We start from the raw sequence: 72,089 nt of genomic DNA, 5'->3' as shown, positions 1-72,089 counted from the left end.
TAGAACTTTATGTAAGTGGAATTACATACTATGTATTTTTTTGAGTCTGGCTTCTTTAATTTAACATAATGTTTTTGAGATTCATCCATGTAGTTGCCTGCATCATGAGTTCTTTCTTTATATTGCTGAGTAGTATTTCATTGTATGGATATACCGCATTCTGCTTATCCATTCATTTGTTGATGAATAAGTGCTTCCAATTTTTGGATGTTATGAATAAAGTTACTATGAACATTCATGTAGAAGTCCTAGTGTATACATATGTTTTCATTTTTCTGGGGCATGAACTTCATAAAAAACTGCAAAGTGTTTTCAAAAGTCGTTATACCATTTTACATTCCTACCAGCAGTATGGTAGAGTTCCAGCTACCTATATTTTTGCCAATACTTTCTAATTTTAGCCATTCTACTGGAGGTGTAACAGTATAACATTGTGGCCTTGATTTGCATTTCCCTGGTGACTAATGGTGTTGAGTGTCTTTTCATGGGCTTTTAGTCATTTGTAGATCTTATTTTATGATGCAACTTTTGAAATATGTTGCCCATTTAAAATAATTAGGTTGTGTTCTTACTATTGCATTGTAAGAGTTATTTATATATTCTAGGTACAAGTCCTCTGTCAGATGTGTGCTTTGCAAATGTTTTCTCCCAGTCTGTGGTTTGCCTTTTTATTTTCTTAATGGTGTTTCCCAAAGAGCAAAAGTTTTTAACTATAAATAAAGTTCATGAATTATTTTTTTTTAAACATCTAAAGAGAGAGAAAGAAAGAGAGAGAGAAATTAAATGGTGGTTAGTGTAGGTTTTGTATTGAGTGCATACAATATTTCAATTCCTTGGAAATTGTTAACTCTGTGTTGATTAGAGTATTGTATTAATCGAAACGCCCCATTTTCTTATTGCCTTGGGTAACAGAATTTGCTATATTTATGTGCCCTCATGCAGTGACTCTGAAATTTAAATGCCATCTTAAACTCTTTTTTTTTAAAATGTGACTTGGGAAATGCAGGGGAAAAGGAATACATCAGATCTCTGATGAACATTTATATCAGAATGATTTTTTTCCCTAAATGAGTAATCTACAAAAGTCTGTCAAGAGTAATAATAAAAACATCTATTGAGCGCTTACTATGTCAGGCACTGTGCTAAATGGCTTATTTCATTTAATCCTCACAACCATTACCCTGTGAATTGGTCACCATTGTTATCCCCACTTTATACATAAAGAAACGGTACAAGTTCATTCAACTTACTGCAGAGCGCAGATCCAAACCCCAGATGATATTGCCTGTATGCTTTGACTACCACCCACACTTCACTCATTCTGTGAGTTTCCTTTGGCGCATTAAAAGAGATGTATTGTATGTCATCAATAACATTAACTTAACAATGCATCTAAATTGTTGCACCCTAAGATTATTTACTGCACAATCTATGTTCTGATTTCCCAACGTGTCCCCCAATACTTTTAACACCAATATTTAACACATGGAACATTAATGTTCCATGCTATTAATAGGTCTATAATAACCAGCTATTGCATCTCAACCATACAGTCTTTATTTTTAAATAGCTTTTATAAAACTGTCTCACCATCCTTATTTAGGTATTCATTGGTTTTGAGGGTAAACTGCTTTGAGATTTTCAAATATTTCATTTCAGCCTCTAAAATATTTTTTTCAATGTAGAAACGTAATTTTTGAACTCACATTTGCCAATATTCTTAAGTAAAAAATTAGAAGATTCTAGTATTGAACCTTCTATCTCTCTGTCAAGGTAGAGCTCAAAAGACAAGAATCTGGAAGGAAAGAGAGAAGTTGACATGGGAGAGGAGGGCTGTCCCTCATAAATAAGAAATTTTGCTGAGTCACAGCTGTCCTTCATTTTCAGATAAATTAATGAGAATCAATGGAGGCATGCAGAGTGAGGTCTCAGTGCATCACAGAGCTGGCTCCTACTGAGGGGCGGCTCATTCTCAATGAGGGATTCAGAGGGATAGTGATAGCATATTAGTGCCAAGTTTGTTTGTTTTTTTCTGTAACTCCCTCAAATAGTGAATGATCTCTGTGGCATGCTTAGAACAGGGCCTGGCACTAAGTGCTGCTCATTGTTACTGTCTGTGTTGTTATTATTGTCACTAAAGCTGACATAGTACCACTAGACCAAGAACTGCAAACTCAAATACCTACAGGGGCGAGGTGGATCACACAGCTGAAACACTCAAATGCGGCAGTAAACTGGAGTCATTTAAAGGCAGCAACAGGTGCCCAGCTCCACCCGAGTGTGCCTGTTGGCTGAGGTTGACAAATCTGCCTGATTTGCAAGAGGATTAAAGAATAAGAATTTGGGCTTCCCTGGTGGCGCAGTGGTTGAGATTCCGCCTGCCAATGCAGGGGACACGGGTTCGAGCCCTGGTATGGGAAGATGCCACATGCCGCGGAGCAACTGGGCCCATGAGCCACAACTACTGAGCCTGCGCGTCTGGAGCCTGTGCTCCGCAACAAGAGAGGCGGCGACAGTGAGAGGCCCGCGCATCGTGATGAAGAGTGGCCCCCGCTCGCCGCAACAAGAGAAAGCCCTCGCACAGAAACGAAGACCCAACGCAGCCATAAATAAATAAATTTATTAAAAAAAAAAAAAAAAAGAATAAGAATTTGTATGTAGATTCGGATTGTTTAAGGTTGACAATGACTTTGAGTAAGTTTAAAACAGCCCAAAGTTTATTGAAGGTCCAAAGAAACCAATCTCTACAAGTAAATTAGCTTCTGAGTAGCTTGTTTGTGATTCCACTCTAGACCCTCAAACACGATCTGTCACTTAATTTTGAAATGACACTTTTATTATACAAAGAAGATCTTAGTTTTAGTTTCTGCTCTCAATAACAGTGGGAGAATAGGCCCTTCATCTCTCTTGAGAAACCTCATTTGCTTTGCTAATCTCAGCAATCCCCTCTAGCTAAATTACTCTAAAACTTTTGTCAAGTTTCAGTTCTGCATTTAACTGGCCTATTCCCCATAATGTCATGGATCCAAAATAAAATTCATTTTTCCTCAGATCTGCATCTTTTTTAAAAATTTAATTTATTTTTAATACATGAGGTTCTTATTAGTTATCTATTTTATACATATTAGTGTATACATGTCAATCCCAATCTCCCAATTCATCACACCACCACCCCCACCCTGCTTTCCCCCCTTGGTGTCCATACGTTTGTTCTCTACATCTGTGTCTCAATTTCTGTCCTGCAAACAGGTTCATCTGTACCATTTTTCTAGGTTCCACATATATGCGTTAATATACGATATTTGTTTTTCTCTTTCTGACTTACTTCACTCTGTATGACAGTCTCTAGGTCCATCCACGTCTCTACAAATGACCCAATTTCATTCCTTTTTATGGCTGAGTAATATTCCATGGTATATATGTACCACATCTTCTTTATCCATTCATCTGTCGATGGGCATGTAGGTTGCTTCCATGACCTGGCTACTGTAAATAGTGCTGTAATGAACATTGGGGTGCATGTGTCTTTTTGAATTATGATTTTCTCTGGGTATATGCCCAGTAGTGAGATTGCTGGGTCATATGGTAATTCTATTTTCAGTTTTTTAAGGACCCTCCATACTGTTCTCCATAGTGGCTGTATCAATTCACATTCCCACCAACAGTGCAAGAGGGTTCCCTTTCCTCCACACCCTCTCCAGCATTTGTTGTTTGTAGATTTTCTGATGATGACCATTCTAACTGGTGTGAGGTGATACCTCATTTTAGTTTTGATTTGCATTTCTCTAATAATTAGTGATGTTGAGCAGCTTTTCATGTGCCTCTTGGCCATCTGTATGTCTCCTTTGGAGAAATGTCTATTTAGGTCTTCTGCCCATTTTTGGATTGGGTTGTTTGTTTTTTTAATATTGAGCTGCATGAGCTGTTTATATATTTGGGAGATTAATCCTTTGTCCATTGATTCGTTTGCAAATATTTTCTCCCATCCTGAGAGAAATGGGAGAAAGTCTTTTCGTCTTGTTTATAGTTTCCTTTGCTGTGCAAAAGCTTTTACGTTTCATTAGGTCCCATTTGTTTATTTTTGTTTTTATTTCCATTACTCTAGGAGGTGAGTCATAAAAGATCTTGGTGTGATTTATGTCAAAGAGTGTTCTTCCTGTGTTTTCCTCTAAGAGTTTTATAGTGTCTGGTCTTACATTTAGGTCTTTAATCCATTTTGAGTTTATTTTTGTGTATGGTGTTAGGGAGTGTTCTAATTTCATTCTTTTACATGTAGCTGTCCAGTTTTCCCAGCACCACTTATTGAAGAGGCTGTCTTTGCTTCATTGTATATTCTGGCCTCCTTTGTCATAGATTAGTTGACCATAGGTGCGTGGGTTTATCTCTGGGCTTTCTATCCTGTTCCATTTATCTATATTTCTGTTTTTGTGCCAGTACCATATTGTCTTGATTACTGTAGCTATGTAGTATAGTCTGAAGTCAGGGAGTCTGATTCTTCCAACTCTGTTTTTTTCCCTCAAGATGGCTTTGGCTATTTGGGGTCTTTTGTGTCTCCATACAAAACTGGAGATTTTTTGTTCTTGTTCTGTAAAAAATGCCATTGGTAATTTGATAGGGATTACATTGAATCTGTAGATTGCTTTGGGTAGTATAGTCATTTTCACAATATTGATTCTTCCAATCCAAGTACATGGTATATCTCTCCATCTGTTTGTGTCATCTTTGATTTCTTTCATCAGTGTCTTATAGTTTTCTGAGTACAGGTCTTTTACCGCCTTAGGTAGGTTTATTCCTAGGTATTTTATTCTTTTTGTTGCAGTGGTGAATGGGAGTGTTTCCTTAATTTCTCTTTCAGATTTTTCGTTGTTAGTGTATTGGAATGCAAGAGATTTCTGTGCATTAATTTTGTATCCTGCAACTTTACCAAATTCATTGATTAGCTCTAGTAGTTTTCTGGTGGCATATTTAGGATTCTCTATGTATAGTATCATGTCATCTGCAAACAGTGACAGTTTTACTTCTTCTTTTCCAGCTTGTATTCCTTTTATTTCTTTTTCTACTCTGATTGCCATGGCTAGGACTTCCAAAACTATGTTGGTGAGAGTGGACATCCTTGTCTTGTTCCTGATCTTACAGGAAATGCTTTCAGTTTTTCACCATTGAGAATGATGTTTGCTGTGGGTTTGTTGTATATGACCTTTATTATGTTGAGGTAGGTTCCCTCTATGCCCACTTTCTGGAGAGTTTTTATCATAAATGGGTGTTGAATTTTGTCAAAAGCTTTTTCTGCATCTATTGAGATGATCATATGGTTTTTATTCTTCAATTTGTTAATATGGTGTATCACATTGATTGATTTGCGTATATTGAAGAATCCTTGCATCCCTGGGATAAATCCCACTTGATCATGGTGTGTTGTTGGATTCTGTTGGCTAGTATTTTGTTGAGGATTTTTGCATCTGTATTCATCAGTGATATTGGTCTGTAATTTTCTTTTTTTGTGACATCTTTGTTTGGTTTTGCTATCAGGGTGATGGTGGCTTTGTAGAATGAGTTTGGGAGTGTTCCTTCCTCTGCAATTTCTTGGAAGAGTTTGAGAAGGATAGGTGTTAGCTCTTTTTTAAATGTTTGATAGAATTCACCTATGAAGCCATCTGGTCCTGGACTTTTGTTTGTTGGAAGATTTTTAATCACAGTTTCAATTTCATTACTTGTGTTTGGTCTGTTCATATTTTCTGTTTTTTCCTGGTTCAGTCTTGAAGGTTATACCATTCCAAGAATTTGTTCATTTCTTGCAGGTTATCCATTTTATTGGCATAGAGTTGCTTGTAGTTGTCTCTTATAATGCTTTGTATTTCTGTGGTGTCCTGTTGTAACTTCTCCTTTTTCATTTCTAATTTTATTGATTCGAGTCCTCTCCCTGTTTTTCTTGATGAGTCTGGCTAATGGTTCATCAATTTTGTTTATCTTCTCAAAGAACCATCTTTTAGTTTTATTGATCTTTGCTATTGCTTTCTTTGTTTCTATTTCATTTATTTCTGCTCTGATCTTTATGATTTCTTTCCTCTGCTAACTTTGGGTTTTGTTTGTTTTTCTTTTTCTAGTTCCTTTAGGTGTAAGGTTAGATTATTTATTTGAGATTTTTCTTGTTTCTTGAGGTAGGATTGTATTGTTATAAACTTCCCTCTTAGAACTGCTTTTGCTGCATGCCATATGTTTTGGATCTTCGTGTTTTCATTGTCATTTGTTTCTAGGTATTTTTTGATTTCCTCTTTGATTTCTTTAGTGATCTCTTGGTTATTGAGTAATGTATTGTTTAGCCTCCATGTGTTTGTGATTTTTACATTTTTCCCCCCTGTAATTTATTTCTAATCTCATAGCATTGTGGTCAGAAAAGATGCTTGATATAATTTCAATTTTCTTAAATTTACCGAGGCTTGATTTGTGACCCAAGATGTGATCTATCCTGGAGAATGTTCCGTGTGCACTTGAGAAGAACGTGTAATCTGCTGTTTTTGGATGGAATGTCCTATAAATATCAATTAAATATATCTGGTCTATTGTGTCATTTAAAGCTTGTGTTTCCTTATTAATTTTCTGTCTGGATGATCTGTCCATTGGTGTAAGTGAGGTGTTAAAGTCCCCCACAATTACTGTGTTACTGTCGATTTCTTCTTTTATAGCTGTTAGCATTTGCCTTATGTATTGAGATGCTCCTATGTTGGGCACATATATATTTATAATTGTTATTATCTTCTTCTTGGATTGATCCCTTAATCATTATGTAGTGTCCTTCTCTTAATCATTATGTAAGAATTGATCCCTTAATCCTTATGCAGTGTCCTTGTAACATTTTTTATTTTAAAGTCTATTTTATCTGATATGAGTATTGCTACTCCAACTTTCTTTTGATTTCCATTTGCATGGTATATCTTTTTCCATCCCCTCACTTTTGGTCTATATGTGTCCCTAGGTCTGAAGTGAATCTCTTGTAGACAGCATATATATGGGTCTTGTTTTTATATCCATTCAGCAAGCCTGTGTCTTTTGGTTGGAGCATTTAATCCATTTACACGCAAGGTGATTATCTTATTACTATTTTTTAAATTGTTTTGGGTTTGTTTTTGTAGGTCCTTTTCTTCTCTTGTATTTCCCACTTAGAGAAGTTCCTTTAGCATTTGTTGTAGAGCTGGTTTGGTGGTGCTGAATTCTCTTAGCTTTTGCTTGTCTGTAAAGCTTTTGATTTCTCCTTCGAATCTGAATGAGATCCTTGCCGGGTAGAGTAATCTTGGTTGTAGGTTCTTCCCTTTCATCACTTTAAGTATATCATGCCACTCCCTTCTGGCTTGTAGAGTTTCTGCTGAGAAATCAGCTGTTAACCTTATGGGAGTTCCCTTGTATGTTATTTGTCGTTTTTCCCTTGTTGCTTTTAATTATTTTTCTTTGTCTTTAATTTTTGCCGGTTTGATTACTGTGTGTCTTGGCGTTTTTCTCCTTGGGTTTACCCTGCTTGGGACTCTCTGTGCTTCCTGGACTTGGGTGGCTATTTCCTTTCCCATGTTAGGGAAGTTTTCGACTATAATCTCTTCAAATGTTTTCCTGGGTCCTTTCTCTCTCTCTTCTCCTTCTGGGACCCCTATAATGTGAATGTTGGTGCATTTAATATTGTCCCAGAGTTCTCTTAGGCTGTCTTTATTTCTTTTCATTCTTTTTTCTCTATTCTGTTCCACAGCAATGAATTCCACCATTCTGTCTTCCAGGTCACTTATCCATTCTTCTACCTCAGTTATTCTGCTATTGATTCCTTCTAGTGTATTTTTCATTTCAGTTACTGTATTGTTCATCTCTGTTTGTTCTTTAATTCTTCTAGGTCTTTGTTAAACATTTCTTGCATCTTCTCGATATTTGCCTCCATTCTTTTTCCAAGGTCCTGGATCATCTTCACTATCATTATTCTGAATTCTTTTTCTGGAAGGTTGCCTCTCTCCACTTCATTTAGTTGTTTTTCTGGGGTTTTATGTTGTTCCTTCATCTGGTACATAGTCCTCTCCTTTTCATTTTGTCTATCTTTCTGTGAATGCAGTTTTCATTCCACATACTGCAGGATTATAGTTCTTCTTGCTTCTGCTGTCTGCCCTCTGGTGGATGAGGCTATCTAAGAAGCTTGTGCAAGCTTCCTGATGAGAGGGACTGGTCAGTGCCATGGTTTTTGATGGTCAAATATGGCTTTGTTAATAGGTGCTCCAGTTCCATCCTCCAGAGGTTCTCTAACAGTTGCCCTGAGGGAAAATGTCTGAGTAGAGTTATAGAAGACAATCGTAGGACATGGAGTAAGACCTCTTTCTCATCACTTTGTGCTTTAAAAATTAAATAAACAGTCAAATGCACTATGAATATTTTTTTTCTCCTCGTCAATTTCCTGAATCAAAAAACAACAAAGACATTAAAGGGTGAGAAAAAAATTCCTTTTGCCTCATATTAATTACCAAACTAAATGTCATAAAATTATGACCTTTCTTCCCTTAGTAATTCATATTGGCAGGAACATAGATGAAAAGAAAACTTTGGGGAGATTGGTGTACTATGTAAATAGGAACATCCACTACCTCTTGTGAAAGTGATCATTAATTCCTAGGGCTAGGCACACGTTTTGTTAAAACAACTAGGGCCAGATCGTGCCATCTGTATTCTCCTTCTCCCAGGCAGTTTTGGGGTAAGAAAGGGAGTAGAGGGGGAAGGATATATCTCCAGAGTTAGTAAGTTTTGTTCACTGATCCCAGCCAGGGCAGGTAGATTTCTGGAAAAAAAGCAGGGACAGACCCCTTCCCAGCTGCAATCCTCTTCTCCTCCCACTACATCCTGCCCTCCTCTCTGTACCTCTGTTTAGATTTCCGAAAAAGATGTGGTTGGAGGGGAGAGGATTGTAGAGAAGCACTTGGAAAACAACTATTCAAGACTCAGGGGGAGGGGTGTGTCAGAAAGCTCCTTGGATTAGGCTTACTCATTTTTTAGTCTTATTGCTTCTATGTATTAGCTGAGTGACCTTAGATAAGTACCTAAACTTCATTAGGCCTTCTTTTCCTCATCTGAAAAGTCAGGGGGTTGGGTTAGAGCTAGATGATCTCCAATGCCTTTCAAGACTTGACAACTATGAGTCTCTTCTGTAATTCTTTGCCTCATCTAAGACAATGCATGGCAGCATGTGCTTTTTGTAGGGGTCTGCTAAAAAAGATCCAGGCACCTTTCTTTTAAAATAACTCATTTTCCTACAATCATGTGTTTCTTTAAAAACAAATACAAGAGGATTGGATTGATCATAGTAACGTGCTTCTAGAAATATCTTGTGGCAGGAAGACTACTTATTTCTCCTTAAGGACAGCATATTGGCCAGACTCCACATGCTTTTCGTTTCTTTGAGCCAGAAGTCAGCTAGTATGCTCTCAGTAAGGACTGATGAAACTGTATGAAAGGTAAAGTTAAGTTTCTCTTTTAAGACAGGAGAGTAAGCCTATACGAACCTACTTCCCCCCATGACTCCATTGAAATAAAAGTAAACAAGTATCCCCCAAACATATGTGATTGGAATGGGTAGAAGCCCATGGACTGGAGATTTCAACTAATTTCTGAAAGATAAAAAGTGAAAGGGGAGGATTAATGGTTGAATTGGCAGAAAATGCCACAGGCTAGAATACACAAGATAAAGTGACAATTAGAATCTTGAGAAAAAACATATTCAGAATAACAAATTCACAGACCACATATGAAGTAAACTACAACTAGGCATGAATATAAGCAGTTAATAGACTGTAAGAAAAAGTGATCCATTTGCCCTTGATGCTAGCAATAGCCGCATTTGAGAGACCCGGGGGATATAACATTGGGTGCATGGAAAATGTCATCCTAGCATATAACACTGAACAATGCTTATATTGATCATAATAAAATACATGCAGTATATTGGCTTGCTTCCATTGTTTATTATGTTTTAATAAACTTTATTTTTTAGAACAGTTTTAGATTTATAGAAAAATTATAAAGACACTACAGAGTTCCCCTATTATTAACATCTTATATAAGTATCATCCATTTGTTATGATTAATGAACGAGTACTGATCCATTATCATTAACTAAAATCCATACTTTATGCAGATTTCTTTAGTTTTTATCTAATGTCTTCTTCTGTTCCAAGATCCCAGCCAGGATACCACATTACATTTAGTCATCATGTCTCCTTAGGCTCCTCTTGGCTGTAATAGTTTGTCAGACTTTCCTTATTCTTGATGACCTTAATGAGTTGGAGGAGTACTGGTCAGGTATTTTGTACAATGTCCCTTATTTGGGATTTGTGTGGTGTTTTTCTTATGATTAGACTGGTGTTACGGGTTTTGTAGAGAAGACCACAAAGGTCAAGTGCTGTTTTTGTCACATCAAATCAAGGCTACATACTATCAACATGACTTATCACTCTTTCTGACCTTGATAACCTGGTTGAGGTAATGTTTGCCAGGTTTCTCCAATGTAAAGTTTCCCCTTGCTCCCATCTTTTCATACTGTCCCCTTGGGAAGGAAGTATATAGGTTATTAACTTCTAAAGTCAACCTATAGATAAAGTAGGAAAGACTTTTTCGTGATTGCAGTACTGAATGTAAATATTAACAATTTTGTTAGTGGTTAAATGTTGCTGACAAAAAAAAAAAGGGAAAGGAAAAGTGGAGGAACGGGAAGGGGGATCAATACCTTCATTTTATAGAGGAAATCCATAGATACACTATTAAAAAATAGAAATTTGAGTCCTTGTTTAAAAATGTAAACGTTTAGGACTTCCCTGGTGGCGCAGTGGTTAAGAATCCACCTGCCAATGCAGGGGACACGGGTTTGATCCCTGGTCCAGGAAGATCCCACATGCTGCAGAGCAACTAAGCCCATGTGCCACAACTACTGAGCCTGTGCTCTAGAGCCTGCAAGCCACAACTACTTAGCCCACGTGCCACAACTACTGAAGCCCACGCGCCTAGAGCCCATGCTCCACAACAAGAGAAGCCACTGCAATGAGAAGCCCGCATGCTGCAATGAAGAGTAGCCCCTGCTCGCCGCAACTAGAGAAAGCCCATATGCACCAATGAAGACCCAACGCAGCCTAAAATAAATAAATTTATTTTAAAAAAATGTAAATGTTTAGTTCCAATAGAGGAAATAAAACACTATTACTGCTGTTAAACATTGGGAAGGGTAGTACGAGATACATTCTGATTTTCATACTGTGAAATTGACTGACATTGACTAAAGTTGGTAATCCAAGAAGAGAGATATAGAATGCACTGGAAGTGAAGACTGAATGATCTCACTCCAGATAAAACCAGTTTTCCTCTGTAGAGGGGATTGGAGCTAACTAAGCAAGGAAAAGAGGAAAGGCTATAGCTTTTCCCGGGAAGTTCTTTTATACTACTTGATTTATTACCATGTGCACAAATCATTTGCTTTAAAGCCAAAGATGATGTGTAGGGTGGTGTCAGGACTAATACTGGACCACCCAGTATGACCCCTTTTGCCTTTACTGATCCAAGCAAACCCATCAACTGCCTAAACATCATTCACACCAAACCATACTACTATGTGGTGTTTTGTTGAGGCAGGAACCTTACTTCTGAGAGAATAAAGGGGTAATCTTCTTAGGTCTTTGATTTGTAGGAAAGGCATTTAAAAAAGAGAACTCTGTAGAAATAAAGATTAGGAAGATTTCAGTTGCAAAAGGAAACCTGGCTGAAAGATGCATCAACTGTCTCTGGTTGAGAAGTATTGGCAGTCAGTGAAATCCTTTGTGTGTTTCCTGTGTTTAGCATTATACATGTTTCAGTTTAAAAGCCTTTACTGTCATTAGCTAATTACCTCCCAAGGGCTGCAGGGTAGTTAGAGGGAATATTGGAACCAAGCCAGATTTTAGAGCTGAAAGATGTATATGTGTCTGTACCAACCCTGATTCAGGGTATAGTTGTTATACCATTTCACACACAGGGATCGATCCGCTAATGTGTGGTTACTCAATCTATAAAGTTTCTTTTCTAAATTCAACATCTCCTTGAGAAATACAAGTTACTGAAACAGAAGGGAACTTATTCCAATAGCATCTCTTACGAGTGTCTTGAAAATCAACATTGGTGACAGTTTTAGATTCATCATTAAATCAGAATCTCCAAAGTGAGGCCTGGATACTGGAACTTATTAAAAGTGCCCAGATGATTCTAGAGTAGAGACAGGCTTGAGGACCACTTACTTAAGTGGTAAATAGCTGCTCCTTTCCCTACCCCTAACAGTAACTATATCTACTATGGAAATGAAATACAACATTTGGCTAAGGAGAAATTTTTATAAACACTAATTATTAATAAATATTACAAATTGTTTTGTATAAACTATATACTTTACATTATAGAAGTGCTCAAGATATTTGGAGAATATAGGAGAACAAATAGGTATGTCTCTGTGCATATAAAAAGTAATCACACAAAGAATCACTGTTCATGTTTTGGGATTTTTCTTTCCAGTTTATTTTCATACTTTGTCTTTTAAAAAAATTATTGACATTGCTCTTGTCAGATTCCATACACAATTTCATATCCTGCTTTTCAAATATACCATTATAATAAGCTTTTTCATCCTTTGATTCATCCTTTAGAAGTCATCTCTAAAAATGAAACCTAGTGAAATGAGGCAAACAGGGAAATTTATATCCACAATTAAACCAGAATAGAAATTCAGGTACCTGTAGAGCACCAGCCCACAGGAATATTCTCTACCCTGTTTCTATTTGGAACACTCAGACCAGCAGTATCTAGAACATGTGCTCAATTTCTGCAGCCGAATTTTGACTATATTTGGTGTGTGGTGCCCTCTACTGGCTCTCCCAGGATTGTGCCTTTTTTCTGTTTGTAAACTATGTGTTTGGGTAAGGACTCTAAAGAAGGGAGTTAAATTGTATGTGTGCAAGTTTGAATTTTGCATGTCTGTATTTTTATTAATATGTGTCGCCTTAATGTAGAATTGAATCTATCTTAATACTGGATCTGACTGTGGGTCTGTTTGCTTTTTATTTATTCCACAAACATTTTAGAGTCTACCATGTGCCAGGGGTATTGTGCTAGGGGGCTGGAGACATAAAGATGAAATCTCCACCTTCAAGTGGCTCATTATCTATCCCAGGCAGGATAACCTACTTAACATGCCTTGGATATTCCAGCAGAAGAACCTGACTCCTTATAGATCCTTGTCCTCCTCTATCTAGGAAAATCATCCTCTTCAATGAAGCATGCAGCTTTGGGACAGACACATGTGGCAGAGCCAGGAAGAAAGAGGACACCTTTCCAGCAGGGCAGATCCACCAAATCAATTCTGGCCATCGGTGGGGTTGACAGATGTCACAGACAGCTTGCTCTCAATTTACTTAGGAAATTAAAATTTATGATGGATTATAACACATTAATAGATAAAATGAGTGGCAATAATTCAGAGGTTTAATTGAGCCCCTATAAGGGAATAAACCTCATTTTCTAGAAATGTGAACTTTATATAATATGTACCTAAGGAAGGGAGGTAATTATTATGTTTTGAAAGCACTTTTGCATTTAAAATTTTACCTTCATTTTGGGGGGAGGAAATGCATATGAAACTAATGGAGTTTTTCTAATCTGAGGAAGGCCTAAAGCATAGAACAAAGTGAGGAACCTCTAAAGCCTTCATGATCACTTCTTTTGGTATGCAGTTTCTTTGACCACATTATGTGCAATTATGCAAATGACAGGTTAGCAAACCCCTTCCCACGCCCCCTTTTTAACCTGAGGACCCTGATGATGATGCTGGGTCTACAAGGTTGAATCCATACACCAGTAGACCCAAGCATGACTATATAATATTTATCCTGAATATGAAACCAGTTTATATAATATTGTACATCAACTATACCTCCAAAAAATTTTTTTAAAAATATAGAACCAGCAATTACTCGTTAAGTGTTCTTGGATGAGTAACTTTCTTTTTAATTTGTCTTATTTGGAAAACGATATAGCCTATCTTTTTTGTTAGGATTCGAAATAAGGCATGTAAAGTGTCCACCAAATTCCTAGCATATCACGGCTACTCAGTAGACAAGCATAGGCACTTCCGAAGCTTGGGCTCTGGAACCTGGCTGCCTGGGTTTGAAACATCTCTGCTCTTCTTTTAGGGGTGTGACCTTGGGCAAGCAACTTCGCCTCTCTGGGTCTCAGTTTTCTAAAGTAGTGGCCATAATGGTACCTACGTCATAGAATTACTGGGCAGATAAAATGAGTTAATACATGTAAAGTGCTTTGGAACATTTATTAATATATAGGGCTTTATAATGGTTGCTTATTATTTTAATTGCTATTCCTTTTAGCTTTTAGAGACTCTTGTATCTTTTCGAAGTCGTATATGAAAATCAGGGAGAGATATCTTCCCATGCGTATAAAACACATCCATTTAGTGCTGTCATACCAGTTGCTTTCAGCAGATTTCCACTGTTGTGGTTCTGTAACCAGATCTCCTTGATAAGTCCTCAGAGCCCTCAGTAGGAATTATTTTGTTTATATTGAGTTTAGCTGCTTTGCTATAAGATAGTAATTCTTAGTTCTTGACTTTTGCAAGTATTTGTGAATTCCCTAAAGAATATAGGGAGGAAGAATTATTTGGAGCTAATTAGGAAAACATTGTGAAATTAGGACTCCCTTTTGTAACTCCACTGTCACTTACCCTCCAAAATAAATTGTAGGATGCTGTGGTTTTGGATGAAGCTCTGGACATCCAATTTGTCTGAATCTTTTCTTCAGTGGCTAATTGGCTAATGAGCCTCTCCTTTAATTATATAGTGACAATGTGCTACACATAGGCCTTATAAAGGGGTGCAAAGAAGGGTCTCCATACCCAAAGAGTACGAAAAAGTAGCTAGACAAAGAAGTAACTAACTAACTATAACAAAAATTCAACTGTGATAACTGCTATTAAGGTAACATAGAGGGAAGGGGATTTTGACTAAGAGTTAGGGAGGGGTTTAAAAAGAGGTAACATCGATATTGAACCTTGAAGAATGGCAGAGGAGGGGAGGAAACATCATAGAAGCAGAGAGAACAAGACAAGCAAAGGCATAGAAACGTGAAACTACATGACTTGCTCGGGGAACAGCAGATGGTCCTGTGTTGCTGGGGCAGAAAGTATGTAGGTGGAGGGTTAGGAGATGAAGGACAAAGGTCCCTGCGTCCTGAGGAAGTCTGCTCACCTAGCTCTTCTCAGGTTCTGGGGAGTGGGATGGTGGGGCTCCTCTGACAGCTCCCTCAGGATCAGGTCTTGGGCATGGCTCCTCACTTCCTCCTTCTCCCTGCAATCTTTCCTTGGCCTCAGCCCACACATCCTTTAACCTCTGCACTTAAAAAACCCTGTTCTTTTTTATTTTCCAAGGGACTCTCCCGGTCTGGTGTTTACCAACCTTCTACCTCTTGCGAAATATGTGGAGGATGAAATGATATAAGACTTTGTACAAAACACTGGCCCCTCAGGGTAAAAATCTGAGCCTAGCAAAGTACAGACCCTGGGGGGCAGGAAAGAGATAACAATGAAGAAAAGGATGTTTGGCACATAGTTGGTGCTTATCCAATATTCGTTCCATAAGTGAATTAGGGGATGATGTGATAGTTTCTCAAGTATTACGGGGTGTCTCAGGTATGGCCACCTGCCTCTTCAAGAACACTTCCTATTTGGGAAGGAGGAAGGAAGGAGGGAAGAGACACATTCTAGCTCTCCAGGCGTTCGTGCTGAGGTCAGATTTCTTCTGGAGTTAGGAGTTCCTTGTCTGGCAGTTTTCTCTTTCAGGGGAGTAAGGTAGGGGTGTGTGTGTGTTTGTGTGTGAGCGTGCGTATATACGTGTGTGTGCACATGATACACAAATACAAATAGTGACCCAATGTTTATTTCCTTTCACTTATGCCAAGACCTGAAGACCTCAGATTACAAAATCATTCCTTTGCCTTGATAACAAGAAAAAAAGTTAAAAACCTCAGGGAGAGCTCAGTTTTAATTGTTAAACTTACGTGCTTGGCACTTAGGATACAAAGAAGACTTAGGTCTAATCTCAAAGGGCTTTTAATGTGGAGAGACATAAAGCCAAACAGTATCTGATGCAAGGAAGATAGTGCTGGAGCAGAGGTTGGTCCAGGGAACTCAGAGGAGGGGCTTTTAATAGATCCCAGGGCCCAGGGCCTTGCTATTCCAAGTCTAGTTTGACTGCCAGCAGCAACATCTCTTGGAAACTTGTGAGAAATGCAGACTCTCCGGCTCCAACCCAGACTGACTGAATGTGAATCATATGCTCATTAATATTTGAGAAGTACTGGTCTAGGGGGTGGGGGTGGGATGTGGGAGCGTTTTTTAGAGGAAATAAATTCTTAACTGTGTTTTGAGGATGAGTAGGGTTAACTGGGGGTGTTCCAAACAGAGAGAAAAACCTAAGCAAAAGTTCAGTGGTATGAAAAAGCATTGGGGTGTTTTGGGAACTGCAAGTAGCTTAAAATTGCCAATCAAAAGGGAAAGAGTAGGGGAGAGAGGAGGAGGGAGAAATGTAGGAAGATGGGAGGTCAGGCAGTGGCTAGACCCTGCTGGATGTGCTCTGTGTTAAGGAGCTTTGCCTTCACCTAATCCGTGATAGAGACGCATGATATGTTCAGATTTGCCTTTAGATCACAGCGGCCCTGAGGAGCCTGAGAATTATTTAGGAAGCTATGGCAATAGTTTGGGAGAGAGATAATGAGAGTCTAACTCAGGTAGTGCAGTGAGTTGGAGAGCAGGGGGCAAATTTAAGACATTTTAGGAGGTAATAAGCAGATGAGAGACTTCAGTACGGATTGAGGATGGGAGAATGGGAGTAGCCTGGATGAGTCGCAGGCTTCTGGCTGGGATTAGTAGTGGGTGGTTGCTCATGACGCCACAAACACAGATGAAAGAATAAAGGAGGATGAACAGGTTTGAGGAAGGAAATTATGAGTTCAGTTTTCAACATGTTCTACTCCGGTGAATAGAAAACATGTATAGGAGGGAAAAAAAAAAAGAAGAAAACAACAATAAAAGGGTGGAGAACTGGGTGAATCAATCAGGGTGGAGAAGGAAAGTGATGAGGAAGAAACAGTGCCCTGCCCAGATTTGGGGCTACAGTAATGCAACATAGTATACCTGTGAGTTTTTCCTTCAGTCCTGTTTCTAGGGGCTGCTTTCTCGGAACTTGGTTCCCTCAATTGCTTGGACCCCAAAGAAGGGCAAAGGGCTTGATTCATGATTTCCTATCCTGTGATCAACTCATTGTTGACACCATTTGTGCTATGAAAAAAATGTTTTCTAACCTGGAGTTCAAGCTGCTCCAGGGTTAGAATGACCTAACAGTTGTTTTTTTCCACATTGCCTTGTGGGTGAATGACTTTGCCCACTGTCCCCAACACTATTTCCAAAGTGACAATAATACAATGCTAATATGTATGTGTGTTTGCCCGTTGTTGTTCTTCAAGTTCTGGATGACTCCTGCCACAAATCTTCCCTGTCTGTTAACTTTTACAACATTTTTATTTTGCACCTTGAAACTCAGAACTTGATCATGGCCTGTCTTGGATCACACTCATAATTGTTTCCTATTTAGCAGTCTGTTCTCCTCTGCTCCCAGAGTTCTAAAAACGTCCTGGACTTCTACGTCTCCACGACAGAAACTCCATAAGGATTTTAACATTTTCTGATCAGTCATCACCAGCCAATAAAAAGCAAAATGTCGGCACGTGGTATAATATATTAGTTCGGGCAGGAGGAAGGTATTCCAACCAGATCCTTTCGCTCTTGCCAGAATCAAACATGGCGGGCCGCAGCCAGACCTTCCAGAACACCCAGCTCTCTTTCCCACGACCCCGGCCAGTCTCTGGGGCTCCTTTTTTTTCCACCTTCCTTACCCCTCGTCCGCTCCGAGAGGGTCAGCACCTGGGAGCTTGACAGCAGACCTGCTTCCCGCCCCCACTCGAGGGCCCGCCCACCAGCCCGCGCCAGCCAATCGCAGGCCGCGCTGCGACGGCTGGCAGCGCCGGCCGGCCCCGCCCCCCAGCCTCGCTGTGGCCTGCGGCTCCTGGGCCGGTAGCGCCGTTCTTGATCGCGTTGACTGGCTGTGTGTAACCGCGGGTCACGGGTGCTCGCCTCCCGTCACAGCTCAGCCCAGCGCCGCCAAGGCCGTCGGCCCCGAGCCTCCGCCATGGACTTCGAGGACGGTAAGCGCGGCCTCTGGCTGGTCGCCGCGGCGGCGGGAGGCGGGGTGGCCTGCCCCGGGGGTCTGTTTACCGTCTCAAGATGGCCGTGTGGGCTTTGTTCTGCGGGCCCGGAGGCCGCCCGCCCGCCGCGGGCCCGGTGCCCGGAGTCGGCCTCAGTGGGGACCCGCGCGCCCGATCCCCCGGCCCGGCGCCCGCTGTGGCCCGCGACCCTGGAGTTCCGCGCCGGCCTCGGTGTGGGGAAGGACGCGCCCAAAGCGCCGCGGCCTCCGGACTCGGCCCCAGACTGGTCCCCGCCCCGCTGCGTGGAAATTGCCCCGACGCTTCCAACTTCCCGGTCTCGGGCTAAGCGGCGAGCGGGCCTCCCCTGCCGCGGCTCGCGCTCGCGCCGTGGGCAGCGACCCAGATCGTCCTTTTAGTCAATCCCCAAACCCAGGTTACTTCTCGCCAGATAGGATTTTCATAGGCTTGTTCACGGTCGTGTTCCTGGTTGTCTTAGTTTAAGATGAGTTTAAAGGGCATCTGTAAGTGATAAGTATAGGTAGATCTCTATCCGGAATGGAAAGTAAGGTATTTCTGGTTAGCAAACTGGGATATTTATCCACCAACAAACATTGCCCGGGCCTTAATCCCTAATTTGAAATACGTCTGTGAAGCAAAGCATTTTTCTCTGGACGGTGTATGGATGGGACTTAAGTTAGTCAGAGTTCTGGCACAGCATCACATGCCCTTCAAATTCAGACCTGTGCACAGCCGCCTGGGTTGGACTTGCTGTTTAAATAAACCGTATTTTAGCAGGACCTTTCAGTCGTCTCTCAGGCCAGTTATTTAAAGCATTTTCATAGGCTCACGAAGTAAAATTAATTTGGTTTTCACCTTGTCTTCAAATCTTGGCCAACTTTTATAGGAACGGGTGTCAAGGTAACATGAGTACGTAATGACAGCAGTAGGGAGACATGAGAAGGGGTGTGAATAAACTGGATTTAGTCCTGAGTAACCAGGCATTTCTAAATAAAATCAGTTCACTACCTAGTTCTAAGCCTCTAACCCAACCCCCAGAATTATCTTTGAATGTGCTGTGAGTCCGACTAAATGATCTTTTGATCTTTGATTTGATTTCATGCCACAAAAAGTTAAAGCTATCAAATCTAAGTATGTGAAAGGGGATTGGAATAACCCTTTTGTGGATAGTTTTAAGTTACTTTGAAACAGGAAGTTTAGGTATTAACAGTAGCACACTCTGGTGTTTTTTTTTGTTTTAGTTGGACTTTGACTAATCCTGTGTAGTGTAGTTGGATTCTATTGTATCCAAATGACCACTCTGTTAAATTCCTTTTTTTCAATATTTATTAGTAAAATTAACTAAAGGATTTAACAATTGCCAAATTCGTTTTGACAGAGAAATTATCAATATGATTTTTTGGTGATGATGCCACATCCTGCGTAGATATAGCACCACACATACACACATATATGTATATACATTTCTCAGATAAGATCTTGAAATCTTTAGAGAGCAACTTAAGTGCTAAAAGAAATATTAACTTGGAAAAAATTATATATTACATAGAATCAATTCTCAGATGTCCCTGCTTTTTGCATTATTTGATACATAATATATTTGCCTTCCTTTTTGTTACTCCATATAAATCAGTACTGGATCCCCTTTTTTGGATGTTATTATATATTAGGTTTTATAAACTAATTTTTACATTACCATGATTTGGATGATAAACCTGCCATTTGGGGAGATAGTGAAAAAAAAGGGTTATGTATTTTCCCATATGAAATATTTATAATTATTTACACCCTATTTTTGCAGATAATTGCATTAATGGCATTTTAAAAATTGTGTTTGTTTTTAGTAGATGGGTATATAATTTCAGATTTTTGCTAATGCACTAATTCCTTTCTGTTAAATGTGTCTTCATAGATTACACACACTCTGCTTGCAGAAATACTTATCAGAGCTTTAATGGTGAGTATCCTCTTTCATTTGCTCTGAAATAAGTTAAGAGAATGCATTTCAGTTTTTCTCTTCATCCATATAAAGTACCAATGTAAAAGGGGAATTGTGCCTTGTTTCAGTCATTGTTTGGTCTCTTGATGTATCAGTGTTAATGTTGTTATAATATATATATTATTTGAGTTAGAGAATTTGGGATCAGAAAAACTTAGGGCTATTCAGATTAATTTGACTCTGTTTTATTTGAATTATGAATCCTTTAATTTATTCCAAAAGGCCCTGACTGCACTGAGTGATGACTTAACAAGCAACTAGCTGAGTTATTTTTGTTGAATTAGAGGTTTTGGTATTGAGTAAAGTAGATTAAGTGGATTATTGGCTTTGTTTTATACTGCTTCTTTTGTAACATTTTGACCTTGTTTTTGAGGTCATTTGCTTTAATGTGTCCAAATGTGTTAGTATATAAAGAACTGTCTAGAGGAGCACATAAAGAAGCCTGATTATTTATTGACATAAGCATGACATTAGAGTTGTGACTACAGAGCTAGGTAAAATCATAAGAGGTATGCAGCATACAATTGGGGTGGTGTTTTGATAGTTATTAGAGTTAAGGCTTTACCAGACAGGATAATAACACAAAAAGAACATGGAACAATTCAAAGAGGTTAAAAAGCATTATATGAATGACACCAGGGAGTGGAATTAAATATCCTAATTGCCAGAGAAATGCAAAATTCAACTGCTGTACAGGATGTAATATATTCACTAAATAAAACTGAAGTAAATGTACTACTACGTAAAGAAGACCATGTCATTTTATGGGAATAATTAACATTCAGTTAATTTCTATTTATCATCTCTAAGAATTTAGAGAAACTTTGAATTTGACTAAAAAGGTTAAACATATAGGAAGTAGTCAATGTATATTGAGTGCTGAAAAATATATTTTCGAGAAGCAGAGTGATGTAATAAAATTACCGAAAGAAGTTTAATTTGCATCCACATGTAGGTTAGATTGAAAACTGGAAAATTATCAAGAAGGCTGTTTCGTAAATTCAGGTGTAAGGATTTTAGACCTTGAACTTGGGAAGTGATGATAGTAATTTAAAAAATATTAAGCTATTTCTTGAGAAAATTAGCAGAACTTTCAGGCTGCCTAGTAGTGAGTAGAAAATTGAGAAGGATGAATAAAAATGAACCCAGGATTTTAAACTGGAGTCAGTAGGACTAGTACTTTTACCAAAGAGGTTTGGAATAATAGAAGGCCATGTTGTCCAATAGGATGTAACAGAGAGTTGAATTTAATGCTTAAATATAGGGCTTTGAAATGCAGAATCATAGAGGGTCAGAAGTTTATTTTCTTAATGTACAGTGTTGCAAAAAGAGCTTCAGAAATTTCTGTCACTAATGTTATGACCTTTTTAAAACATGCACTTTATTTTTAATTGAAGTATAATTGACATATAACATTATATTAGTTTCAGGTGTACAACATAATGATCCCATATTTGTATACATTGTGAAATGATCACCACAATAAGTCTAGTTAGCATCTATCACCATACATAGTTTTCCTGTAATGAGAACTTTTAAGATTTACTTTCTTAGCAACTGTCAAATATGCAATACACTAATACTAACTATAGTCACTGTGCTATACATTACATTCCCATGACTTATTTATTTTATAACTGGAAGTTTGTACCTTCTGACTCCCTTCACCCATTTCACCCACTCCTATACCTACCCCCCTTCTCTGGCAACCACCAATCTGTTATATCCACAAGCTTGGCTTTTTTGTTTGTTTTGTTTTGATTTGATTTGTTTTTTTTTAGATTCTACATATAAGTGAAATCATACAATATTTATCTTTCTTTGTCTGATTTATTTCACTTAGCATATGCCCTCAAGGTCTATCCATGTTGCAAATGGCAAGATTCTATTCTTTTTCATGGCTAAGTAATATTTCATGTATATACATACATATATATCACATCACATTATCTTTATCCATTAATCTATTGATGGGCACTTGGGTTATTCCATATCTTTGCTATTGTAAATAACACTGCAGTGAAAATGGGGGTGCATATATCTTTTCAACTTAGTTTTTTACTAATGTTATGACTTATTTTTCCTTAATTTTAGTTCCAGTAGTGGTTCTCATTTAAGGGTGATTGTTAGACTTCCCTGTGGAGCTGTTTCAAAGTGTATCTGTTTAGGTCATACTCTAGTCCCCTTGAATCTTAATTTTTAGGGTAAATGGTCCCAACTATGTAAGTTTTAAAGAACTACTTTGAATGATTTTGGAATGCACCTTTAGGTAAAGACCACTGCTTGACACCACCTTGAGGTCTAAGTTATCTACATTTTATAAATGAGGAACTTAATTTCAGGGATGTAATTTGACTTCAGCAGATATTTATTGAGTGCTATGTATCAGATGTTGTTCTTGGAGCTAGCAATACAGCAGTGACCAAAATGGACAAATATTCCTGCCTTTGTGAAGTGTACAGTCTAGTGGGGTGAAATAGACAGTAAACAAGAAGTAATATATATTGTACTATTGCAATTGCTAGGGAGAATAATAACACAGGGCAGGGTGTGTGTGTGTGTGTGTGTGTTACAATATTAAAGAGATTGGCTAGCGAAAGCCTCACTAAAAGGGTAACTTTTGAGCATAGATTTGAGGGAGATGAGGATGCAAGCCATGAAGCTATCTAGGGGAAGAATGCTGTAGACTTTAGGAAATAAAAGGTGTGTAGTAGTTACCAGTTGAAGCCAACAATGCATTGATTGTTAGTGTTGTATTTTCCAGCAACTGAAATGAAGTAGAAGACACTGGAAAACATGTCAAGATACAAATTTCTTGGAAGGAAGTTGTATTTCCAGTGTCTCCATATTTCCTTCTTGCTTTAAAATAATTCTTCTTATGTAAATAGCAGACCAAAAAAGGGAAAGCATTTTGGGTAGAGGGAAAGCAGGAACAAAGGTAGGGCTGAGTACACTGTGCTTCAGAGAGACTTAAGAAGATGGGCTTGACTACAGCAGACGATTTTTGCTGAGTAATCTTAAAACAAGGTTAGAATAGTGAGGTGTAGCCAGAAGGCATTGAAAGTCAAAGACAATTTGCTTATATCTAGGAAGCAATACAAAGTGAAGACCTGAAAGAGTTGAGGGTGTGAGCAACACAGATACAGAAGAAGAGCATTCCAGGCAGAGGGAATAGCAGGTGCAAAAATGGATATATGCCTGTTGTAGTCTAGGAACAGCAAGGGACCTAGTATAGCTAGAGTGGAGTAAGGGGAGACCATAGATGATGAAATTAAGAGGCAATGGGGTAGATAAAGTTAAGAGGTAATGGGCAGGATTTCTCAACTTTGGCACTGTTGACATTTTGGACTAGATAATTTTTCGTTGTGGGGGAATGTGCTGTGCATTGTGGAATGTTTTAGCAGCATCCTTGGCCTGTGTCATTTGATGCAGGTAGCACCCACTACCCATTTTGGTGACAGCCAAAAATGTTTTCAGACATTACCAAATGTCCTCTGGGGGTCAAAATTGCCCGTGGGTAAGGACCACTGGTGTAGGGCCTTATAGATTATCTTAAGGCTTTAGCTTTTACTTGGAGTAAGATGGGAAGCCATTGGAAAGTACTGAGCATTGAACATAATTTAACTTACATTTTAACAGAATTCTTCTAGCTATTTTCTTCACAATAAACAGAAAGGGAGGGAGCAGAAGTGGAAGCAGGAAAACCAGTTGGGAGGCTGTTGCAATAATGTAGGTGAGAGATGCTGGTGGCCTGCACCATGATGCTAGTAGTGTGGAGGTGGTAAAAAGTGGTCTCATTCACGACTTAGTGTCATACGACTTGTTAGTTATTTTGATCATAAGTCAGTTGTTTTTTCATACTACTCCACAGCTCTTATCTTGTGATTTAATTATACATGAGTTTTAACATTTGTTGAGCTTATCATTTATATGATAGCGTAATCAAAGCAATAGAATAGATTTGATTTAAAATATGTCAGTTTAATTTTTGAGTGAGTTACTTTCATTTAATATATTTTTTTATTCAGAAATAGTTGATGGAATACTATATGTTTCAGGTGTATAACATAGTGATTCACAATTTTTAAAGGTTATATTCCATTTATAGTTATTGTACAATACTGGCTGTATTCCCTGTGTTGTACAGTATATCCTTGTTCTCATTTAATATTAATAGTAAAGGTATGTTAATAGTCTTACAACTTTATTTTTAAAGTGATTTTTAAATTCATTCGGTAACCTGGAAGAATATTGTTTATATATAAATGGTCATCTTATAGAATCTATATCCCTATAATCACATTGATTATATGCAATACGTGTAAAGACTTTTCCTCTTTTCCTTTTTAATTAACTGAATAGTAACAGTAGTATGAACAGTAAGCCCAAGTCATTGCTATATAAAGATAGCTCTGTTAATTTTTGTGTACTCCACAGTGCCTGGCACAAGGTGAGTGTTCAATAAATGTTAGTAATTTATGACTCTGTAGTGAAATAAAAACACACAGAATCAAAAAACTGAAAGATTTAGTATCCAAAGGCAGCCTCTGCTGACTCAAAATAGAAATGAGCAGAAATAACAAAATACAAGTTTTTTTGTTTTGTGTACCTAACTGAACCTAACTCTAAAATTACGTTTTAATATGAGGCCTTTAGAGGAAAGCTTTTTATTTTGAAAACTTTATTTTAATGTCAAAATTGTCCCCTATATGAGATATGAGCAAATTATATTGTATAATTACCAACTCTAAAGACAGATAACTGACTATTTTATCAGTCTAGAACTGTGTTATCTGATATGGTAGACACTAACCTCGTATGACTATTGAGCACTTGCAGTGTGGAGAGTCTGAATTGCGGTATGCTGTCTTAGTCTTAGCATGAACTTGACTTGAAGCCTTAGTATGAACAAAAAACAGTGTAAAATATCTCAGTACTTTCTGTATATTGATAAACTTTTTGTTATATTAAAATCCATTTGTATGCCTTGCACTTTGAATGGATCTTTTTACGATTTATGATCCTGTAATATCAGGCATTAGTTATTTGAAAAGTACCGGTTTATTGAGTTATTCAGATTTTCCAAATATTGACAGATTTTATGGTACAATGTAAAAAGTCATATTCAGTAATACTAGTATCAATTTTATCAGAAAAACCTTTAAGTATTGGGAAGCTGTCAAGCTCAAGTTTTATAAAGTTCTAATTTTCACGTGAGAGCTTGAATTTCATCTTTGGCAACAAATATTGTCACCTCTTTTCTTTGAAGTGAGTTTCACTTCATTTTTGAGAAAGTGTCTGCCAGATGCTCAAGTCTGAAAGCCATAGTTTTTGAGTGTCAGTCTTTCCTTTTAGTAAAAATAGTATTCCTTGTAAAAGTGGCTAATTCAGTGGCTTTTCCTGGAGAGAACTATGGCACTTAATGGAACTTTATGCAGTGATATGCAGCAAAATTGCTTTACATATACTTTCCATTTTACTGCGCAGAATATCATAAAGAGAGTGTACTCAAAGGTCATGATTTAATAAAATTAATAATTCTTACTGCTTCATCAAGGACATTCTTTAAGCAATGATGGCATTTTTATTTTATTATTTTTTACTGCAAGTGTGCAGTACAACTACTAGTGTGGTCTGGTGTCACTCCCTTGATTTGTGCTATAGCACCAACAGTTTTATCCACCAGTGCTTTTGCATCTTCAATGCAAAAAAATTTTCAACACTGTGAAAAAGGCAGATAATATCTTCGTACTATTTATAAAAATAGTTTGACCTTGTGGACCCTCTGAAGGGGTCCTGGCAACTCTCAGTAGTCAACAGGCTATTGAAAACTGCTGTCCTAGGGTGCATAAAAAATTTGTGAAAAATCAGACCCTGACCACAAGTCCAGTGTACATTTAAAATGAGGCCACAGGACTTACCTGGCAGTCCAGTGATTAAGACTTCACGCTTCCAGGGGACACAGGTTCCATCCCTGGAACTAAGATCTCCATATGCCGCGTGGTGCAGCCAAAAAAAAAATGAGGCCACAAATAGCAGAATACTGTATAAGGCAGAGTATCATAAATACCATGTAAGAGCTACAGAGTTTTGCAGATATTCAAAAGAAAGAGATGATAATCAACTGAGACAACATCAGTAAAAATGTTCTTGAAAGGATTAGTATTTGAAATGGACTTTAAAAGATTAGAAAATTTCAACAAGCCGATATTTGGGGTGGTAGAAGAGAGTGTTTCATGTAGAAGCGACAGCACGAAGCTAGAGGGGTGGTTATTTATGAGACTTTGGGAAAATCATTTCATCTCTTTGGACTTTTTAGTTCCATAATCTATAAAATGAAACGATTAAATTTGATCATTTAGGTTGCTTTCAGGTTTAAAGTTGCAAGATTTTGTTGTTAGGACCAGAAATCATATTTATATGATTATAATTAAAATTTAGCGTTTTTAAAAAATAAAAATTAATGTATTTGCTCCGTGTATATTCTTACATTTATTAGTGCATAAAACTTGGAGAGGGTGGTAAATGAAGGATCTTAAAGGACTTTATAGGAAACACATTCTGAATGGTTTTTAAATTTTTTCAATTTTATAATCATAGTAAATTCATTTTATTACCTCTTTTGTTGTATTTGTTTTTCATGTCAGAGGTTGGGATGTAAGTGGAATTACAGTGTAATAAAATATACTTAAGTGCCTCGATTGTATCATAATTTTTTTTAGTGTCTGCATTGCTAGAATTCACATTCATTCCCTTTATTCAAAGTATTTGAGGATTTAAATATTTGTTGAGTCATTATTTATAGGCACAGTACCACAGATAGGCCCTACTCTGATTTTACTTTTTAAAGATATCAATTTCAGTTACTGTATGAACTAATTTCAATTGGGCTAATTTAAAATGTGGCTGCTTCTGAGTTTTTAGACATTTTGAGAGGAGTTAGATGTAGAAGACTATACTTGTAACAAAAATTTTTCCTTTTGACATTATTAAATACTGACTTTTCTTGAGAATAGGAATTATTAATTATGTACCATGTAGCACCTAACACAGGGCCTTATGGTAGTACCCTAGTCAAATAAACATTGGCTATACTGAAGATAATTTTAATAATAGAACTTTTTAGTTGATAATGTTTTTCTTTGAAAAATTAGGTTTCATTAGCAAATCTGATTTTTCAGTAGATTATAATCTGTGTGTTTTTTCCTTCAGTGTCTATTGTGATTTTAGCTTAAATGTTAATGATGAATTAACATCTCAGATGATTGATGTGAATATCTTGTGTTTTATGCAAAGATTCCTGAAGAGAATGGTATCTTACTGACCTTTTGCTATTGACTCTTTTAGGAATGGATCGTGATTATGGCCCCGGATCTTATGGAGGTCTGACATTCAAGGATATTTATCTAAAAATTCTTCTTTTGAGTGCCAGTAAAGGTGAGCGTCATTTAATTTTTTTCTTTTTAAACTCTTTGTAGGGATGGATCGTGACTATGGCCATGGATCCTGTGGGGGTCAAAGATCCATGGACTCCTACCTAAACCAGTCATATGGCATGGACAGTCACAGTGGTGGTGGTGGGGGTAGCAGGTAAATTGCTTCATCACTTGGCCAAATAATTAGATGACTGTAAGATTCTGGATATTCTAATTTCCTATTCCTTAGGCATGTGACGCTACTTGAACTTTGCTATTTAGAATCACCTTAAATGTTGAAAGGTGTTAATGGTTCTAAAAATTATCTCAGCATCACTGGCAGACATTAGGAAAATCTCAGGAAAACCTTTATCATTTCATTATAATAGAGTAAGATTTTCTGTCTTTAGCAGTGAGCATTTTTTTTTTTTTTACTTCTTTTACTTTTAACTGCTTACCAATCAGAGTGTCCTGAACAAATGATATAAAAATGTTATTGGAAATATTATTTGTGAAGCTTTTTGTTATGAATTTCCAAAAATCTTTACTACTATAAAGCAGCAAAGCACTCTTTGACTAAAATGGGTTTAACTGAACCAGTCTAGCAACATTCAATTTCTAAGAAACATTTAAAATAGTTATTCTTTTAATTTTAATTTTAATTTTAAAGTAAGTTACAAGAGCATATTGTAATAATAAAAGTGTTCTTTAAATCATGTCTAGATTATTTATTGGCAGGTACTGCTTATACCAGAAACACTTGTGCTCTAGACTAGGAACATTATATTAAAGCCATGAGTATGATACCTTTGCTTATTTTAATGCAGTAGAATTTAGATTGTACTTATGTTTCACTGTTAATGCTGTGTAAAGCTTAAACCTAGTTGAACTCCTACAGGCTTTAGGGTTGACCACATTTCAGGTCAAGGGGGGTCTACTTTTTGAGGCACAAAGATTCCTACTAGATATAAGTAAAACTAGTTAGGAAACATTTGAAAGTATTGTCCTTCTTCATAAATTGAAGGATCTGGATTCCTTAAGGATGGACCGAATGATGCTTACTTTTCTTTTTTCTGCTTCAAATGTGCCATTATGGTTTATAGTAGAGAAAAATCAAGAAAATAGATACAACAATTTTGCTTATGTGATAGAAGTTTTGAAAAATGTAGTTGAAAAGAGGAATAATTTTTATATGGTTACTAGGATTCAGAAGTAAATAGTACCTTCTATTTAGTGATCTGTAAATAATTGAAGTAATGTAACACATTTAAATGTTTTACCATAACTCTTCCTGCCCTATTACATTGTAAATGTAATGTGCGTAAACTATGCAGATGTTATCATTTATCTCGTGTAATTGTGGGCCTTTATAAAACTATGTTGTAAGATAAGCGACTTTTGTAATCCATGCTTTGGTGAGAAGTAAGATGATTTGTTTCTTCTGTTGACTCTATTAAAACCTTGAGGAGACTGTACACTCCCTTTTTTAGAGTAGCTTTATGTGATAATTTTATGTGATACTAGGGAATAATTTTTTGATAATAGGGAATAATTTTTCAAATAATTGAAGACCTTATAAAATGTATTCTTTCTAATCTGCCTTGAAAATTCATATGCAGAGGGTATATGTTGGTGGTCTTTTACTTTTATGTTCTATTTTATGCGCTTATCCTTCTAGATTTGTTAGATTTATTAGTCTACAAGTAAAAAGTGACTGAGGATTGATTATTGACCCTAACCAAAGTTTGGCAGGTTGCCAAACTTTATAACCAGATAATTCTCCCAATTTTGACTGCTGTAGACACAATGAAGCAGTTTTGTCATATAGATTATTGGGGGTGCAAATGGATCTCTTCTGTGTCACAAGTAGCCTACATCTGTGTAGTCTTCAATTTGTGTCCCTATTGAAAGCCAAAATATTGTAAATATTTTGTATTTTCCAGTATTAGGGATGGATTCAAAGAAAGTTTGAGTAGTTTGTGAACTTTAACAAATGACTTTTCTCAAGACTAGGGCTGGGCTTAAATAATGACAGACAAATCTTTTCTTTCTAATAAAATAGAAAGCTGCCAAAAAGCAGATTTTTAAGCTAAGGTTTACTTAACTCAATTCATATTTAAACACTGACTCAGATAGCTTTCTATCTGGTCTCATGTTGAACTGCCCAGCCCTAATCAAGTGTGAACAAAAGTAGAACTGTGCAAACCAGTATGGTATAAATGAATTTTAGTTGATAAATGTCATCTGATAATTTGTCTTTTGAATTGTCTAACATTAGTAAGCTTACTTTTGTTTTTTCCCTCACTGTGCAACTCTTCCAGGTTTGGACCTTATGAGTCTTACGACTCCAGGTCTTCTCTGGGTGGGCGAGATCTGTACAGATCTGGCTATGGTTTTAATGAACCCGAACAAAGCCGCTTCGGAGGTAGTTATGGTGGTCGATTTGAGAGCTCCTACCGGAATAGCCTTGACTCTTTCGGAGGTAGAAACCAGGGCGGGTCTAGCTGGGAAGCACCTTACTCCCGTTCAAAATTGAGGCCTGGGTTTATGGAGGACAGAGGAAGAGAGAATTACTCTTCCTACAGCAGTTTTTCTTCACCCCATATGAAGCCTGCACCTGTAGGCTCTCGGGGGAGAGGAACGCCTGCTTATCCTGAAAGTACGTTTGGAAGCAGAAACTATGATGCTTTTGGAGGACCATCAACAGGCAGAGGCCGAGGCCGAGGAGTAAGTACAACAGAATCTTTTCAGATTCTTTTCACTAGTCACTCTTTTAAACCCTTTCAAGACCATGGTTTTCAACTAGAATAAACACTGTTCATCCCAGTGTATTTTGAAGAAAAGCTGAGTCCTAAGCATAATTTTTAGGTTGCCTATAAAAGTTTTTCCACCTCAGAAAATACGTGGCAGCGTGAGATGACTGTTCATAAAGTTTTGCCAAATCTCCCTTTATTAAAAAGGTGAGGATATTAGGTTTGGTCTAAAAGGGGTTAAAAGGAGTTGCATTTTTCCTTGTAAACACTAGCAATTTTGCTAGTGGGACAGTTCTTGGATTATGTAAAGGTAATGAACCCTTTTGGAGTTTTTGAGTAGGTTAAAGGTGCAATGTATGATAAAATGTGTATACTTTGCTGCTAAACTCTAGCACGTAGAATTTCTTCAAAGCTTCATATTTCACATTAAACACAAGAGACTAAAAGTCGGTGATAGTTGAGGGTAGCTTAGCCATGTTTACATGGTGAAGAAGTTGATATGTATAATAGGTTGTAGATGATTTGTGGTCAGTATAATTTTGCTAACTTACTCTCTTACAGTATGTCCTATTGCTGGGTGTTCTGTTTTACCTGTGTCACTAGTTTTACTATTGAGAAATAATTTCCTCCCTGTATAAACATGTCTACGGCTTCTTCCTAGGAAGTAATATTTTGTAAATTACTGCTTAAATGAGTAAATTTACTAGTCTTCAAGTATTTAATTTCAGGATATCTAGTATAAAGATTATGCCTTACATCCTCAGGTAACTTGACTGACATGAAATTTTACCTAGTAAGTGTATGTAGATTGTGGAGTTATTATGCACTTTGATCCTATAAAGAATATTGTATTTTTGCTATAACGTGAGGAGTGTTTTATTCTTTTTAAGTCAGTTGCTCTTAATATTCTGTTTGCAGAGGAAAGTACTTCTGATAAAAAATGCTGTAGGGCACATATTTTTGACTGCTCACTAGCCTTTGGTACATCAGTGTAGTTTGTCATACTTGTGTAGAAATTTTGCATTTATAACAGTTACTCTTTACTTACGTAAAATGCATTGCACCTTTAATGGATAATTGATGAAGATTTTTCTGATGTGACTATGTAAATTACCTGGAAACACTAATTTATTCAAGTCTACTAGGTTAGATAGGTATTCCTAAGCATAATATACAAATGTAAGCAACTGATATGTTGCTATTCTACCATGCTTCATGATTGTAGATTAATTGAAAATAGTTGGGATAATAGGCTTTGGGTTTTGAAATTGAAAATCTATTCCAGTTGGAAAATTTGGAAAACTCTTAACGTTTTCCATTAGGCAAATGATTTTTTTCTCAATGAGACTTCAAATATCAATTTTGTTTTCATGATAGAAAAACAGGTATTCCTGTTCTTTGTTTCCACCATTCTAGTCGGAATGGACTTTTCTTTCTTTCTTCCTGTTAATGACATAGATGAACCAATAGGGCTTTCTTTTTTAATCTTCACTTGTACAATTCCCATTGGATCCTTCTCTTCAGATTGCTCCTCAATCTTTATCTTCTAAAAGTAGGGTTAGTAGAGTAAATTTCTATGAACATGTGGCCTCTTGGTGTAGTGGATTTTGTTAACGACAAGAGAAGAGGAAGGGACACAAAGAGTCGTTTGGTTGCATGACTCTTCGTCTGTAAACTTTTGCTTCTTGGGCTTCTGGGTCAGAATATGTTTCTCTAGGTAAGAATGTGAATGGAACGTCAGATGCAATTCTTTATCTGAAGTGTGTCTTGGAAGTTGATGCATGGTTATGCTTTAACTCTCCTATTTCATACTAATGTTCCATCTCGCCTTCTCATCCCTTTTTCAACAGGGAGAAATCCTAAATCATTTCTGGATCTTTTTTTACTTCAAACTTCAAATATGGTCTTCTTTGTGTATCTTAGTTTTAAGCCAGGTTTTAGTAAAATAAAGATTTCTTTTAAGGTCTTTTCATGGGAAAACATCGATTAGGAACTCTGAAGAGGAGTTGTCAGAGAGTTGTACAAGTGGTAATATTCTGACAGGAACATATGTTGTTTATGATCTCAAGTAATTTTGAATTGTAAGAATCAAAAAATAGGAAATATTCATATTTGTTCTTCTGGAAATAAAAATACTAATTCAGTGGATTTGACCTCATGTAATAATTTACAAAGTTTCTCAATGTATTTATTCAGAGTGGACTTGTAAAATTTAGTTACATTCTGAGGAATTTTCAGGTGAAAAATTTTAGATAGGTAACATGTAAATTATATATGAATTCATACGTTATCTTTGGATATTGTGCTAATATTTCTTGATTTCACAAATTTGCAGCATATGAGTGATTTTGGAAGCATTCATAGACCTGGAATTGTTGTTGACTATCAAAACAAACCCACCAATGTGACAGTTACTGCTGCAAGAGGAATAAAGAGAAAAATGATGCAACCATTTAATAAGCCTGGTGGAACCTTTATCAAGAAACCCAAGCTAGCAAAACCTGTGGAGAAGATGAGCCTCAGCAAATCACCCAGTAAGTAAGAAAACATAACCTTGCTATGGTTCAAGGTACTTTTTATTTTTTTTAACTCAGTGCATTTTGATAATTTTTTCATGTTTATATAGAGAAACAGTATAATAATTACAGTTGTAGAAATCAGATCTGCAGATGCCCTAATCAGTCATGGATATCAAAATTACCGAAAGATACTTTTTAAATTCACATGCCCTAGTTCACCCCTCTTCGCTAAGTCTTGATTTAGGGTGGAGCCAGAACGTCTATATTTTTTAAAAGACCTCACACATGATTTTGATTCAGACTCCTTTCTTGGGTGTTATATTTATTGTTGGATATATTATTGAAGAAGTGGTATGTTACATTACATAGAATCCCCTTCATGAGGTCAAAGGCAAGAAATTTTACATGGTCCTTGGTACCAGGAAAAGCTGTGTATTCTTCTAGAAAATTAATTTGCTTTTTATCATCTGGACATGATTATTCTTAGAGATAATCATATTTCCATTTTTACAGTGTTAAAAATTGAGAGCCAGTCTGAAAATGAAATTAAGAAAACAATTTAATTCAGTTAGCATCAAGAAGAATTGAATACTCAGGAATAAATTTAACAAAAGAAGTGCAGGGCTTCCCTGGTGGTGCAGTGGTTAAGAATCCGCCTGCCAATGCAGGGGACACGGGTTCGAGCCCTGGTCCAGGAAGATCACACATGCCGCGGAGTAACTAAGCCCGTGCGCCACAACTACTGAGCCTGTGCTCCAGAGCCCGCGAGCCACTACTACTGAGCCTGCATGCCACAACTACTGAAGCCCGCGCACCTAGAGCCTGTGCTCTACAAGAGAAGCCACCACAATGAGAAGCCCGCACCCTGCAATGAAGAGTAGCCCCCTCTCGCTGCAACTAGAGAAAGCCCGTGTGCAGCAATGAAGACCCAACACAGCCAAAAATAAATAAATAAAATAAATAAATTTTAAAAAACCAAAAGAAGTACAAAACTTACACTTCGAAAACTGTAAAACATTGTTGGAAGAAACTAAAGAAGATCTAAATAAATGGAATACTAAATAAATGTTCATAGATCAGAAGACTTAACATTATTAAAATCGTAATACTCTCCAAACTGATCTACTGATTCAGCCCAATCCCTATCAGAATGCCACCTGACTTCTTTGCAAAAATTGACAAGTTGATTCTAAAATTCATAGGGAATTACAAGGGACCTAAAATAGCCAAAACAATCCTAAAAAAAGAAGAACAAAATAGAAAGACTCATTACTTCGTGATTTCAAAACTTACTACAAAGCCACAGTAATCAAGACAGAGTGGTACTGGCACAAGGACAGACATATAGATCAATGGAATAGAATTGAGAGTCCAGAAATAAACTCATAAATCTATGGTCAAATTTATTTTAGCAAAAATGCTAAAATTATTCAATGAGGAGAGAATAGTCTTTTCAACAAATGGTGCTGGAACAACTGGATTGCCACATGCACAAGCTAAAATGCAGCACCTAAAGGCAAGGACTGAAACTATAAAACTCTTAGAAGAAAACAGGGGTAAGTCTTCATGGCTTTGGATTTGGCAAGGAATTCTTAGATACGACACTAAAAGAATGAGCAACCAAATAAAAAATAGGTAAATTGGACTTTATCAAAATTAAAAACTTCTGTGCTTCAAAGGACACCATCAAGAGAGTGAAAAGACAGCTCACAGAGTAGGAGAAAATATTTGCAAATTATATATCTGATAAGGGACTTGTGTCTAGAATATATAGAATTTTTAAACTCAATAAAAAGACAAATAGCCCAATTGAAAAAAGTGAGCAGAGCATCTTAACAGACATTTTCCCCAGAAAGATATACAGATAGCCAATAAGCACATGAAAAAGTGCCCAACAATTAGTTAGCAGGGAAATTTAAATCAGGACCATGATGAGATACCACTTCATACTCACCTGGATGGCTAGAATCAAAAAGATAATAACAAGTCTTAGCGAGGATGTGGAGAAATTAGAGCCTTCTTATACCACTGGTGGGAATGTAAAATGGTCCAGGCACTTTGGAAAACAGTTCCTCAAATGATTAAACAAATTACCATATGATCCAGCAGTTCCACTCCTAGGTATATACCAAGAAAAATGAAAACATATGTCTGCACAAAAATTTGTGTACGGATATATATAACATCATTGTTCATAGTAGCCAAAAGGTAGAAACGACCCAAATGCTCATCAGTGGATGAATGGATAAACAAAATGTGGTACGTCCATACAGAATAGAATGGTAGAATATTTTCCAGCCATAAAATGGAGTGAAGTACTGATACATGCTACAACTTGGATGAACTTTGAAAAGATAAATGAAGTGAAAGAAGCCAGTCACAAAAGTCCACATATATGATTCTTTTCATTTGAAAGTGTAGAATACAGAAGTCTATAGGGATAGAAAGTAGATTAGTGGTTGCTTTGGGCTGTGGGGTGTGTAGGGAGTAATACCAGGGTACCAGATTTCTTTGTAAGGTGATGAAAATGTTCTAGAATTGATTATGGTAATGTTTGCACATATCTGTGAATGTTCTAAAAAGCATTGGATTACATACTTTAAATGGGTGAATCGTATGGTATATACTGAATTATATCTCAATAAATCTTAAAAAAAAAGTTCAGAGCCAGATTACTCTGTTTCTTTTCTCCGTCATTGTATTTTATTTAACTTTGTAATGTATCTCTAAATGAAATCAAGTACATTTGACCAAATTAGATTGTCAAGAGGATACATAAATAAAAGGTAAGGAAATGTCTTTCTCAGCATTCTTTGTGAAAACATAATAGCAAAATAATATACAACAAATACTTTGCCTGTTTTTGACTGTACACTGAATTATTTTTTGTTTTTTATATTTATTTTATTTTTGCCTTGATGACTGAAAAGCATTTTATCTTTCCAAGTTAGGTGATATTGCAAGGGGGCAAAAATTACTGTCTTCTTTAGAATTAATATTTGATTGCCTAATCTTGTTGGGACTGGAGGAGGTTAAGATCATTGTAATGAATGAATATTCCAAATTTTTCTAGTCCAGTTTTTCAAATTTTTCTAGTCCAGTTTTAAAAATAAGATATATATTTTAACATCTTTATTGGTGTATAACTGCTTTACAGTGGTGTGTTAGTTTCTGCTTTATAACAAAGTGAATCAGTTATACATATACATATGTTCCCATATCTCTTCCCTCTTGCGTCTCCCTCCCTCCCACCCTCCCTATCCCACCCCTCTAGGTGGTCACAAAGCACCGAGCTGATCTCCCTGTGCTATGTGGCTACTTCCCACTAGCTATCTGTTTTACGTTCGGTAGTGTATATGTGTCCGTGCCAGTCTCTCACTTTGTCACAGCTTACCCTTCCCCCTCCCCATATCCTCAAGTCCATTCTCTAGTAGGTCTGTGTCTTTATTCCCATCTTGCTCCTAGGTTCTTCATGAACTTTTTTCTTTTTTCTTAGATTCCATATATATGTGTTAGCATACGGTATTTGTTTTTCTCTTTCTGACTGACTTCACTCTGTATGACAGACTCTAGGTCCATCCACCTCACTACAAATAACTCAATTTCATTTCTTTTTATGGCTGAGTAATATTCCACTGTATATATGTACCACATCGTCTTTATCCATTCATCTGTTGATGGACACTTAGGTTGCTTCCATGTCCTGGCTATTGTAAATAGAGCTGCAATGAACATTTTGGTACATGACTCTTTTTGAATGATGGTTTTCTCAGGGTATATGCCCAGTAGTGGGATTGCTGGGTCGTATGGTAGTTCTATTTTTAGTTTTTTAAGGAACCTCCATACTGTTCTCCATAGTGGCTATATCAATTTACATTCCCACCAACAGTGCAAGAGGGTTCCCTTTTCTCCACACCCTCTCCAGCATTTATTGTTAGTAGATTTTTTGATGATGGCCATCCTGACCGGTGTGAGATGATATTGTAGTTTTGATTTGCATTTCTCTAATGATTAATGATGTTGAGCATCCTTTCATGTGTTTGTTGGCGATCTGTATATCTTCTTTGGAGAAATGTCTATTTAGATCTTCTGCCCATTTTTGGATTGGGTTGTTTGTTTTTTTGATATTGAGCTGCATGAGCTGCTTGTAAATTTTGGAGATTAATCTTTGGTCAGTTGCTTCATTTGCAAATATTTTCTCCCATTCTGAGGGTTGTCTTTTCATCTTGTTTATAGTTTCCTTTGCTGTGCAAAAGCTTTTAAGTTTCATTAGGTCCCATTTGTTTATTTTTGTTTTTATTTCCATTTCTCTAGGAGGTGGGTCAAAAAGAATCTTGCTGTGATTTGTGTCATAGAGTGTTCTGCCTATGTTTTCCTCTAAGAGTTTGATAGTGTCTTTTTTAATCTAATTACAACATTACAGACATTTTAATATATCATATTTGAAAAAATAATTGAAATTGCAAATGTTGGATTTTTTTTCCTTAAAATTATAAGTTATAATGCAAGACTCAGGAACGGTTTAAATACTATTCTTAAATCTACTTTTCCTGCCATGCTTTGCATTGGACATCTATATTATTTAGTAAAAAATAGCAATATTCTGGAATTCAGGAAACCTGATAATAGGTAGAGTGTGTGTTAGTAAGGATAACTTTTATACTGTGTTAGTTGATAGATTGCTATTTACTGAATTGTGTACTCTAAATTTTCTAGACTAGGCAATTCAGTTGATCCTCTTGGGATAGATTTCAAAGATATATTTTGCAGGTATAGTTAAATAAATATTGCAAAGTTTGATTCAGAAACTGATGTGCCACTAAAGCAGCTGTATGTGACCCAACTTTTTTTTTCTTTTTAGCAAAACTTGAGAGAGCAGTGTAGTATAATTAACAATGAAGCCAAAATCCTGTAGTCAAATCAGGCTTTCACTGTTAGGCGTGAGGTGGGCATTCTGAAAGATGTCTGCTGAATATTTAGGAATAAGAAGTCTTGCTACACTGTAGTATATAGACTATCTGATTTGTTGAAAAGCAGTAGGAAAGGAACCATATTCAGTCATTTGGATAGAGGTACAACATATATCGTAGTTTTAGCACATGAAGGGAAATGGAATTGCTTCTAGTTTAAGGTCATGTACAAGTGGATTTTCTACAGAGTGAGGATTTGAGGGGAACTGAAGGAGGATATTGAAAATGGTTAATAAAATAATAATGTACATTTAAGCTCTTATAAAATGATGAAAAATAATCTAGATATTGAATATTAAGGTATTGATTTTATATCATTTTGAAACATCCCACTGTATGCATAGCAAGTACTTAATATTTGTTTACTGTTAAGTTTATGAAATCCCCAGGTGTTCATGATTTTGTATTAGATATTTTTCCAAAGGTAATCCAAAAGGATAAACAATGTATAAAAGGAAAAGTTTGAGGGCAGATGAGTTTTTTTTTTAAGTCTAAAATTAATTGTATTATAAGAAAGAACCTTTTTCTTTTAATACAATGAGATATCACTTCACACCATGTGAAGTCGATGGCCTTAAAAATAAAAAAAGGAAAATAACAAGTATTGATGAGGATGTGGAGAAATTAGAACCCTCATACATTACTGGTGGGAATGTAGTGGTGCAGCTGCCATGGGGAACAGTTTGGTGGTTCCTCAAATGATTAAACGTAGACTGACCATATGAACCGACAATTCCACTCCTAGATACATACTTCAAAGAATTGAAAAGAAGTATTCAAACAATAACTTGTATATAAATGTTCATAGCAGCATCATTCACAAGTGTTAAAAGGTGGAAACAATCCAAATGTTCATCAACAGATGAATGGATGAAAAAAAATGTGTATTCACACAATGGAATATTATTCAGCCGTAAAAAGGAAGGAGGTACTGATACATGGTACAACACATGGGTGAACCTTGAAAACATTATGCTAAATAAAAGAAGCCAGACAAAAAAAGGCCACATATTGTATCCTTCATTTATATAAAATATCCAGAATAGGGAAATCTGTAGAGACAGAAAGCAGATTGGTAGTTTTACCAGGTGCTTTCGTGACTGCTTAATGGGTATGGGGTTTCTCTTTGGAGTGATTAAAAAGTTCTGGAACTAAATAGTGGGGATGGTTGCACAACATTGTGATGCACTTAATGCCACTAAATGGTACACTTTAAAATGGTTAAAATAGTGCATTTTGTACTGTGTATTCACATTAAGGCATGTTTTGAGAAAAAGAGGAAGAATCTGCTTTTGTTTTAGAGTTTATACATTTTAAGAAATTTTGGGAGAGCTGCTATAATAAATGAGTTTTTGTATCCAAGGCTCTCTTTCTAGTGCTCATTGTTTTTCCACATTCATGCAAGGTTAGATTATTTCAGTGTTTCCCAGAGTGTGGTATTCAAAATTATTTTAGGTGATGTGGATATTATTGCTTAAAATGAGGATAAGAAAAAATGAGCAGATCTAGAGAAAAATATGTAGCAGATAATAACATAGGTGAGAAGTAAATAGGCAAAGTTCATGATGATGTTATTCACGTGAATGAAGTTTCAGAAATGCTGGGTAATCTCAAATTCTGATTTTTCTGGTGAGTTCAATTTAGATAATGACTGTCAAGTAAATCTTGTATGTCTATAGTTTATGAACTGGGGACTGGAAAAGGAGAATGGAAAAATGATTTTTAGTTTTAACTTTTTTGTCTGATCCCCTAGCAAAAACAGATCCTAAAAATGAAGAAGAAGAAAAGCGACGAATTGAGGCTCGGCGAGAGAAACAAAGGCGCAGAAGAGAAAAAAACAGTGAGAAATATGGAGATGGATACAGGTTTGTGCTTAGTAGAATATGAAAATTGGACTCATAAAAAAACTGCTTCCGGGGTTTGGGGGTGGGAAAATTGAGTAGATGGCCAAAAGGTGTAAACTTCCAATTATAAGATAAATAAGTTCTGGGGATAATATTGTACAGCATGGTGACTATTGTTAACAATACTGTATATATATTTGAAGTTGCTAAGAGAGTAGATCTTCAAAGTTCTCGTCACAAGTAAAAAAATATAACTAGTGAAGTGTTGGACGTTAACTAAACTCATTGTGCTCATCATTTCACAATAGATATATGTATCAAATAATTATGTTGTGCACCTTAAACTTACACAATGTTATATGTCAATCTCAATAAAACTGGAAAAAAGTAAAAAAAGAAAAGATATTTTTTAAAAAGCTGTTATTAATTGGTGTCTTAAGCTGGTGCTGTAGTTGTGTAGAGTTAGCCTATGTTTGATTTCTGTCTCACGGATATTGACAAATATATTCAATTTGCTACTCACCATCTCTCCCACAACTATTTGGTTGTCAGTGTCTAAAAGAATGCTGTATAATTGTCCTTGGGACTTTCTAGCCACTGGCAATCACTCTACAGATTTTAAAACTGGAATTCCTGATTTTTGTACATGCACAAGCAATAATCTATCTGGCCAAAAGAGATTGTGATATGTCATTAATTTTATGATACAGACTGATTTCAGAGATGCAATAAGGAAAAATATGTCTTAGAATCGATAAATTATTGTGTTTAAGCAAACAAAAACAAAAAAAAAACCTGTTTCCTTGAAAAGGCAGATACATCGATCTGGATGTGAAAAAATTCCTGAGAGTCAAATGAAAAGGTTTGATCAAAGATATATAGGAATGGGACTTCCCTGGTGGCTCAGTGGTTAAGAATCCGCCTGCCAGTGCAGGGGACACGGGTTCGAACCCTGGTCCGGGAAGATCTCACATGGCGTGGAGCAACTAGGTCCGTGCGCCACAACTACTGAGCCTGTGCTCTAGAGCCCGCGAGCCACAACTACTGAGCCCGCGTGCCACAACTACTGAAGCCCGCATGCCTAGAGCCCCGTGCTCTGCAACAAGAGAAGCCACCACAATGAGAAGCCCACGCACCGCAATGAAGAGTAGCCCCTGCTCACCTCAACTAGAGAAAGCCCGCACGCAGCAACAAAGACCCAACACAGCCAAAAAAAAAAAAAGATACATAGGAATGATTTTGATTTTTTGATATTTACAGTCATCGCACAGTGGATTGGTTCTAGAACCACCACCCCTCCTACCCGACCCCCACCCCCGCCAGACCCTCGAATACCAAAATCTGAGGATGCTCAAACACCTCTATGAGGGTTTTCATCTTACTAAGATAAGAAAACTAAGGCCCAGAGAAGTTAAGTTGCCTGAGGTCACGTAAGGGTGCTAGGAAATAAACCCAGCAGTAGGTATCAGACCCTATACTCTTACTCAGAAAAATAAATATAATAGTACTGTAAGGAATTAGTTGGAAAATGGAGACTAGAGGCAAAGAAACCAATTAGGAAACTAGTGTCGTAATTCGAGGAAAAGGAAGTAACAAGAATATATGAGGTAGGAATAATTAAATGGCAGAAAAAGGGAAAATTCATTCTGGAGTGGCTCCTGAGCTTCTAAATGAGTGCATTTGCCCAGTCCAGGCTGATTAGTCATCCTGAAGTGATTTTTAGAGGGCAGGACTTTTGATCATCCAAGAGCTCTAACAGAGAGAATTATGGTTGTCTGATGTTCCACCTGGCTTTGTTGTCACTACTTTAGTGGTTTGGAAGCTTGAGGATGGAACAGAGTGTAAAGTAAGTAGTAGAACTTCAGAACTTGATACTGCTTGAAGTTTGCTCTGGCTTTCTAACTGATCTAGACTTGAAGTGGATAGTTTAGGATTAGATTAAGTAGATCCATTGATCCATCTTTCATACCCAGAAGCTCCAGTGTGGGCCAGCAATGCCAATTGGTATAATAACAATGTCCAGACAGGTACTTAGATACTATCTTTTTCTCACTTAAGCTAAATTTAAATCAACCATTAAATGGAAGAGAGGAAATCATTTATGCTGGGAAAATTAATTTCATTGGTATAATCTTATGAACTCTTTCTAAGTAAATAAGGTAATATTTAAAGAAAAACTTTTTTTTTCCTTTACAGAATGGCATTCACATGTTCATTTTGTAAATTTCGAACATTTGAAGAAAAAGATATTGAACTGCATCTGGAAAGTTCTTCACACCAGGAAACATTAGATCATATTCAAAAACAAACCAAATTCGATAAAGTAGTTATGGAGTTTTTGCATGTAAGTAGCTGCTTTTGAAGTGAGAAGCACTTTATCTGACATTTGAATTTCTTATATTTTCATAGTTTCCCATCTTTCTCCCATTTTATGTTTCTAAGAAATTAATTTACTATTCACTTAAGGAAAGAGTTGTTTTAAAATTAGCTCAGAAGTAGATGTGAATTCCTCTTTCGTAGATTTTAGATTTGTTATTTGAGAGTACATTTTACATTTTTCACAGTAGTTTCTGGCAGAGGTGTCTGGAAAAAAATTCCTTTAACAGCTGTTTATTGATACAGAATCAGCTATCATCTATTAACAATCTTCTGTGTACCTGGTGTTGTGCTGGGTACTTTTCTTCATATTTCATTTCAGCCTCATGCTAACTCCTCTTTATCCTAAAAGATCATGCTCAGAGCAGTTCAGTGACTTTCAATAAATGGAAGTCTGAATTCAGAGCCAGAGAGCGTGGTGTTTGATTAGTGTCCTGTATATTATCAGAATGTGGTCATCAGTTCAACAGTTTTTCTTGAATACTTACGGAAGGTGCTGTTCAGGCACTGAAGACAAAGACACTCCCCTCAGTGAACTAACAATAATTGGAAATCGAACACACTCACACTTACACAGATGACACTATTAAGTGGAAGGCCCCAGAGTGATGTAGGTGTAGACAGAAGTGGCTTGGCGAAGGGGTGGATAGTTGGGGCCAGGGCTGGATCTGGACTGCTAACTGTACATACAATTAATTTGGGCAAAAGAGATGGAGTTGTTAGAAGGTTAGAAGTACAGGGATCATTTACTCCTCTATATCCTTGCAGAATTGTGTACCTTAATTAAAATTTCTTTCTGTAATTTTGTTTAACTGGTTCCTAACTGTTATTTAGAACTTAAGTATTCACCTGTCCTGAGAAGATCTCTTGCCTATTCAGCTGTCTTCGATCTCTCTCTCTCTATGTGCCTAAAATACATCTTGAAAAGTAAATACTTTTTGTAGTTTCCTGGTACTTTATAGTAGTCTTTCCAACTAAATTGTAAGCTCCTTGAGAACATTTACTAGTTCTTATATAACAGATATTGTTATCTTCCATAGGCCAAGCATGGTGCTAGGCCTATACTCTGTGCTCACCGAAAACTTTTTGGATTCTTTCTATTTTGGTTTCTAGGAATGTATGGTAAATAAATTCAAGAAAACATCTATTCGTAAGCAACAGACAAATAATCAAACAGAAGTAGTCAAAATAATTGAAAAAGATGTTATGGAAGGTAAGTATTTAAACAAATTGATTTAGAAATTTACATATATATTTTACATACCATAACCTATTTCAGTGTAAATGATGCCCATTAGAGCAGGGGTCCCCAACCCCTGGGCCATGGACCAGTACCAGTCTGTGTCCTGTTAGGAACCAGGCTGCATAGCAGGAGGTGAGCGGTGGGCAAGCGAGCAAAGTTTCATCTGTATTTACAGCCACTCCCCATCGTTTGAGTTACCGCCTGAGCTCCGCTTCCTGTTAGATCAGCGGCGGCATTAGATTCTCATAGGAGCTCGAACCCTACTGTGAACTGCGCATGCGGGGGATCCAGGTTGCGCACTCCTTATGAGAATCTAATGCCTGATGATCTGAGGTGGAGCTGAGGCGGTGATGCTAGTGCTGGGGAGCAGCTGCAAATACAGATGGTCATTAGAGAGGTTTGACTGCACAGAGACCATAATAAATCAATTGCTTGCAGACTCATATCAAAACCCTGTCAGTGAGTGGCAGGTGAAAACAAGCTCAGGGCTCCCACTGATTCGGCATTATGGTGAGTTGTGTAATTATTTCATTATATATTACAGTGTAATAATAATAGAAATAAAGTGCACAATAAATGTGCTTGAAACGTCCCGAAACCATCCCCCCCACCCCGTCCATGGAAAAATTGTCTTCCACAAAACCGGTCCCTGGTGCCAAAAAGTTTGGGGACTGCTGCAATAGAGTGATATAGTACATAGTCATATGTGGTAGGCCTGAGTGGGTTATCAGAAATGGAATCCTTTGATTCCTGTTCTCATGCTTACAAATTTATCACTACCTGCCCTTACGTCTTTCACTTCATTTCCTTCATAGAGGAAAACTCAGCTTTGCCTCCACATGGAAGATACAGTTGTCCCTAGGTTCCGAGAGAGATTGGTTTCAGGACCTACTTCGGGTACCAAAATCCGCAGATGCTCAAGTCCCGTAGTTGGCTCTCCAGTGTCCATGGATGCAGAAGCCATGGATACAGAGGGCCGCCTGTACTTCTGTATGTCCTCTGTCTCTCTTATCCCTTCTCATAAGCCCCAGAGGAAAAGAAAAAAACATAAACACTAGTTCCTCTAAAACCTGCCTTTCTGTTTAAACAGCCACACTTCTTTAAGCATAGTCCACACTGGTCTCTCTTTTTTCATTCTCATTTATTACTTTACCCGCAGCAGACAAGTTTCTGCTACCATTAGTCTACTGAAACTGCTATGACAGAGGTTACCAACACCAACTTCAGTATGTTCTTTTGAATCATTATCTTTCTTCTGCAACATTTTCCACTGATAACTGTATTCTTTGTGAATCTGTTTCCTCCCTTGGTTTCTGTGGTATCTCAGTGCCCTGATGTTTTCTTTATTCCCTTGTCATTTTTATTCTTTGTGCTTTTCCTTCTCTACTAAGCTTTTGGAAGTTGGTATTTTTCAGTATTGTCAGTCCCATTATCATCTCTATATATCCTCCTGATGAATTAAGTTACATACAGAGTTTAAATCAACATCTATATGTTGGTTACTTATAGACCTATATCTTTAGCACAGATCTCTTCTAACTCCAATCTCCTACATCCAACTGCCTACTGACATCTCTCTTTAGCAGTCTCACAAAGTGAACATATCCCAAAAATTTATCCTCCCCTTGAGCATCCTCCACCCCAAAAAGAAAACAAAACAAAAACTTAACAAATATCTCCTCATTTATCTTGGAAAGTGGCCCCATCATCAAAACCAGAACTTTGAAGTTAATCTTAGTACTCACCTTTACTATGTCTGTAGCATTGTGTTCTGTCGGTTCTGTCTTTTAAATATGTACCAAGTCTGTTTCTTTACTTCCTCTTTAAATACTGAATTTGTTCAAAGCTTTATCTGTTCTCTTGGCAATTACAGTATTTTTCTAACTAGTTTCCTTACTTTTAGTCTTATCTTTAATTTTACTACATGATTTTATTACTTCAGGAATTTTCAGTGGCTTCCCCATCCTGCACAGAATAAAGTTCAGATTCCTAGGCATGGCACACAAAGCTCTTCATGATCTAGGCCCTGCTGTTTTTCCCTGTCGTCCCTTCTTTACAGTCTGTGCCCCAGCCATATTGAATTACTTGTAATTCCCAGAAAGTGCCATTTTCTCTTATATCCTTCCCTTGCATAGACAGTTGTCTTTATGTTTCTGACGGAGATTGGTTCTAGGACTTCCCCGCAGATAACAAAATCCGTGATGCTCAAGTTCCTTGTATAAAATGGGTGTAGTATTTGCATATAAACTATGCATGTCCTCTTATATACTTTAAATCATCTCTGGATTACTTATGATACTTAATACATTATAAATACTGTGTAAATAATTGTCAGCATGGAATTCTGCTTTTTGGAACTTTCTGGAATTTTTTTTTTTTTTTAATATTTTCTACCTTTTTTTTTTTTTTTTTTAATATTTTCTATTTAAAAAATTCGGCCATGGTTGGTTGAGTCTGCAGATGTGGAACCGGCTGATACAGATGGTCACAGTACTAGTACCTTACAGTGTTACTTCAAGAATGAAATATAAGATCATGGGGATCTTTTTATTTAATTGAAGCTACATGTTGTCTACTCTTTTCTTAATCGACTGTCATGATAAGTTCAGTTGCCTGAAGAAAGAGCCAAGTCAATTTTTTCAACATAAAAAAATACATGGTTCTTTAAAAGTGATATAATTCCAAGGAAACTGGTGTGTTCCCAACATGTTTTCATGTGCAGCGTTTAAAGAAAATTCCTGTGAATATACGTATAACTTATTAATTTAACATATTTACTGAGGTCCTGTTGTGTGTCAGGCATTGTTGCTAAGAGCCAAACATACAGTGATAAGCCAGGGAGCCAAAGCTGTTACTCTCTTTCTATTGGGATGTGCAGAAATCAACAAATAAAATAGGTGTTAAAAACATATAAAGTAGCCTTCACCTGTAATACACCTCAGTCACCATTTTTAAGATCTAACGTATGTTTTTGTTCCTTATGAATACAATTTTGACATATTTTTCCAATCCCTACCCACCCACATTCATAAGCATGGAAATTCTTATTTTACTAGAAAATCAACTTTTTTTTTTATATTATATTTTTTGGGATTGGACTTATAGACCTCAGAGCATCAGTGTATAACATGATTAGGAAATATAATGTAATTATACTTTATAATTTTAATCTTTTATCCATGTAGTTTTTAATTATATATGCAGATGTATGAGATATGGCAAAAGAACTCTACCTATATACTCTGATCCTTTTTTTGGAAGAAGGGGTATAAATAATCATGGAAATGAAATAGTGAAAACTTGATTTGTCAGAAGTATGTGAATCATTACTTTTCTTATTAATAGTTGCATTTCTTTTGTAGGTGTTACTGCAGATGATCACATGATGAAAGTAGAGACTGTTCACTGCAGTGCTTGCAGTGTGTATATCCCTGCTTTACATAGCTCAGTTCAGCAGCACTTAAAATCTCCTGATCATATCAAAGGGAAGCAGGCAAGTTTTAATTTGTCTTAATGAAGTCATTGAATTATTCATTAATCCCTTATTGCCGTTTAAAGTCTGTTGTTTCACACCTACCTACTTGTGTACAATCCAATTAATCTCATGAGTGAATTACTGTAAAGGTACTTAGAGAGACAGTGTAATATAGTGGTTAAGTGTAGTATTGTGGGCTCTGGAGCAAGACTTCTCTGTTTGAATCCTGGTTCAGTACATACATGTGTTAAGCAAGTAATAAACTTTTCTTTGTCTAAGTTTCCTTATCTATAAAATGAGGATGGATAATCACTCTTCTCCTATGTGACTGATTAAGGATTAGGTTAATTAAAATATAAAAGGCACTTAAAGTAGTGCCTGGCACATAGTAAGCATTCAGGAAATCATAGCTGTTGTTGAATGGTTCTGTTTATTGTTAACATTTTTTAAACGTGGTACAAAATGATTTTATGAGTGTGTGTTTGTGTATTTTAGAACAAAAAAGAAAGACTTGATTATAGCATACATTTTGATGACTGGGAAAAATAAATTTAAAAAGTAGGATTACCAGTTACTATCTATTGTTACGTTTTTAGTAGAATTTACTCAAAAATTCTAGGAAAAATTTACTATTTTCTTCTTGATTAGTATATTTCTGCTTCTGTGTTGGTTTTATTTAGTCAAATTTATTTCAAATAAAAATATTTACTTTGTGAGAAATTAGTTTGTTTGAAAAGCAGATTTAAAAATTCAAATATTAAAGACTTAAGTTTTAAATAGAGCATTCCTGAGTCTTAAATTCATAATTTGTATTGACGTAAACCTCATTTAACTCAGATTTTTTTAACCACTTTGAGCATGTACAATCTTTTTTTAAATCTCTGTCCTTTCTCTTTTTTGATATTCCCTTGACACCTTTTTGGCAATTAGACATTCCATTTTATTACCTTTCCTCCTTTGTATAATATATTCTTGTACTATTTGCAGCCCAGAGAAAGACTAATTACTCTAGCAGTATGAAAAATTAGTCTGTCTTTTTTTTGATAGCGTGAAAATGAATAGTTGGAGTAGCTGGGGCTGGGGGAGTTGGATGTAGTGTGAAAAGGAGAGAAAGCAACTGTTTAGTAGACCCAGACTTAGAGTGTTTAGTGACTAAGTGTTTTTTGCTGAAGTTGATTGGCTTTTTGAATCTTCATTGTTTTAATTCATAGATGATTTAGATTGTGGTCACAGTAGCTGTTGTTGCTTTTATAGCTTAATTTGCCAGAAAATAAGTCATTTAATTCTAAGGATTCGAGCATGCAGTCATTTTAATTAAGGAAATATTTTTCATGACATGGTTTTCAAGTATCTCAGTGTGTTCTGTTTTTCATAGGCTTATAAGGAACAAATAAAAAGAGAGAGTGTCTTGACTGCTACAAGCATTTTAAATAATCCAATAGTGAAGGCGCGATATGAACGTTTTATTAAGGTAAGATTTTAGTGCAAAAACTTTAGGTTATATTGTAGTATTGTAATAGTTAAATGATGATATGTTAACTCTTTGTGATATTTAATATAGTACAAAATTAGAATTTTACTTAATATTGTACATATAGGTAAAAAAAAATCTTTTTTCCTAACTATTGGGATTTGTTGGGGGAGGGAGCAATAAGCCATTCCTTTCTCATCGCCTTTCTAGCTCTGGGTCACTTGAGAGATACACAGGAGTCTGATAGAAGACCCAAATGTCAGACCCAATATTCCTGATTTTTTAAAAAAAGAGTGACTTGGTGGATATGTCTTAGATAGTCTAGTATTTCACTCCTAGACAGACTCACCTCCCCCCAACTTCTGTTACTGGTTCAGCTGGACAGCAACAGGGTTCTCCTGGTCTATCACATGGCATAGAACAAAGTAGAATGTACCCTTTCTGTTGCTAAGAAGACGCAAAAGAGGGTCTTGATGCCCAACTCAGTCCCTTTTTTCCCCTCTTTTGGGTCTTCCTAGCAAAGAGAAATTCCAAAGAGGAATGATGTATCCAATTTGTAGTTCTTTTTCTAAGCATACCAATTAGATAAGTCATTCCTCTTCCTTGAATAAAAGTTGGAGGGGAAGTAGGAAGATCAGATATGTTGCTTCAGAAAAAAGCTCCCTCATAGAATCAGGAGGCCAGGAGGAAAGAGGTTTGCTTCTAATGTTAGGAAACTCAGAGGTGAACAGTTAGGTATACCTGACCTACTGCTTCTCAGGCTTTTTGCCATATATTATTCCAGTAATCCTTCTTTATATATTATGAGCACTTATTGTATAAATAAGAAACTTATTATTATTCAGGAAATTAATAGAAATTTTTAAAGGTTAGTTTTTGAGTCTTTATAAAATAATACCTCATTTAAAATCATCCTGCACTGAAGTGAGCCTGTTTTGTTGAAGATTTACAAAAGTGTTATTTACATTAGTAACTAAATATTTTATAAATTAGAGAAGTTTTGTTTATTTTGGCTGTTGTGATTAATAGGTACTATTTGATGATCATTAAATTGTTATATATGTATATCTAATATAAATATATATATTTAGTGATCATTAAATTATTCCTCAACCAGATGACTTCCAAGCTGAATAAATCTCAGTTCTTTCAGCTTGTTCCTGAGGGCCCTATTTTCTGATTTGTCCTATTTGACACTGTTTACTGCACTCTTGACACCACTTTTAAAAAGTGAATGCAGCCCTAATTGAAATCCAATTTTGTGGGAGATATGGCATCAAAAAGATTAAAGCACCATAGCTAAATTAGGAAATATTAAATTTTTTATCCTTGCTGTATCACAGACTTTTGAGAAGTTAATGGTTTCTATTGATGTATGAAAGTAATTTTTAATGAGAGAAGAATACAAATTAGAGTTTCTATGTAGGGTTTTCAAGTGACGCTTTAGAGTCACTTCATGGAATGGGAGACATCACTAAGTGGGAGTGTCTTGCTCATGTGCATCTTGTGGAGAAAGTACCTGAACTGAGGAGAACTCTTCTAGAACCTTGTTACTCCATGTGATCCAAGGATCCAGCAGTATTGACATCACCTTGGAGCTCATTAGAAATACAGTTTCAGTTCATATCCAGGCCTGTTGAATAAGAATCTTCATTTTAACAAGATCCCAGTTGATTTATATACATGTTAAAATTCAAGAAGCACTGGTGTCACATGACTCAGTGATGTCCTTTGTCCAGCGTTTTTTGTCCAGCATTCCTGTCTGCTCTGTTCCCTGCTGTCTGCTCTGTTTCTAGCTGTTCTAGATGTCTGCAGAACATCCTCTGCTCATAATCATCTCTGGTCATGGCTTTAAAACACTTTCATCTTTACGTGCTCTCAGAATGACAAAATACCTTTTTTAATCTGTGCCCCGTGAACTAATCAGTTCATCAATTTCTCCCACTTCTCCAGCTATATCATCTTGTTCTGCCTTCACTCCCTGGCCTGGACACTCATGGTTAGCCCTTACGACAATGCAGTGCTGCCATTCTAAAATTCTTTACTTAATTGTTCTACCACTTACCAGTTCTTAACTCTGCCGTCTATGGTTAGCCTTACTAACTGTCTTTCCTGCTAAAAATATCATGGAATTATGCCAGTACTATGTTTGCCAGATTTTCACTGCAATTCACAATGATTTTACTTATTATCAATCAATGTAATGTGCTTCCCGTAGTGACTGTTTCAAACTTTCCACTCTTCACATATCCGGATTTCATTCTTACTCCCTTCACTTACCATATTCTTATCTCTTCTCTTGCTTTAGGGAGGTTGGACCGTTAGATGTGAACTCTATAACTTTTCTCCTTTTTACTTTAGAATTATGTATCTTTTTTCTCACCCTTATTGTTGTCTGTGAAGGAAAACACTCTTTTTTTGCCCTTCATCTGTGTTCTTGTTTCATCAGTTATCTCTCTCCTTACTTTCATCTGATTTTTTTTCCTGTTTATTATCTTACTATTCTTCCCCAAAGAGACATGCTTATGAGTTCCCTAAACTAAAAATGACTTAACTTTTCCTAGACTCTAGCCCTTCTTATCTTATTATCTCTTTTCTTACTATCATATTTGAAAAGGTAATTAACCTGCATTGTGCTCTTTGCTTCCTATATATTATTCACTCTTTAATCTAGTATTTCCCAATTGGAGATGTGTGATTAGAATTCCCTGTGAAGCTAAAATCAAATAAAAAAGCTACCCAGGCCCCTTATAAAAGACCTTCTGAATTAGGGTTTCTCAAACTTCTCTGATAAAGATCTCCCTAAATCCTTCTTAAATATGCAGATTACCAGACTACTTTCCTGGACAGTTTGATTTAGAAAGTTTACGTCTGAAACTAATTCAGGAATTTGTGCTTTTAGCAAGAGCTCCAGTACTTGATTAAAATATTGGAGTATGGGGTCTGGGCCTGTGTGTTTTGAGAGCTTAGGAGGAAATTGTGCAGATTCATTCTTGGGCAGTCATTGCTGTCCAACTTCCATTTACATCATACTTTTGAAACTCTTCTTTCTAAGATTACCAGTGACTTAATTTAATTTTCAAATAAAAAATTTTAACATTTTATTGTTTATTATTTTAAACATACAAAAGTAAACATACAAAAGTAAAGTAAATCCTTTAAGTACCCTTACTCAGTTTAATATTTATCAGCTTTAGTGAACTTTTTCAGTTCTTTTCTGTTACCTGTTTGTATCATTTGACACTGTTGATCTGTTGATTTATTCTTGAAACTTTGTTTTGCCAGATGATATTTTACTGTCCTGGGTTTCTTCCTGCATTGAGTATTCCTTTTCTAACTTCTTTTCCCATGTATAAGCCTTTTCCATAGGTTTTATTCTCAGCCCTTTTTTTCTACTTACTTCCTCAGCCCTACCCTGGGCTTTCCTATTTAAGACCTGGCTTCACTATTCACTCTGTGCAGGCAATTCACAAATCTAAATATCTTATTTTGAAGTCTCTTCTCTTTTTTAGTTGCAAATTTATAGTTGCCTATTAGACATTTAGACATCTTAAATTCCAATTATATATAGCATATACCTGCTTCTCTTTCCCCGTCTTAATTTATCCATTCTGTTAATGGTGTCACCACATCTTTTACCCTTTCCTTTCCTGGGCTATTAGAGTAGCCCCCTCACTAGTATTTCTTCTCTTGCTACTTCCATTCATCCTGCATCTTCCTAACTGGAATATCTTAAAGTGTAGTACCATCTTATACTTTCCTGCTTTAAAAACCTTCATTGCCTCTTCATTTCTTACATCATTAATATAGCCTTCTAATATGCTCCAATTTATGAGACATCATCCAGATACATAATTTAAATATTTAAATAAATTAAAACATTAAAATTGTATCTGGGAACGTTTAGTGAATTAAAGATGTCTATTTTTTTAAAGTAAAAGTAAGGCATGATACCTAATACGTTTCTGATTTTCATTTGAGTTTTTAAAAGTGCTTGATTTTCATTTGAATTTTGTAAAGAGAACTTGCAACAGTAGTGCATTGAATATTGATGTAATTAAAACATAAATCTTCATCTGCTTTGTTTTATGGAGTATAAAGTAATGACTTCAGGAATTTATATACCCACATTGGTATGAAATAAGTACTCAACAAATATTAAATGAATTTGTTATAAGTTGAAATTAAAAGTTTCAAATAGTGTTTATTTTTAATGGTATAGCAAATAAAATTTTCACTGATAAAAAATGAATGTGCTGACTTTAAAAGCTATTGTTTTTCATGTTTTTAGGGTGAGAATCCCTTTGAAATTCAAGATCATTCTCAAGATCAGCAAATAGAAGGAGATGAGGAGGAGGAGGAAAAGATTGACGAACCTATTGAAGAAGAGGAAGAGGAAGAGGAGGAAGAAGAAGAGGAAGTGGGGGAAGTAGAGGAAGTAGAAGAAGTGGAGGAAGTAGAGGAAGTGGGAGAAGGTGGAGGAGTAGAAGGAGTGGGGGACACAGAGGAAGGAGGGGACATAGAGGGAGAGGGGGAAGTAGGGGCAGTGGAGGAAGGAGAGGGAGAAGGAGAGGGAGTAGGGGAAGTAGAGGAAGAAGCAGCAAAGGAAGAGCCTGTCGGCTTCCCCGTTGACCAACCAGAAGAAAACTAAATATAAGGTATTAGTCAGTTTTAAAAGAAGCTTTAAATTTCTGTCCCAATGTGGAAAAGGGTAAGAATATCAGTAGTTTAAAATATGAGAGTTAACACCCATGTTGCATGCATTCCACAGATTACAATTTGTTTTATATAATTTCTAAATGTTTGGCATTTGTTTAATAAAATGAAGGTAAGACTATTTTAGTTTAGTTTTTATAGCTACCTAACTTAGATTCAATAAATTGTTTGTATAATTTTTAAGCTTAATTTTTATTACTTTATTGGTGTTGAGGATAACAGATGTGTATTGTTAGTATATCTATTCTAATCATTTGAACTTAAATGCTGCTCTTGGGAGTATATATTCGAGTGTGCATTAATGTTTTGAATACTTACCCTAGAAGAGATGAATTGGGCAAGTATTTTGTGCTCTGTGTATTTTTTTACTGCATTGGACATTGAATATAGTAATTTGCGTTAAGAAACGCTTAAAGCCTTTTTGTGACCATGTTTCCCTTTGTAGCAATAAAATGTTTTTTACAAAAATTCTCTCCCTGGATTAGCAATTTAAAATGAAACAGAATTCATCAATTAAATGAGTATATAAAATCAGGATTTGCCTTAATGTATGAGTTTAGCTTATAAGTGTTTTAAGATAATTGGAAGAGTTGAATTAAAAAAATTTACTTCACTTTTTTTTAAGTATGATTAAAATATTTTAAAACATGTTTCAAATAGAAGTCAGTCTGTAACTGACGTTTTTATATTTGTTTTAATTCATTCCTTTTCTCTGTGCCTGTGTCAGATCTTGAAATCTTCTTGGAAATACATTTGAATACAAATAATTTTTCAGTTATGTTAGTTCTTTCGTCGTGCCTGTTTTTGGCTGAAGAACCAAGAAGCAAACTATCACTTTTTTAAAAAGAATTATTTCTCTCTTGAATCTGTCTCTCCTTTTTATAGCTTATATACTTCATACTTAAAAGAGAAAATGAGATTGATAGATTATCTATTTTCAAATGACCATCTGTGTCACTAAAAAAAGTAGTGCTCTTATTTGAATCTTTACTCTGGTCTCTTTTGAGAGGGGGGCTCTTCCAGTGAAATTATCTCAAAATTTTGAGGCATTGAATGGATGAACATATGGGTATATTAAGTAATTTTAAGGCATTAAGGGGATGAATGTATGGGCATTTGTAGAATTTCACAGATAATTTCTCTTTTTGCATATAACAAAGCTTTTAAAAATAGATTTTTGAGGTCAATTTGGGTTTATTGTTGTGGGCTAGATTTGCTTATCTTTAAGCTGGGAAAATCCAATAGACATTTATATCCGCTTGTAGGGATTTGGAGCCAAGTAAGAGAAGTTTAGTTGAAAACGGGAGAAATTTGGATCCTATCTAGGAGTCTGTATTTACTTAAATAGGCTGCAGAGAGCCTTTGTGCTCAGGAGTTCAGATTTTAAAGCTAATAGGACTTGATGGACCTTCCTGTTTCTCTTTTATTTTAAAATTTGGGGGAAGGGCTAAGGTAAAAGGAGAATAGATCCCTTTGAGATTAGAATTGCAGGTGGCCCTCTGTATCCCCAGGTTCCACATCCCCAGATTCAACCAACTGCAGATTGAAAATATTCGGGAAAAAAAAATTTCAGAAACTTCCTAAAAGCAAAACTTGAATTTGCCAAGCACTGGCAACAATTTACATAGCATTTATATTTTATATAGCACTCACATTGTAATTAGGCATTATAAGTAATCTAGAGATGATTTAAAGTGTAGGGAAGGATGTGCGTAGGTTATATGCAAATACTATGTCCATTTTATATAACGGACTTGAGCATCTGTGGATTTTGGTATCTGTGTGGGTCATAGAACCAGTCCCCTGTGGATACTGAGGGATCACTGTATTGGGTTATTTTGGAACTAGTAGAGTGCTTTAAAAAAAAAAAGTGTCCCAAGTAATTTGATTGATATGTGAAACTTTTGGAATTCTGTATAACAAGAATCTGTGTAACAGCTTCTAAGTAAATGTTTTAGAATGAGAGATAAAGAATATCTAAGTATTAATTTTTGTCGGAAATGTAAAAACCTTTATTCAGATTAGCTTATTTGTAGGGTATTAATAAAGTATTTTGTTATTGTACTTTATTCAGAGATTTAGATTTTATATATCTTATCAGATAATTTGTAGATGGGCAGTTTAGTTTGCCGGCAGATTAATTTTTGTGATCCTTAGTGTTTATATTTTCAATATTTTTGTGATAAGGATTTATGTAATATATATAATACCCTTTCAACTTCTCTTACCCAAGTATTATTTTTTTTCTTTATGAAAAGGCCAAACATGTAGTTCTAATAACCAAAGAAATTTATATACAACACACACAGTTGTTTAAGCCAGAAGCCTAGGGACTATCCTATAGTCTTCTCTTTTTATCACTGTCTACCTCCAATCTATAAGAAAGTCTATGTTTTCTACTTCCAAGATTTATCTGCCCACTCTTCTACCTCTGCTGCTACCAACCCCAGTTCAAGTCACCATCATCTCTTTCCTGAACTATCGAAATAGCTTATTAACTAATCTTGCTTCCACTCTTACCCTGCTAGGATTCAGTTTTCCACACAGAAGTATAGTCTTTTAAAAATGTTAATTCAGATAATGTTAGTCTCCTGGGGTTTTTTTTTGGTACCCGTACAGTCAGTCCAAACTCCTTATGGCATTCAGGCCTGGTTTAGCTTTCTGACTTAATATCATGCCATTTTTCCCACTAGCTATGACGGCTATTTGTTAGTTTTTAATGAAACTCTTGCCTATCTCCAGACCTTTGCATTTTCTGTAACCTATACCTGTCAGCTTTCTTTAGCAGACTCTTCATCCTTTCTAACATTTATGGGTACCATAAATGTTAGAAAAGGCTTTTCTGAGGAAAGAAGGATAGTAGTTCTTAGATTTTTGTAAAAGACTTTGGGGCCATCTGTGCCCCATATGTACTAGATCATATTCTTTGGTGATGGTATGTTTTTAACAAATATCCCAGGTGATTCTGATGGTAGTGGTCAGTGATTGCATTTGAGAATATTTATAGTGCCTTCAAACAAATTTAAGTGCCTGCAACTCTCATATCAAAGCAGGAGCTCTTGTCCTTTAATAAGCTGATATAAGTTTGGGAGAGACTCCATTATATTTTGCAAAAGCATTGGAATGACCTGTTATAGACTTCTGAGGAGTCAGAAAAGGGCCTTGTTTTTGTTCTTTCCCCTCTTATTAGATTATTTAATTCTTACAAGCATTTTGTAAAGTCATAGGAATAGTAGTTCTCCCATATAACAAGCTTTCTGTTGTTTCATTCCTCTACTTGAAATCCTTCATTGGCTTTCATTACCAGTTAGTATAATATCCATATCCTTTTAGTGTGGCATCCGTGTTTTGTTTTGTTCCTTGTCTGCTTCTCCGGCCTTATATATCAGTCTTAACATATTTATATTAACTGCCTGTTCCCATAAACATTTTAATTTATGATCCTACTTCAGGAGACAGGAGTGGTTCTTAGAGTTGCCAAGATTTGACTATAACCTGACTATATTATAACATCTAGATATTATATTTGTATTTATAATATCACACTATTATAAAATACACTCATTTATATCTTATATTTTATAGTAGTATAATATATAATATATAATTATATAATTCTTTCTAAGAATGAGGTTGAGGTAAAAATAACTGAAAATATCTACAGAAATTTGTATCCCGAAAGTCACAGACATACATATAGATAAAAGAACTACAAAGGCAGTATTGGTAGTATTACATGTTAAAACATATTTGAGAATTCTATTTTTATTGACAAGATTGTTTTTACTATAGAGATAGATAATATCAAGTTATCTTGTTATTAGACTTAAATTCTTTAACATTTGCTTCACCTACCAAATTGTCCTTGTTTTGAATACAGACTTTTTTCTATATATATGTAAAATATACATACCATAAAATTTACCACTTTAACCATTTTTGAGTGTACAATTCAGGGGCATTAATGACAAGCAAACTTTTTATTACAGTTTGCCATCCATTGTTATGCTGATGGACAGAAAATGGAGTAGTCATGCTGGCAGAAGCGTTTCAGTCCATTGGGCACTTACAGTTCATGTTATAAATTAATAATTTGACTTTATTTGATAGTTATAGTTCCTACCCTGATAGCTGGATCTCTACTTGGCGTGCAAACAAAATCAGGGAGCCTGCAAGTCTGGGGGCAGATTTTTGGGCGTGGTGAATTCAGTCTGCGCTGCCACCATTTGAGGACTCCTTGGAAGCAGTCATACAAGTCTCTTCCCACTTTTCTCTTTTCTCTTGATTTTCCTAGTTTTTGTTCATCTGTTTTCGTTAAAAAAATTTTTTTAAGTTAGTATATTGGGGTAGAGGTGAGGTGGTGGTAATGGTGATGGGAGATGGTCTCCCTGGTGACTGGGAGTATGGAAGGGAACTACAAGTAACTTAGTTATTAGATGAATATAAAGTATGAATTTGGGTAGAGTTCCAGATCAAAATGCATATTGGATTTAAGTTACTGTCTTCTAAAGTTCTATTAAAATTACTGAAGATATACAATGATAAAAAATTACAATAATGAAGATAAACCCATAAGCACACTGGAAACACAACTAGGGTGCTGTGAGGCATTTCTAGAAGATATAAGATAAGGAACCAGATTTTGGTGAAAAGAAGAGAGCTACAGCCGCATACAGATGACAGTTAAGGAATTACCTCTATTTTTAGAGGCAGCTGTGAGAGTGGGTGGCTATAGTATGACAAGACAGATTTTTCTTTTTTACATCTTTATTGGAGTATAATTGCTTTACAATGGGGTGTTAGTTTCTGCTTTATAACAAAGTGAATCAGTTATACATATACATATGTCCCCATATCTCTTCCCTCTTGCATCTCCTTCCCTCCCACCCTCCATATCCCACCCCTCTAGGTGATCACAAAGCACCGATCTGATCTCCCAGTGCTATGCGGCTGCTTCCCACTAGCTATTTTACGTTTGGTAGTGTATATATGTCCATGCCACTCTCTCACTTTGTCACAGCTTACCCTCCCCATATCCTCAAGTCCATTCTCTAGTAGGTCTGTGTCTTTTTTCCCGTCTTGCCCCTAGGTTCTTCATGACTTTTTTTTTCCCCTTAGATTCCATATATATGTGTTAGCGTACGGTATTTGATTTTCTCTTTCTGACTTACTTCACTCTGTATGACAGACTCTAGGTCCATCCACCTCACTACAAATAACTCAATTTCGTTTCTTTTTATGGCTGAGTAATATTCCATTGTATATATGTGCCACATCTTCTTTATCCATTCATCTGATGATGGACACTTAGGTTGCTTCCATGTCCTGGCTATTGTAAATAGAGCTGCAATGAACATTTTGGTACATGACTCTTTTTGAATGATGGTTTTCTCAGGGTATATGCCCAGTAGTGGGATTGCTGGGTCATATGGTAGTTCTATTTTTAGTTTTTTAAGGAACCTCCATACTGTTCTCCATAGTGGCTGTATCAATTTACATTCCCACCAATAGTGCAAGAGGGTTCCCTTTTCTCCACACCCTCTCCAGCATTTATTGTTTGTAGATTTTTTGATGCTGGCCATTCTGACCAGTATGAGATGATATCTCATTGTAGTTTTTTTTTGTTTTTGTTTTTTAATTTTTTTAACATCTTTATTTTAGTATAATTGCTTTACAATGGTGTGTTAGTTTCTGCTTTATAACAAAGTGAATCAGTTATACATATACATATGTTCCCATGTCTCTTCCCTCTTGCGTCTCCCTCTCTCCCATCCTCCCTATCCCACCCCTCTAGGTGGTCACAAAGCACCGAGCTGATCTCCCTGTGCTATGCGGCTGCTTCCCACTAGCGTACCTATTGTACATTTGGTAGTGTATATATGTCCATGCCACTCTCTCACCCTGTCACATCTTACCCCTCCCCCTCCCCATATCCTCAAGTCCATTCTCTAGTAGGTCTGTGTCTTTATTCCCGTCTTGCCACTAGGTTCTTCATGACCTTTTTTTTTTTCTTCTTAGATTCCATATATATGTGTTAGCATACTGTATTTCTTTTTCTCTTTCTGACTTACTTCACTCTGTATGACAGACTCTAACTCCATCCACCTCACTACAAATACCTCCATTTCGTTTCTTTTTATGGCTGAGTAATATTCCATTGTATATATGTGCCACATCTTCTTTATCCATTCATCTGATGATGGACACTTAGGTTGCTTCCATGTCCTGGCTATTGTAAATAGAACTGCAATGAACATTTTGGTACATGACTCTTTTTGAATGATGGTTTTCTCAGGGTATATGCCCAGTAGTGGGATTGCTGGGTCGTATGGTAGTTCTATTTTTAGTTTTTTAAGGAACCTCCATACTGTTCTCCATAGTGGCTGTATCAATTTACATTCCCACCAACAGTGCAAGAGGGTTCCCTTTTCTCCACACCCTCTCCAGCATTTATTGTTTGTAGATTTTTTGATGATGGCCATTCTGACTGGTGTGAGATGATATCGTATTGTAGTTTTGATTTGCATTTCTCTAATGATTAATGATATTGAGCATTCTTTCTTGTGTTTGTTGGCAATATGTATATCTTCTTTGGAGAAATGTCTATTTAGGTCTTCTGCCCATTTTTGGATTAGGTTGTTTGTTTTTTTGATATTGAGCTGCATGAGCTGCTTGTAAATTTTGGAGATTAATCCTTTGTCAGTTACTTTATTTGCAAATATTTTCTCCCATTCTGAGGGTTGTCTTTTCATCTTGTTTATGGTTTCCGTTGCTGTGCAAAAGCTTTCAAGTTTCATTAGGTCTCATTTGTTTATTTTTGTTTTTATTTCCATTTCTCTAGGAGGTGGGTCAAAAAGCATCTTGCTGTGATTTATGTCATAAGAGTGTTCTGCCTATGTTTTCCTCTAAGAGTTGTATAGTGTCTGGCCTTGCATTTAGGTCGTTAATCCATTTTGAGTTTATTTTTGTGTATGCTGTTAGAGAGTGTTCTAATTTCATACTTTTACATGTACCTGTCCAGTTTTCTCAGCACCACTTATTGAAGAGGCTGTCTTTTCTCCAATGTATATTCTTACCTCCTTTATCAAAGATAAGGTGACCATATGTGTGTGGGTTTACCTCTGGGCTTTCTATCCTGTTCCATTGATCTATATTTCTGTTTTTGTGCCAGTACCATACTGTCTTGATTATTGTAGCTTTGTAGTATAGTCTGAGGTCAGGGAGCCTGATTCCTCCAGCTCCGTTTTTCTTTCTCAGTATCGCTTTGGCTATTCGGGGTCTTTTGCGTTTCCATACAAATTGTGAAATTTTTTGTTCTAGTTCTGTGAAAAATGCCAGTGGTAATTTGATAGGGATTGCATTGAATCTGTAGATTGCTTTGGGTACTAGTGTCATTTTCACAATGTTGATTCTTACAATCCAAGAACATGGTATATCTCTCCATCTGTTTGTATCATCTTTAATTTTTTTCATCAGTGTCTTATAATTTTCTGCATACAGGTCTTTTGTCTCCTTAGGTAGGTTTCTTCCTAGATATTTTATTCCTTTTGTTGCAATGGTAAATGGGAGTGTTTTCTTAATTTCACTTTCAGATTTTTCATTAGTGTACAGGAATGCCAGAGGTTTCTGTGCATTAATTTTGTATCCTGCTACTTTACCAAATTAATTGATTAGCTCTAGTAGTTTTCTGGTAGCATCCTTAGGATTCTCTATGTATAGTATCATGTCATCTGCAAACAGTGACAGCTTTACTTCTTCTTTTCCGATTTGGATTCCTTTTATTTCTTTTTCTTCTCTGATTGCTGTGGCTAGGACTTCCAAAACTATGTTGAATAGTAGTGGTGAGAGTGGGCAACCTTGTCTTGTTCCTGATCTTAGTGGAAATGGTTTCAGTTTTTCACCATTGAGGACGATGTTGGCTGTGGGTTTGTCATATATGGCCTTTATTATGTTGAGGAAAGTTCCCTCTATGCCTACTTTCTGCAGGGTTTTTATCATAAATGGGTGTTGAATTTTGTTGAAAGCTTTCTCTGCATCTATTGAGATGATCATATGGTTTTTCTCCTTCAGTTTGTTAATATGGTGTATCACATTGATTGATTTGCGTATATTGAAGAATCCTTGCATTCCTGGGATAAACCCCACTTGATCATGGTGTATGATCCTTTTAATGTGCTGTTGGATTCTGTTTGCTAGTATTTTGTTGAGGATTTTTGCATCTATGTTCATCAGTGATATTGGCCTGTAGTTTTCTTTCTTTGTGACATCTTTGTCTGGTTTTGGTATCAGGGTGATGGTGGCCTCGTAGAATGAGCTTCGGAGTGTTCCTCCCTCTGCTATAGTTTGGAAGAGTTTGAGAAGGATAGGTGTTAGCTCTTCTCTAAATGTTGGATAGAATTCTCCTGTGAAGCCATCTGGTCCTGGGCTTTTGTTTGTTGGAAGATTTTTAATCACAGTTTCGATTTCAGTGCTTGTGATTGGTCTGTTCATATTTTCTGTTTCTTCCTGGTTCAGTCTCGGAAGGTTGTGCATTTCCAAGAATTTGTCCATTTTTCCCAGGTTGTCCATTTTATTGGCATAGAGTTGCTTGTAGTAATCTCTCATGATCCTTTGTATTTCTGCAGTGTCAGTTGTTACTTCTCCTTTTTCATTTCTAATTCTATTGATTAGAGTCTTCTCCCTTTTTTTCTTGATGAGTCCTGCTAATGGTTTATCAATTTTGTTTATCTTCTCAAAGAACCAGCTTTTAGTTTTATTGACCTTTGCTATCGTTTCCTTCATTTCTTTTTCATTTATTTCTGATCTAATCTTTATGATTTCTTTCCTTCTGCTAACTTTGGGGTTTTTTTGTTCTTCTTTCTCTAATTGCTTTAGGTGTAAGGTTAGGTTGTTTATTTGAGATGTTTCTTGTTTCTTAAGGTAGGATTGTATTGCTATAAACTTCCCTCTTAGAACTGCTTTTGCTGCATCCCATAGGTTTTGGGTCGTCGTGTTTTCATTGTCATTTGTTTCTAGGTATTTTTTGATTTCCTCTTTGATTTTTTCAGTGAGCTCTTGGTTATTAAGTAGTGTATTGTTTAGCCTCCATGTGCTTGTATTTTTTACAGATCTTTTCCTGTAATTGATATCTAGTCTCATAGCATTGTGGTCGGAAAAGATACTTGATACAATTTCAATTTTCTTAACTTTACCAAGGCTTGATTTGTGACCCAAGATATGATCTATCCTGGAGAATGTTCCATGAGCACTTGAGAAGAATGTGTATTCTGTTGTTTTTGGATGGAATGTCCTATAAATATCAATTAAGTCCATCTTGTTTAATGTATCATTTAAAGCTTGTGTTTCCTTATTTATTTTCATTTGGGATGATCTGTCCATTGGTGAAAGTGGGGTGTTAAAGTCCCCTACTATGATTGTGTTACTGTCAATTTCCCCTTTTATGGCTGTTAGTATTTGCCTTATGTATTGAGGTGCTCCTATGTTGGGTGCATAAATATTTACAATTGTTATATCTTCTTCTTGGATTGATCCCTTGATCATTATGTAGTGTCCTTCTTTGTCTCTTGTAATAGTCTTTATTTTAAAGTCTATTTTGTCTGATATGAGAATTGCTACTCCAGCTTTCTTTTGATTTCCATTTGCATGGAATATCTTTTTCCATCCCCTCACTTTCAGTCTGTATGTGTCCCTAGGTCTGAAGTGGGTCTCTTGTAGACAGCATATATATGGGTCTTGTTTTTGTATCCATTCAGCCAGTCTGTGTCTTTTGGTTGGAGCACTTAATCCATTTACATTTAAGGTAATTATCGATATGTATGTTCCTATTCCCATTTTCTTAATTGTTTTGGGTTTGTTATTGTAGGTCTTTTCCTTCTCTTTTGTTTCCTGCCTAGAGAAGTTCCTTTAGCATTTGTTGTAAAGCTGGTTTGGTGGTGCTGAATTCTCTTAGCTTTTGTTTGTCTGTAAAGCTTTTAATTTCTCCATCAAATCTGAATGAAATCCTTGCTGGGTAGAGTAATCTTGGTTGTAGGTTTTTCTCCTTCATCACTTTAAATATGTGCTGCCACTCCCTTCTGGCTTGCAGAGTTTCTGCTGAAAGATCAGCTGTTAACCTTATGGAGATTCCCTTGTGTGTTATTTGTTGTTTTTCCCTTGCTGCTTTTAATATTTGTTCTTTGTATTTAATTTTTGATAATTTGATTAATATGTGTCTTGGCATGTTTCTCCTTGGATTTATCCTGTATGGGTCTCTCTGTGCTTCCTGGACTTGATTACCTATTTCCTTTGCCATATTAGGGAAGTTTTCAACTATAATCTCTTCAAATATTTTCTCAGTTCCTTTCTTTTTCTCTTCTTCTTCTGGGACCCCTATAATTCGAATATTGGTGCGTTTAACGTTGTCCCAGAGGTCTCTGAGACTGTCCTCAATTCTTTTCATTATTTTTTCTTTATTCTGCTCTGCAGTAGTGATTTCCACTATTTTATCTTCCAGGTCACTTATCCGTTCTTCTGCCTCAGTTATTCTGCTATTGATCCCTTCTAGAGAATTTTTAATTTCATTTATTGTGTTGTTCATCATTGTTTGTTTGCTATTTAGTTCTTCTAGGTCCTTGTTAAACATTTGTTGTATTTTCTCTATTCTACTTCCAAGATTTGGGATCATCTTTACTATCAGTATTCTGAATTCTTTTTCTGGTAGACTGCCTATTTCCTCTTCATTTGTTAGGTCTGGTGGGTTTTTACTTTGCTCCTTCATCTGCTATGTGTTTTCTTCTCATTTTGCTTAACTTACTGTGTTTGGGGTCTCCTTTCGCAGGCTGCAGGTTCATAGTTCCCGTTGTTTTTGGTGTCTCTCCCCAGTGGCTAATGTTGGTTCAGTGGGTTGTGTAGGCTTCCTGGTGGAGGGGACTAGTGCCTGTGTTCTGGTGGATGAGGCTGGATCTTGTCTTTCTGGTGGGCAGGTCCACGTCTGGTGGTGTGTTTTGGGGTGTCTGTGGCCTTATTATGATTTTAGGCAGCCTCTCTGCTAATGGATGGGTTTGTGTTCCTGTCTTGCTAGTTGTTTGTCATAGGGTTTCCAGCACTGTAGCTTGCTGGTTGTTGAGTCAAGATGGGTCTTGGCGTTGAGATGGAGATCTCTGGGAGATTTTCACCCTTTGGTATTACGTGGAGCTGGGAGGTCTCTTGTGGACCAGTGTCCTGAAGTTGGCGTTCCCACCTCAGAGGCACAGCCCTGACTCCTGGCTGGAGCACCAAGAGCCTTTCATCCACACGGCTCAGAATAAAAGGGAGAAAAAATAGAAAGAAAGAAGATAAAATAAAGTAAAATAAAATAAAGTTATTAAAATAAAAAATTATTAAGAGAAAAATTTTTTAAAGTAAAAACAAAAAACGGACGGACAGAACCGTAGGACAAATGGTAAGTGCAAAGCTATACAGACAAAATCACACACAGAAGCATACACATAGACACTCACAAAAAGAGCAAAAGGGGGAAAAAATTTATCTTTGCTCCCAAAGTCCACCTCCTCAATTTGGGATGATTTGTTGTCTGTTCCAGTATTCCACAGATGCAGGGTACATCAAGTTGAATGTGGAGATTTAATCCACTGCTCCTGAGGCTGCTGGGAGAGATTTCCCTTTCTCTTCTTTGTTCGCACAGCTCCCGGGGTTCAGCTTTGGATTTGGACCCGCCACTGCGTGTAGGTCGCCTGAGGGCATCTGTTCTTCGCTCAGACAGGACGGGGTTCAAAGGAGCAGCTGATTCGGGGGCTCTGGCTCACTCAGGCCGTGGGGAGGGAGGGGTACGGATGCGGGGCGAGCCTGCGGCGGCAGAGGCCGGTGTGACATTGCACCAGCCTGAGGCGCACCGTGTGTTCTCCCTGGGAAGTTGTTCCTGGATCACGGGACCCTGGCAGTGGCGGGCTGCACAGGCTCCCAGGAGGGGAGGTGTGGATAGTGACCTGTGCTTGCACACAGGCTTCTTGGTGGTGGCAGCAGCAGCCTTAGCGTCCCATGCCTGCCTCTGGGGTCCGCGCTGATAGCCGCGGCTCGTGCCGACAAGACAGATTTTTAAAGGACTGAATGGTTACACTAGTTTCTGGCTCAGAGCTGTTGGTTCATAGAATCCCTCCAAGTGAAAGCCAAACGCAGCTTGCTGTTTGCCAAATGGAGTGAGGCTTCTGATACAGGAAACTCCCAGAGGATATATCTAGGGGCCATCAAAGTGTGGCAACGCCCTATGTGTTTTTGAGTACCACAAGGAGCTTTGATTCCTCATACTTAGAAAACACGCAAACAAAAACCTGGTGGCTGTCCATTTCCCATTTTCCCTAGTGACTTCCTCCCCTCTTCCTTGACAATTAGAATGCTAGGTTCCTTGTAATAAAAACCTGCCAGGGAATTGCACTCAGACTGAGAAAATAAACTTCAGGTAACAATAGTGAAAAATCTGTTTTCATATGAATTTTACATTTTTAAAGGGTTGTAGAAAACAAAAACAAAGCATACATGACAGATACCTAATGTGTCCCTCAAAGCCTAAAATACTTTGGTAACTGGCCCTTTACAGAAAGTTTGCTTGTCCCTGGGCTCTCATTAGACAACAACCTAGAAGCAAAAAACATTGAGGGAAAAGAGCAACATGAAAGATAGGCAAGAACCTTAACAAGCAGAAATAATTCCTAGGGAAATAATGCAGGGGGGACAGAAAGAACTTTGAGTAAGCATAATTAGTAGTATATGTAATAATAATTAGTAATTATAATAATTCATTTTATATGTAATTCTTGGATAGTGTTATATATGATAATCTTCAAAGAGATTTGAGAGATTGCACTAATTTAAAAAATGCAAACTGTTATGAAGAAGTATCTTGAAAATAAAAAATAGTTGCTAAAGTAAAAATCTCTGTTTTAGGCCAAGTAGTTGAATAAACATGACTGAAAATCAAATTACTGACCTAGAATTTTGAGCTAAGGAGTACTTCCAGAATCTTATGAGAAGAGATCAAATAGGTGGAAATAATGAGAAAAGTTAAGAGACATAGACAATCCAGGTAAATACCATCCATTTAAAATAAAACTTGCTGAGTTTAGGAGCCATATAGAGAGAGAATTCACCATTGACTATCCAGCATACATCACAGTGCCAGGTGCGTGGTAAGTGATCAATATTTTAAAATGAATGAATGAATGCGTGTATGTGTGTATGAGTTCCAGAAGGTGAGAACAGAAAAAGCTGAAGAAAAGAAATAATAGGAAAAAAATTCTGATGAAAGACTGATCTCATATTAAAAAGTCTAAGTACTGAGAAAAGATAATGGAAAAGGAGACATTTGAAAAATAACACCTGACAAAATTTATGTAATGCCAGGATAAAAAGATAATCTCAAAATATCTAAAGAGAAACAATTTACCTATAAGGGGAAAATCACATTGGTCTCAGACTTGTTGTCTGTACATTGGGATACTAAAAGATACTGTTATTTTTAAAGTTATGAAGAGAAATTGTTTTGAATTCAGAATTCTATCTTGAGTTAAACTATCATTTGAAAGTGAGTACACAATAAAGGCATTTTAGAATTCTAGAACATGGAAGGATTTGGGAATTAACTGTCAGATGCTATGCACTCAACAACATGAAATCAAATTACGTGATGAAAAACTTGACAGGGAGAAAGATTTGCTGTCATAGCTAAGTATTTGAACACAGCTCTTTCAAAAATTATTAGATGAAGGGTTCAAAATTGAGGACACAGGTTTTGAATCATACAATTCAAAAACTTTAATAGTTATAGAGAATTTATTTTCAAATACCATGAAAAAATGACTATAAAGCAGGTCACAAAGAAGTCATATAGGCTCCATTCTATTATCACAGTACAATAAACTATAAATTAACAGGTGTTTAACAACCAATAAAAATCAGATACAAAAGAAAACTGTTGTGATGCTTTCATTAAAAGAAAAATGAAATTTCAAGAAAGAATTTCTGTTTTATTTAAGCTGTTCCAGATTATACAGAAATCTGAAACACTTCTCAATTTGCTCTCTGAGACTAGCATGACCCTTATTCCAGAATGTTGTCTATCAAATATAACGCTAGATCAGTCTCACTTAGGAAAAAATGTAATCGTTGAAAAGAACATTCGCAAATTAAATCCAAAAGAATATGGTCATGGCAAAGTAGGGTTTATCCAAAGAATACAAAATAATCTATTAATGTAACTCAATACATTAGGAATCTATTAATGTGACTTTTATAAAAGGCAGATTAAATGAGAAAAAAAATCACATGATAATCTCGACAGATGCTGGAAACATATTTCCTAAAATGTAATGCTCATTCCAGATTTAAATCTTGTCAGGCTGGGAATAGAAAGACCGTTTTCAACTTGGCTAACTAAGGACATCTACCAGAAACTTTTCAGCAGATGTTCACATTCACAATCATTTAACCACAAGAACTAGAAATATTAGAGAGAGACAACACAGTCGTTATTTCAGGTAATGTGATTATGGAGATAGTACCTCCAAGAGATTCAAGTCAAAAGCTATTAGAAATAATAAGAGGTAGTTTTGCTTAATAGTTCAACATACAAAAATCTGTAGCTTTCTGTCGACTGGTATGGGCCAATTGGAAATGTAATTTTAAAAATCCTATTTGCAATAAAAATCTGAACTATATACTATTTAGGAATAAACAGTGGGAAAGTGTAAGATCCATATGAGGAAAACGATGCATTTTAATGAAGGATGTAAAACACTTGAATAAATAAACAATGTTCTTGTTTGTAAAAACTCAGTATTGTCCAGATGTCAGTTATCATCAAATGAATTCATAAGTTAATTAAAACCCCAGTGGGGTTTCATTACTTAGTGTTGACTGTGAGAGAAATTAAATGTAACAGCGGTTTAAGATTGAAGTGTCTTTCTCGTAAAAGTTCAGGTGTGCAATACAAGGCTGGTGGTGCCCTTCCAGGTGTCAGTCTGAGGCTCCCTCTATATTGTTGTGCCACCTTCCAAAATCTCTAATCTCCAATCATCCTGTCTATATTCCAGTGAGTGGAGAGGAAGAAAAGAAGAAAGTCACACATCTTCAGTTTGAGAACAGGTCCCAGAAATTGTACTTACATTTCTACATTAATCTTTTTGATGGAAATAGTAAACAATCTATAATAGGAATAGAAAAGTGTTTATTTGAGCCAAACTGGGGACTGGAAAGACAGATTCTGAGCCTGAGAGACACAGATTCAAGAAGCATTTTTTAAAATTGGAGTATAATTGCTTTACAATGTTGTGTTAGTTTCTGCTGTACAGTGTATCATCTATATGTATACATATATCCTCTCCCTCTTGGACCTCCCCCCTCATCTCACCCATCTAGGTCATCACAGAGCACCGAGCTGAGCTCCCTGTGCTATATAGCAGGTTCCCACTAGCTATTTTACACACGGTAGTGTATTTATGTCAAACCTAATCTCCCAATTCATCTCACCCTCCCCTCCCCCCACCCCGTGTCCACATGTCAATTCTCTATGTCTGCGTTTCTATTCCTGCCCTGCAAATAGGTTCATCTGTGCCATTTTTCTAGATTCCAAATATATGCGTTAATATACGATATTTGTTTTTCTCTTTCTGACTTACTTCACTCTGTATGACAGACTCTAGGTCCACCCACATCTCTTCAAATGACCCAATTTCATTTCTTTTTATGGCTGAGTAATAGTCCATTATATATATATGTACCACATCTTCTTTATCCATTCATCTGTCGATGGACACTTAGGTTGCTTCCATGTCCTGGCTATTGTAAATAGTGCTGCAGTGAACATTGGGGTGCATGTGTCTTTTTGAATTATGGTTTTCTCAGGGTATATGTCCAGTAGTGGGATTGCTGGGTCATATGGTAGTTATATTTTTAGTTTTTTAAGGAACCTCCATACTGTTCTCCACAGTGGCTGTATCAGTTTACATTCCCACCAACAGTGCAAGAGGGTTCCCTTTTCTCTGCACCCTCTCCAGCATTTATTGTTTGTAGATTTTTTGATGATGGCCATTCTGACCGGTGTGAGGTGATACCTCATTGTAGTTTTGATTTGCATTTCTCTAATAATTAGTGATGTTGAGTATCTTTTCATGTGCCTCTTGGCCATCTGTATGTCTTCTTTGGTGACATGTCTATTTAGGTCTTCTGCCCATTTGTTGATTGGGTTCTTTGTTTTTTTGCTATAGAGCTGCATGAGCTGTTTGTATATTTTGGAGATTAATCCTTTGTCCATTGCTTCATTTGCAAATATTTTCTCCCATACTGTGGGTTGTCTTTTCGTCTTGTTTATGGTTTCCTTTTTTGTGTGAAAGCTTTCTTTTTTTTTTTGAAATATATTTAATTTATTTGTATATATCAGAGAAAAAGAGTAAGTGAAATGAAGGAATTGTCAAACGTCAAGTAAAGTAAATATCTTTTCACAGTAAGATATATTATTTCTTGGAATATTCCTCCAGAGTTAAGAAAAAAGACTCTGCAAAACATGAAGGTACAGTGTCATTCTTTTTGAGAAATAACGTATATACAATAAAGTGCACAAATCTTTGTATAGGTGTCATTGGTGTTTTTAGGTTGTGTTTTAATTGTAGACAGTCAGGTATCTTATATTTCTTCCCAGAACCCCTTCCGTACTTTACTTCTCAGCTTTCATATACTGTGAGATTTATTGCATTTAGTTCTTTAGTCATAATTCCCATGATTCTTTTTTTAAAAAACATCTTTATGGAGTATAATTGCTGTACAATGTTGTGTTAGTTTCTGCTGTATAACACAGTGAATCAGCTATATGCATATGTATATCCCCATATCCCCTCCCTCTTGCATCTCCCTCCCACCCTCCTTATCCCACCCCTCTAGGTGGTCGTAAAGCACCGAGCTGATCTCCCTGTGCTATGCAGCTGCTTCCCACTAGCTATCTATTTTACATTTGGTAGTGTATATATATTAGTGTTACTCTCTCACTCTGTCTCAGTTTACCCTTCCCCCTCGCCATGTCCTCAAGTCCATTCTCTACATCTGTGACTTTATTCATGACCTGCCCCAAGATTCGTCAGAACCTTTTTTTTTTTTTTTTTGGATTCCGTATATACGGGTTAGCATATGGTATTTGTTTTTCTCTTTCTGACTTACTTCACTCTGTATGACAGACTAAAAAACTAAAAATAGAACTACCATATGACCCAGCAATCCCACTACTGGGCATATACCCTGAGAAAACCATAATTCAAAAAGAGTCATGTACCACAATGTTCATCACAGCACTATTTACAGTAGCCAGGACATGGAAGCAACCTAAGTGTCCATCGACAGATGTGCTAAAGCTTTTAAGTTTAATTAGGTCCCATTTGCTTATTTTTGTTTTTATTTTTATTACTCTAGGAGGTAGGTCATAAAAGATCTTGCTGTGATTTATGTCAAAGGGTGTTTTTCCTATATTTTCCTCTAAGAGTTTTATAGTGTCCGGTATTACATTTAGGTCTTTAATCCATTTGGAGTTTAGTTTTGTGTATGGTGTTAGGGAGTGTTCTAATTTCATTCTTTTACATGTGGCTGTCCAGTTTTCCCAGCACCACTTATTGAAGAGACTGTCTTTTCTCCATTGTATATTCTTGCCTCCTTTGTCATAGATTAGTTGACCATAGGTGAGTGGGTTTATTTCTGGGCTTTCTATCCTGTACCATTGATTTATATTTCTGTTTTTGTGCCAGTAGCATACTGTCTTGATTACTGTAGCTTTGTAGTATAGTCTGAAGTCAGGGAGTCTGAGTCCTCCAGCTCCGTTTTTTTCCCTAAAGATTGCTTTGGCTATTCAGGATCTTTTGTGTTTCCATACAAATTGTAAAATATTTTTATTCTAATTCTGTGAAAAATGCCATTGGTAATTTGATAGGGATTGCATTGAACCTGTAGATTGCTTTGGGTATTATAGTCATTTTCACAATATTCATTCTTCCAGTCCAGAAGCATGGTATATCTCTCCATCTTTTTGTGTCATCTTTGATTTCTTTCATCAGTGTTTTATAGTTTTTGGAGTACAGGTCTTTTGCCTCCTTAGGTAGGTTTATTACTAGGTATTTTATTATTTTTGTTGCTACGGTAAATGGGATTGTTTCCTTAATTTCTCTTTCTGATCTTTCGTTGTTAGTGTATAGGAATGCAAGAGATTTCTGTGCATTAATTTTGTATCCTGCAACTTTACCAGATTTATTGATTAGTTTTAGTAGTTTTCTGGTGGCATCTTTAGGATTTTCTATGTATAGTATCATGTCATCTGCAAACAGTGACTGTTTTACTTCTTCTTTTCCAATTTGTATTCCTTTTATTTCTTTTTCTTGTCTGATTACTGTGGCTAGGACTTCCAATACCATGTTGAATAATAGTGGCAAGAGTGGATATCCTTGTTTCGTTCCTGATCTTAGAGGAAATGCTTTCAGTTTTGCACCATTGACAATGATGTTTGCTGTGGGTTTGTTGTATATGGCCCTTATTATGCTGAGTTAGGTTCCCTCTATGTCCTGTTTATGGAGAGTTTTTATCATAAATGGATGTTGAATTTTGTCAGAAGCTTTTTCTGAATCTATTGAGATGATCATATGGTTTTTACTTTTCAATTTGTTAATATGCTGTATCACATTGATTGATTTGTGTATACTGAAGAATCCTTGCATCCCTGGGATAAATCCCACTTGATCATAATGTATGATATTTTTAATGTGTTGTTGGATTCTGTTTGCTAGTATTTTGTTGAGGATTTTTGCATCTATATTCATGAGTGATATTGGTCTGTAATTTTCTTTTTTTGTGATATCTTTGTCTGGTTTTGGTATCAGGGTGATGATGGCCTTGTAGAACAAGTTTGGGAGTGTTCCTCCCTCTGCAAGTTTTTGGAAGAGTTTGAGAAGATAGTTGTTAACTCTTCTCTAAATGTTTGATAGCATTCACCTGTGA

General features: G+C 36.4%; 1 protein-coding gene across 3 annotated transcripts; it reads left to right on the top strand.

The window, feature by feature from the left end:
• The first annotated feature begins 18,139 nt into the window (after positions 1-18,139).
• ZNF326 (zinc finger protein 326) lies at positions 18,140-53,586 on the top strand. Of its 3 annotated transcripts, XM_061186338.1 has the most exons (12): positions 18,140-18,294; positions 20,225-20,269; positions 27,659-27,694; positions 27,790-27,901; positions 30,048-30,453; positions 32,815-33,013; positions 39,722-39,833; positions 42,009-42,156; positions 43,302-43,401; positions 46,794-46,924; positions 48,282-48,377; positions 52,669-53,583. In XM_061186338.1, the coding sequence occupies exons 1-12, from the start codon at positions 18,279-18,281 to the stop codon at positions 53,026-53,028; spliced, it is 1,761 nt and encodes a 586-aa protein (XP_061042321.1). In that variant the 5' UTR covers positions 18,140-18,278; the 3' UTR covers positions 53,029-53,583. The 3 variants fall into 3 exon arrangements, with proteins under 3 accessions (XP_061042321.1, XP_061042324.1, XP_061042322.1); XM_061186341.1 differs by lacking the exons at positions 18,140-18,294; positions 20,225-20,269; positions 27,790-27,901; positions 30,048-30,453 and having other exon boundaries at positions 27,663-27,748; positions 52,669-53,586; XM_061186339.1 differs by lacking the exons at positions 18,140-18,294; positions 20,225-20,269; positions 27,659-27,694; positions 30,048-30,453 and having other exon boundaries at positions 27,812-27,901; positions 52,669-53,586.
• The last annotated feature ends 18,503 nt before the right edge of the window (positions 53,587-72,089 follow it).

The sequence above is a fragment of the Eubalaena glacialis genome, chromosome 3, assembly GCF_028564815.1.
Source record: "Eubalaena glacialis isolate mEubGla1 chromosome 3, mEubGla1.1.hap2.+ XY, whole genome shotgun sequence".
Classification (NCBI taxonomy): domain Eukaryota; kingdom Metazoa; phylum Chordata; class Mammalia; order Artiodactyla; family Balaenidae; genus Eubalaena; species Eubalaena glacialis.
The sequence above is the reverse complement of the archived record's forward strand: the minus strand, read 5'-3'. Positions and strand labels throughout refer to the sequence as shown.

Coding starts and splice junctions, on each gene's coding strand:
- ZNF326 (XM_061186338.1), top strand. Junction 30,454..32,814: donor GCAGAGGCCGAGGCCGAGGA/GTAAGTACAACA, acceptor ACAAATTTGCAG/CATATGAGTGATTTTGGAAG. Junction 48,378..52,668: donor GATATGAACGTTTTATTAAG/GTAAGATTTTAG, acceptor TCATGTTTTTAG/GGTGAGAATCCCTTTGAAAT.